The 72,089-nt window shown below is 44.0% G+C and overlaps 3 protein-coding genes across 3 annotated transcripts in view; all 3 read left to right on the forward strand.

Annotated features, from left to right (window-relative positions):
• Positions 1-3,508: 3,508 nt before the first annotated feature.
• Positions 3,509-25,026, forward strand: slc2a15a (solute carrier family 2 member 15a). The gene is made up of 12 exons (XM_042065073.1): positions 3,509-3,855; positions 5,545-5,643; positions 10,946-11,106; positions 13,387-13,511; positions 14,222-14,367; positions 14,618-14,750; positions 15,538-15,725; positions 18,509-18,622; positions 20,689-20,790; positions 21,175-21,250; positions 23,057-23,184; positions 23,504-25,026. Exons 1-12 carry the CDS (start codon positions 3,811-3,813, stop codon positions 23,738-23,740), a joined length of 1,554 nt encoding a protein of 517 aa, XP_041921007.1. The 5' UTR covers positions 3,509-3,810; the 3' UTR covers positions 23,741-25,026.
• A 29,167-nt stretch (positions 25,027-54,193) lies between these two features.
• Positions 54,194-61,828, forward strand: fgf8a (fibroblast growth factor 8a). Its single transcript, XM_042065100.1, has 5 exons — positions 54,194-55,341; positions 55,435-55,471; positions 56,467-56,647; positions 58,830-58,936; positions 60,647-61,828. The coding sequence occupies exons 1-5, from the start codon at positions 55,310-55,312 to the stop codon at positions 60,920-60,922; spliced, it is 633 nt and encodes a 210-aa protein (XP_041921034.1). The 5' UTR covers positions 54,194-55,309; the 3' UTR covers positions 60,923-61,828.
• Positions 61,829-66,996: 5,168 nt separating this feature from the next.
• fbxw4 (F-box and WD repeat domain containing 4) overlaps positions 66,997-72,089 on the forward strand; it is a 34,652-nt gene continuing 29,559 nt past the window's right edge. Inside the window, exons 1-5 of the mRNA XM_042065088.1 lie at positions 66,997-67,371; positions 68,735-68,830; positions 69,411-69,602; positions 69,861-69,993; positions 70,748-70,842. Of these exons, the coding sequence (XP_041921022.1) occupies positions 67,187-67,371; positions 68,735-68,830; positions 69,411-69,602; positions 69,861-69,993; positions 70,748-70,842 (701 nt within the window). The 5' untranslated portion in view covers positions 66,997-67,186. The remainder of the gene's footprint in view (positions 67,372-68,734; positions 68,831-69,410; positions 69,603-69,860; positions 69,994-70,747; positions 70,843-72,089) is intronic.

Here is a 72,089-nt window from a genome sequence, read left to right on the forward strand (position 1 = left end):
GACAAAAGGGTCAGTGTCTCTGGTGGCTCGATGCGGAGGGCAGGGCGTGTTAGCAGCATGCAGGTAGGAGTCTGCCATCACTGTTTTCAGCTAAAACTCTCGCTTGGAAAGGGAAGAGAAGCTCAGTTGTACTGTACATCTTTGGTTCATCATGGTATGCTAATTATTGCTAGATGTCATAATAATTGTTTTATGGATTGTTAGTAAATCTGATCATAATTGTTTTATGGACAGATTCATTTCTGAAGAATAATTTGTAAGGATTTCATCAACACTGATGACCATCTTTATGGCTTTGTTTCTATTCATTATATGTACCTCTTCATGACAATTTAAATGTGTGTATTCTGGGGATATGGCAAAAGACTAGCATACTTTTGCCTTGCCATTTGACAAGCATAGATTTTATAGTATAAATTCATAGTACCTTCTATACAGTCATGTCCACAGTCAGGCCTCACAAAGAAATAACCCTCATATCAGTCAAGCACCTGAACAGCAGCTTAGCAATGAAAAGCTATTTAATTCTAGCTCGCAATACTAATATTCTTCCCTCCTCAACCAACTATAGTGTCTTCACAATTTTTATGGAACTGCATGAGTAACGCAGGACTAGAGTTACAACTGTGCCTTACTCAATCTTTTTGCACGTGCACTGAGGTCAGCATCAAAGAGAGTGAGCGACTGGACTCAAGCCACTGAGCTCATTTTCCCAACCGAGGTGCCTGGCTCAAGCTCGAGTCTGAAATAGTCCCAGAACCATTTCAGCTGTCAATCTCCCAGACCTCATAAATGCCTCAGAGTTAAGGAGAAAAGTCTGACGGGCGCTGCCCCAAGGAAGACAAATGGTAGAGCTCTTTACTGAAAGGATAGATGGATGGAGACTGAGATGAAGAGGTGGATGGAAGGATAAATAAACAGAAGAAAAAACAACAGAGGTGCTTGGATGGTTTAACCTCCCCACCTCCCAAATGCAGAAAAGAGAGTGCTAACAATGTAGATGTCAACATGGTCTCCTCAAGCCCTATATGACGAATAACCAGTGAATCCACTTACCAAAATAAGCAAAGACTGCTTCATCACTGAATGTTTGACTCGGAAGGGACTCACTTCTTGACCTTCCAAGATTCTGGACTTCAGAATCATCACAATCACAACTGCAGCTTTGAATTACAATCCTCAGGTTTACACAAATATCATAGGATATCTATTAATAGTAAACGGACTGCTAAATGGAGTACCCCTCCAAGCACTCAAAGTGCTTTACAGAGTACACTATTCACCCATTCACACACACACACACACACCAATGGCGGATGCTCCCATGCAGGGCACCAATCAGCACATTGGAGGCAGTTTGGGGTTCAGTGTCTTGCTCAAGGACACTTCCGACACTGAACGACTCCTCTACCTCCTGAGCCACCACCGCATCTGTAATATTTTATAGCTTTATTGTGGTCAAATAGGCCCAGACAGATCAGGCTGATATATTACGGGGCAGCCGTGGCCTACTGGTTAGCGCTTCGGACTTGTAACCGGAGGGTTGCCAGTTCGAACCCTGACCAGTAGGCACGGCTTAAGTGCCCTTGAGCAAGGCACCTAACCCCTCACTGCTCCCCGAGCGCCGCTGTTGTTGTAAGCAGCTCACTCCGCCGGGATTAGTGTGTGATTCACCTCACTGTGTGTTCACTGTGTGCTGAGTGTTGTTCACGGATTGGGATAAATGCAGAGACCGAATTCCCCTCACAGGATCAAAAGAGTATATATACTTATACTTATATACTTATACTTACTTTGTTTTAGACTTAGACCTTTACAGTGTTGTGGTGGCCATAGCAGTGTTGTGTTGTTCACTATGTAGAACCTCCTTTCTTGTCCCCTAAGGAGACAGAGGGTATGACTGCATGCTGGGCTAATGTATGATTAGATTCTCCCCATTCCCTTTGATTGGCTCCATGACTTCATATTAGTAAAAGGGTTATTGCGTATCAAATCATCACATTTTTGGACCGCATTGCCACAGATTTGAATGAAACTTGGAATGCTGATTCGGACATATAAGAAAGCCATGAAACTGAAATCAGTTGGCTCAATATTAAGGGAGATTTGGCCTAATGAAGTTTGAATTATTTAGAAGGGGGACTATGACTTTGACTTACCATATCTCCCTCAATTTCAGAGAAATGGCTTTCATATAGTTTTAAAGCTCTTTTCCAGCTCCTTATTTAATGTAAATACTATGTTTACTGAAATTGAACAACCATGTTAATGATAATGATTATCACGATAATCTGACACAGAATGACCCAAAAGTCAAATCAGACGTACAAAGGAAAAAACACAGCCCATATCCAAGCAGGAGATGAAGTGGTCAGCTAAACAGGAGCAAGATTAATATACTCGCATTCCAGTTTTACGTCATTACCACTGATTTCCTCTTTTCAAATTGCTGGCATGTCAACCATTAGGCACACTTGTTCACTTAGTCGGCCGATTAGTTCATCCAGCATGGCAGGGTGGGGTGTGGAATTAGGGTCTGGTTGATCTCTCGCTTATGCGAAATCCTAATTGATTAGTAGCCCACAAGGCAGCATCATACCCAGGAAGGGAATCATATGATGACAGCAGCCGACCTCAGGCTTTCAGTGGGGAGCATATGGAGTTGACGCTCATGGTCACCTTCGCTTATTATGTACATAATTGAGAGACAACACCCATAATTTGCATTAGTTGAGTGCCTCATGGTTCAGATTACCATGTCAATATTACAGATCTAGATCCAAGCTCCACAAAAAGGAGAAAAAGGTTAAATCGTTATTTAAAGTTAATCTATTCTAATACTGAAAATTACTTTGGATAAAAGTGTCTGCTAAATACCATACCCTTCAATGAATGTGACAAATATGTGTAACCAATACATATAATTTAATAATAAATGTCTTTCAATGTAGGGACATCATGCTATCAGTAGAAAACTGGTTTAAATATATTTATACACAGTGCTTATAACACATGTAAGTCTACTTGCATAGTATGCTTTACATTTTTCCTCAAACTACACTCAATTGAGGCATGGCCCGTCTAACCTACAAGTTAGATCATTTGAAAGTTGTAAGTAAGTGCATTTCCATGGAAAGAAATTAGGCTATGGCCCCTGATCTCAGCACATCAGTGCAGAGATAATCGAATGGATTTCATCATGGGGGCCCCTACAGTAGTATGGGCCTACTATCTAAACCTGGACCCAAATACATGGACCCAAATACATCCCCAATTTCAGATTATGATTAAACTCATTCAATTAGCAGACTAAGGCGTGCAATGTTTTGATCCAACACGCGTTCGCGTTCAGACTATAAACAGATATCAGCGTTAAGAAATGTAGCCGTGTCGTTATACTGTAGGTAACTCAACTCACAGAGTTTCCATTGGCTCCCGTCGCAGGAACCGCGGTCTTTGTAAATTCACTTAGCTAATTGATTTCAGCAGCCTTTCTCTCAGAATCACGTTGCTCTCCATCACATGATTCTGCTCATTACGCGGGCCACAAGGCCACTGCTACCGAGGAAGAAGACGGGGCAGGATAGACATTGCCATGCTTGGGATGTCAGGACCGACCATCGCTCACTAAATCCTTAATGGGTCCTCCGCCGGCAAATCGAACATGACCACGCCTGCCCTTCCAAAATGAACTTATCTAGTTGTAATGCCGGTAGTCTCATCTGAAAGTAGTCGTAAAGTCAACTTTTTAGGTCAAGTTCTTCTTCGTTTAAGTCTGGGATTTTCCTTCGTAGATTCAACAGTGTATAAATGGCTGAGGAAGTTTTAATAACGCCACCTGGGAGGATCGCATCGGTAAGCATTTTTAATTAAGCAACGTAAACTAGACTGTTAACCAATGTGTTTAACACGTACGTCGAATCAGCTTTTTGTTGATGCTCGCTAATTGGTATTTGGAATATAGACTACTAGGCTATATTCTGCATTCTGATGAGGAGTCTTTAAGCCTGCATCATCTCCCAAATGTAGACCAACTGAGTATAACTGTAGCCTACTTACAGCGTAACCCTAGCCAAATTGATGTTGTGGGCATTGTTAAAATATATGTTGAATTGAATTTTGAACAATTTTGAAAATTAATCTATACTCACATATCAGAAACGTCAGTTTTGTTTTCGGTCTGATATGACTTGTGTCGTGCATTGAAATCATTTAGTGTTCTATTTCTGCGTCAGGCAAGATTAATAATATTGATTAATTTGATACTCAGCTCCATTAATCAAACAACCAGTGAGCTTCAGTCATCTTTGTTCTGCGCATCAGATAAGTGGGACATACCGCTGATTAAATGTCACAAGACATTGTCTTAGCATCGGCTCTCACGTGTGTTGTATGCATAAGTAGCCGCATCTGACCACTTACAGCTCCAAATTAAGTTTTCCGCCCATGATCAGAGCTATCCAGCTCCATCTCAGTCAAGTTCCTGTGCGTGATAGCGTCTCTCTCTCCCTCTCTCTCCCTCTCTTTCATCCTCATCTCCCTACAACTGACAATCAGTAGTGTTGGAGTCATGTAATAACAGATTGTGCGAACACAAAGATATTAGGCCTATGATAATAGCCTACACTACATTCTACCAAAGTTCACAGATTGCAAAAAGTTATTGTGAATATGGGTTACTACTGTGTGTGCAGTGTAACAACAACCACAGTGTACAGTGTAACAACTGCCAGTGTGGTACAGAAGCAGGCCAGCTAAGCTGCTCAACAATTTCCAAGCTTTTTTCTCACAGCTTGAGATTCATGCTTTCCCTAATAGGCTTACTTTGTGTCTATTACACCACACTATACTCTTGTAGTAATGCTTACTGGTTAACATTCATTATTGGTATAACCCCTTGTAACCAGGTGAGAGAAAGTGGAATAGAGCATTATGTCCAATATTCTAATATGTGGGTTAATGTTCTGCATTGGGCCCAATATTCCAATATATGGTTTAATGTTCTGCATTTCTCACTAGTGGGTCACTTTGACACTAAAAGTATGATTCTACGTCTGCATCATACACCCTGTATGATATATGTACTGTTCTTCTAAACATGGATAATGCAAGGTGCCAGGGTTGATAACACTTCTTGATGTCTATTTTGCTAGGGCAGTGGTAGTGTAGTGGTTAAGAAGCTGGGCTAGCGTGCAGTAGCCTGAAAGTTGTCGGTTCAATTCCCAGCTTCCACCGTTGTGCCTGAGCAAGGCACTTAACCCCAAGTTGCTCCAGGGACAATGTGATCCCTTGTAATATAGCTGACATATGTAAGTCACTTTGGTCAAGAAGTGTCTGCTAAATGTAATGTAATGTAATTTTGCGTCAACAGCCATAGAGTTTAATATGGAACGAATTATATTGCAGTATTAACTCAGCCCAGGAACACAATGTGACCTCTATATCTCAGAGGTCATAACGGTTGGTCTTATCAGTCTGTCAGTCCTCCTATCTATTTATCTGTTTATTTGTTACTCAGTTATTTTTTTTTCCGCTTTTATGCAGCATCTTACTGGCTCGTTATTGGCGGTTGCATTTCTCACCTCCTTTGGTAGTTCCATGCTCTATGGCTATAACTTGGCTGTGGTCAACTCTCCATCAAAGGTAAGAGTATAAACCTTTTTACATTTTATTTTATTTGTTTTCCCCCTTGTTGGTTAGATATTTTAAATGTTAATCCATGTGACTTAGAGGGCAGTATAACTGGTGTTTTAGCTTAATTTTTAGTAAATTTAGTCTCTCAAGTTGAACATTATTGTTACAGTAAATGGCCTCTTATATAGAAGATTATTGTTGTTTTGGACCCAATGACTATATACACAGTAATTGGTTGGAATCATACAAATGATAGAGAGTGAACTGAGGCCCTTCTCCCATGTAGATCTGGACTATTCTAATAGGCCTATTTGGAAGTGATGACACTCTGGAGCGCCCTGGAACGCATGCCTACGCTTCTCCAAAATGGAGTAGTGTAGAACTATTGTTTACAAACAAACTTCTAAATCTGATTATGTTGCTTACATGTGGGTTGGAAAAGAAATATAAATGTCTCTTTTATTAATACAGTTTCTCTGATAAAGCCCCAGTTAACAGTCGTGTGGACATTTGTACATACTTCAGCATAACAGGCCCAACTTTCTTACATACAAGTGGCATTTTGAAGAAGACGGTATCACCTCCAAATCTTCCCTGGTTAACAGAGAAGCTTTTCAGGCTTTATTTGGTGGGCCACATGTGTCATCAGATCAGGAATGCGGATGGGATGGTCCCAGGATGAGTCTGGCCTCTGTAACCTCAGCGTAGGCTAGGCCGAGGGAATGTGCCTCACACAGATTCCATAGGATTCTTCAGCCCTTTCCTTTCTGGAGCAAGCCATCGTCAGTGATTACTGTATTCCGGAATCGCAGCACACTGGCGTGCCTGTGACACACAGAACTAGAATGCCGGCCACTGGGCACATTCACAGCTGATACGTGGATTTCCAGTCAATTGTGAACTACACCTTTTGTGAAGCACCTTAAAAAGCGCCCTGATGGACCCAACTATGGACCAGTCTTTGCAGATTGGTACATATTCGATATGGATGTCTATCCCTGTACTCGGTTCCCTCTGGAATGCTCCATGCATAGATAGGAACAACACTGTTGAGAAATGGTGTGCCTTTAACTTTCCATTATTAAGAATACATTTGCTGACACGAGAGTGTATCAAACAGAAGTTCAGAATTCCATTACAGTTAGTTATGCAACACTTAATGAAAGCGTGCTGGTCCTGTGATACACTTATTGAGTTTAAATTGTCTCATGCCCTCTTGGTGTGGTTCACAATTATAGTGTCCATCTCTGTCCATCAGCCAGGGACTTGACCCACATTGAACTGCAGTCATATGGTTATTATGACCGCCGCGCAGCGAAGCTTTTTTTTTTTTTTCTTTTTTGCATGCCCAAATTTCCGTCAATGATTCCCGGGACACTGAAAGACCGGGGTACACGAAACTTGGTGGGCATGTAACCCCACATGGATAGCATGGAACCATCGTTTTTCGTTTTGATCTGTAGCCCCCCCGCTGGACTGGACCCCCCGAAAGGAGGGTAAGGCAGACGCAGTTTTCTGTGAATATCTCGAAAACCGTAGGGTTTAGGAGGACCTTTTTTTTTTTGTATGTTGATCTCAAGGGGCCATGTCAACCCATTCCATAACCACTCATTTCATGTATAGCGCCACCTAGTTAAACACAAAAAAGTAAAAATGAGGTGTTGTAATTGAAGGTATCTGTGACCTAACATAGTCCAAACTGCACGAAATTGGAAGTGTAGGATCATTATGACACCCTCTGTATGCACGCCAAGTTTTGTGGAATTCCGTTCATGGGGGGCCACACAATAAATTCATTTATGTTACTATACACCAACTGGCCTGTAGGTGGCCGGAGACAGTTTTCTGTGAATATCTCGAGAACCGTAGGGCCTAGGAGGTCCACCTTTTTTATGTATATTGGTCTTAAGGTGGCATGTCAACCCATCCCATTACCACTTATTTCATGTATAGCGCCACCTAGTTAAAAATTAAAAAGCAAAAAATTAGGTGTTTTCATCACAATATCTCTGGCTGACAAGGTCAAAACTGCACGCAATTAAAAGTGTAGGATCATTATGACACCCTCCGAATGCATGCCAAGTTTTGTGTACTTTTGTTCATGGGGGGCCTTACAATAAAATAATTTATGTGTACATTTAGTGACGTACACCAACAAGGATTCCCGGGACACTGAAAGACCGGGGTACACAAAACTTGGTGGGCATGTACCCCCACATGGATAGCATGGAACCGTCATTTTTCGTTTTGATCTGTAGCCCCCCCGCTGGACTGGACCCCCCGAAAGGAGGGTAGGGCAGACACAGTTTTTATTATTCTGCTTTAATCGCCCCTATCTTCAGTTAAGATGTTCAGAACTGCACCAAATTGTATGTGTATGATTGACCTGGCATTCTCTGGGGGTATGCCAAGTTTCGAAGAATTTCATCCATGGGGGGGTCTAAAAAAATTAGGTTATGTGTACATTTAGTGACTGTACACTCATTGGCCTGTAAATGGCGGTGCACACATATACACATGCACACACACAGGCACCCACATACTATCGGTATTAGAACGGCCGATACATAATTACAAATTCAGTAGGATTAAAAGAAAGCCAAAATATTCATCATCATCATCATGGCTGCATTTTCAGTATTGGCGATAAGTAGTCGTTTGTCCACTAGATGGCGCATCGTTGCAGTGAGACGTAATTTTGTTGGAAGTTAAAATTGGGTTGGAAAAACAATGGACACTTACTACAAGGACTGTAATTTACCGCAGCGAACATCTAATAAGGATAGGACGATGTTCACATGAAGTGTAATTCCCATTTCTTCTTGAAGCCGAAATAAATCTGAGGATGTTTATCGGACATGCTTGGTTTTTACTGCAGGTACGTTAATCTTGTAATATCAATAAGGACCTAGGTAATGTTACCGTTAGCGTTGGTTGAGTGATGGAGGCCCATTTGATTGATTGCATTTGTAGAAAACTATAAATGCGGTTATACCAAGCAAATTGATAGCAGCACTTTTTGTATCTTTCGACTGTCATTTATTGCACGTGCTACAAAATCATTCTGTGCAATGGAAGATTTACCAACGTTACACCGGTCTGATACAGTTTTGCCTATACATGCGTGAGACTGAGACGCCTGTTTATTTTGTTTTAAGTGCGTGCAGGGTGTGAGAGGGGAATCGATGTGCTTTGATTCCAGCTTGGTAGTTGTAGTCTGTGAAATTAAAAAGCACGTGTGTGAAGTATCCAAACAATGACACCTTCATTTCATTATGGCTGCTTTAGCAACACACCTTAAGCTACTGTGTAGTGGGTCCCATTTAGAAGTGGCTACTTCATTCGCGCTTTCCTTGACTCATGGAGCTGCGTGAATGTTATTACAACTTTTCGCCACGAAATGGCAGTTTAAGTCCGCTTGATACTGTAAGGCGTGAGCCATTGGTTTCCAAAGGAGATTTTATTTGTGTCGCCAGCATAGCCTATTGACAATTTATGTTGTAAATAGGCCTACCTTATAATCCTACCTGTAGCTTAGGGAAGCTAACAGCTTTCTATTAGGATCTAGTTTGTTAGCTACCGTTTTGTCATAACTCCCTGATGCATTTATGCATTTTGAATAGCCAGAGCGTGTATATCTCAATCGAAAAATGAAACAATATCGGGTGCCTATGGACTAGGCTGGGTGAACCCAGCCTGGTCTGCCCGCTATTTATTTTTTGATTTCTTAAAAGATTGAGCTTGGTCTGATGAAAGCCAGACTAGCCATGGACCTCAGTTACACAATGCAAGGGAACATGAATCAGCCTATATTTGCACGAACAATAACGGACAAAAGCTCTTCAACTTTGGCCCGTTAAAATGTGTATGAACAGTCTAGCGACGCATTTCATCAAGGCCCATTTGGACATGTCAGTTATTTGCACCACTGGTTAGATGTAAAACAGCATTTCGTTTCAGACTACTGTTACTTAATTTGTGCATTAACAATAACGTTTCAGACTACTGTTACTTAATTTGTTAAGTATTACATGAACTAAAGATGACTAAAATCTTATGTAGAAGAAGAAACATTCACAAAAAATCCATCCATCCAAAAATGACCTTTGTTTTTGATAGCTGTTGAAAACGGCATGGAACTGACAGAGATGTTTTTGTTTATAAATACATAAAAAATAAATAAATAAATAAATAACATTATGCTGATACCTTTTGCTTTTCCCAAATACAATGTAGCCTACAGGTGTAAGTGACCTTTCATCAATCCAGTTGCAATGGATGAACTGTGATGAACTGCCCTACTTGTGATTGTTTAGAGATTTTAGGTTTTATAACAATGCTACATCTTCTTTGGCTATTCTACAATCTATTCACCTTTTCAGCACCAGTAGGCTACTTTCTGTGCAGCCGCACACACACACTCAGGCATGCCAAACAAGCATACACACAAGTTTCAAGAGTGGGGGATGGAGTAAAATATGGAGACAAATTGAAGTGTGATTTATTTTCGCGGAACGGATGTACAGGACTGAGCGGCGGTCATATTTTGTACCGCTATGCGGTACATCTAGTTTCAGGATACATAGATATGTTTTCTGACCCTAAAGGCCTTGAAAGCATAACTAGGAAAAGTGTGACTCTGAGACGCTAACACATATAGAGATTGTACAGTAAGTAAATTCTTGCCTCTTGAATGAACAGCAATTTGCGTGAGGAGAATGAGTCTCTGTCAAGTTGGGGGAAAAAAGACAATGTGGGAGTCCTGTGGAATTTGATTAGCTGGTCACCTGAAAAGGCAGAGGGCCAGAAGAGACGAGGATGGATAGAGTGCTCGAAAAAAGAAGCGGACGTCACATGAGAGTGTCCACTTGGTCTGGCTCTGTTCCTGCCTCGCTAATTGGACCGCTGGGAAGGAGGATGCCGGCCAAGTGGACGCGCTCTCATTTCAAAGGTCTTTTGGACTGGTCAAGCTGAGGAAAGGCCTTTGTTGATCAGACGTTTGTTTAGCTTTTTTTGTTTTTTTTGTTGCTGTTGTTGCTGTTATTGGTTGTGTTGCTCACGGTATAAAATCATTGTGCTCTTATTATGATGCATGCATCATATGCATAGTAGTTAGAAACAGGCACAGTATCTCTTTTACATCTGTTCATCTTTTTTTCTTTCTGTCCATACCACTCACCTTTTCTCTTTCTCTCTCTCTCCCTCTCTTTCTCTCTCTCGCTTTAATGCTGTATGTGTTCTCTTCATATAATCATGTGAGATGGACAATTGTCTATTAGAGAAGTGTTAAGCCTCTCTCTCTCTCTGTCAGTATATTAAGGACTTCTACAACCGGACGGTGATGAGCCGGAATGGCTCCGGGCTAGACGGGGAAGCGCTGACCCTTATGTACTCTCTCACCGTGTCCGTATTTGCCATCGGGGGGCTCATCGGATCCTTGATGGTGGGCATCCTGGTCACCAAATTTGGAAGGTATGCCACACACACACACACACACACACACAAGGGCACCCGCAGTGCTCCCTAACATCAGGCCCGTGCCAGCCTCTGTTTAAACCACCAGAGTGTCTCTAGGCTTTGGCCATTACCGTGTGTAGTGATTACCCCAACCCATTCAAATGACCTTGAGTTTTAGTAGCAATGGCATCCTGCGTTCATTAGAGCCAAGAGACCAGTTTACTGTGCCTACAGATAACAAACTTCTTTCAGTACAAAGAGTTTATAGCTTCCCGCCTGAGAAGTTAATAGGAAAACAGCAATAAGTGATGAGTTTTTTCATAAGATTCTTCCGTGGGATTGGTGTTTTTTTTTTTATTCGTTGCTGGCTTATGAACGCCTGGAATTAGAGTAAAATAGGTATAAAAGTAAGTAATTGCTGTGAATTACTTCATCATTTATGCTCTATGGCAGTTTACATCCACGGTGATGCTGGCTGTTTGGCAGTGCACAGTCAGGCATTAAACCCCCCCAGACAGCCATCTCTTCCCTCCCTTTCAAAGGCGCGGTACGTTCGCTCTGCAGTGAAGTGGACATTTAAATGCAAATGGAAGACAATGATTCACGAGCCTATTTATTGTCCTAATCAATTTCATCGCAGCACAATGCTTTATTGGCATTGTGCATGTGTGTATGTGTATTTGTGTGTGTGTGTGTGTGTGTGTGTGTGTATGGGTATGGGTATGGGGGGTCCTGAATCGCCAAACACGGTGGGGCCCAAACAATAAATCAGGGAGGAAGTTTACCACCTGATAGAACTAATCAAGGAACTGCATTAGCCCGCATAGTTTTACACTCCTCTCTGTGGTCGCGGTCGAGGACCATCAATTGTGTGGTTTGGATAGTTAAACTCCTCTGAGGATGAATATGGGAGATTAGTGTCCTGAGGTAATGGTCAGTAGCTGGTAGGTACACAGGCGTGGGACAGACCACTACATGTTCTTAGCATCATGGGCAGTCTGCTGTGGACCAGTGTGGATTGAGGGGACTCAGAGTTATTATATATATATATATATATATATATATATATATTATACAATTTGAATTAATTCATGATTCGGTAACACTTTTTATAACATCATTATATTTTTGTATTAGTATTAATAATAATATATTAATTGATGTGTAATTAATGTGTTAATTATCAATTAATTTATATACCGGTAGATACAAAATATTAATTTGTTGTTACACCAAGCTATGAATTATTACAGTTGTTGTCAGTCACTCTCAGGTCACTTGCGCTTCAGCCTGGTTGAGGCTAACGTTTCGACGCCCATGCCTAACTCTGAAGAAGACGCATTGGCGTCGAAACGTTCAGTCAGTCGAAACACAGTCAGTTTGCACTAATAAAAATCACTTTAAGCATTGAGTGCTCGGGTCCTGCTCCTTGGCTCCTTGGAGCTCCCTTTTTAAGTTCTGTAGTGGCTTGTGCACATCATAACAGCAATCATCATTTCGGTGGCATGCCTGTGGGTTAAAGCAGTTTTGATTATGTGTCAATCCAAATGTAAAACTGATAGATAGATACTATTTTTCATATAATAAAATTCTTCTGCTGCATTTGACCCATCTGTGGTTAGTGAACACATACCTACACCAGGAACAGTGAGTAGTGAGCACACGCAAACACCTGGAGCAACGGGCAGCCATTGCATTGGCATGCGGGGAGCAGTTTGGGGTTAGGTGCCTTGCTTAAGAGCGGACATGGGAGAGCGCTATTCAATCACTCCCCGACCCACATTTTTCCTACCTCCCAAAATGAAATGCCCGTAATAATTATGATTTGATCATATTTCATGCCATTCAAGACTGTCAAATTGTTTCTCAACATGCTGTGTTTGTTGTTATAACCTATTGTCTGATTGTCTGTCTCAATCACTGTATTACGTGGAGGCATGTTGAATGGAAATTCTCATTTTAACTAGAAAAAGAAAACTAGAAAATAATATCTGGTAGATGGAGACGTGCAAAAATCTGTTACAGCTGTTGATACATTACTGTGAGTGGAAGAGATACAGTGAAAAGCATATTTGGAAATAAATACAGTAGCCTACTCATCCAGGATATCATTTTATATTAATATGGTTGTCTTGGTAACATATTGGTGGTACTGGCATTTTTATTATCATAATGTTTCACTTTTGAGACATAAACTAGACATTATGAGCGAGTTATGGGCAGGTAATCAATTGTGTGGTGCTTGTCTCTCTTCCTCTAACCCTTTTTCTCTCTCTCTCTCTCTCTCTCTCTCAGGAAAGGGACTATTGTCAACTCCACCATTCTGGTGTTCATTGCCGGCTCTCTCATGGGCTTCAGCCGAATCTGTGGCTCACCAGAGATGGTCATGTTCGGCCGACTCGTCACCGGGATCCACTCAGGTATTGACCGTTTCAAGAGAGTTCCATTATCAGCATCATAGTTGTTCCCACAAGGCTTCCGTTTTACATATTCCATATGTTATCTTAATAAAGCGGAAGTAGATTGGGAACAAAATAGAACGTTCAAGCATTGTTTTTGTTTTTCTTGTTGAAAGGGTCTATAACATTTAGAGAACTGACCTGTAAAACTTTACCCTGCGGACTCTCGTCAAAAAGCAGCGATTGCTGGTATAACGGGTCAAGGATACTTGTGGATAGAGCTCATCCACTGGTATACAGTGGCATCTGCTTGCCTGAAAGAGGTCTATCTGTTCTCAGTAAGAGATCACAAAGCAGTGTTTTCGGATAGTACCTGATATATCTGACATATAGAAGAAAATCCGAAATGTCAAGCCATTTCATTGTTGCAAAGATTTAAAGTAAAGTAAAAGCGTACTGACAGCTTATTAGACAGTGCTGGTAATATTTATTTTTCAATAGCCAATCATACATTAAAATGTGTTTGTCAATCATACTTTGGAGCAGGGTTTGCTGTTCCCACATATACTGTTCCACATGTTTGCCTGTAATCACTACAGTGTGCACTCTGGTGAATGAAGCTCCTGTTAGTTATGTGTTTCCAGACTGCACTTCTAGTACCAACTCAGTTGAGGTGGAGTCTGGCAGTGCCCATATCAGCACGAGTAATGAGGGTGATGCTGTCTCCACAGGAATCTCTTTGAGTGTGGTGCCCATGTATCTCGGGGAAATCGCTCCCAAAAACCTCAGGGGCTTCCTGGGCCTCATGCCTAGCATCTTCATCTGTGCCGGGGTCTTCACCGCTCAGATCTTGGGCCTCCACGAACTCCTGGGAAAGGTAGAACACTGAACCGCCCCACATATAGTACACAGACACTTTGGACAAAAGCGTCCACTAAGAACAGCAAACTGAAACAGGAAAAGACTACATATCCCAGTGTCTGTTTTGGACTGGGTGGCTTGTCATTTTCCTTTTCCTTCCTTTGTTCTTCACCTGTCTTTCTTTACGTGTGCCCTTACAACCAAGAGAAGAGAGAAACATTGATAAATTGGTAACCATGGTGATGTGCTATGTACTTGATTGACAGGAAGAGCACTGGCCCCTGTTCCTCTCCCTGGTCGTGGTGCCCACTTTTGTCCAGTTAATGATGTTGCCATGGTTTCCAGAGAGTCCTCGTTACCTGCTCATTGAGAAGCACAATGTCCATGCCACCATTACAGGTAAGAATAGCAATATACTAGTGAGGATAGCAGCAATAGTAGCATACTAGCATACTAGCATCCGTGGCACTAGCCTTATCCAATATCAATATTCACCATGACACTCACTCTCTTGAGCACCTTACCATGCACACATAACTAAAGGACTACTGTTGGACTACTTTTTGCACCTTCACCATGACACTCACTCTCTTGAGCACCTCACCATGCACACAGAACTACAGGCCCTGTCACTACAAGCGTCTCATGCTTGATCACCCTCAAGCACACTGGATTTTTTACATTTAATTTATATAGTATATTTAGTATTTAGTTTTGTTAGTTTTTCTTATCTCCTACTGTCTTTATTGTACAGTGGAGTTTGGTTATATGTTTATACTTATATTTACCATTTCTGTCAGTGTGCATGTTGTGTCAAGTGCATGTTGTGTGTGATGTATGCTACTGAGACCCCCTGAATTTCCCCTTGGGGATCAATAAAGTATCTATCTATCTATCTATCTATCTATCTATATATATATATATATATATATATATATCTTTCTATCTATCTATCTCTATCTATCTATCTATCTATCTATCTATCTATCTATCAGTTAACGCTGCCATCCTCTGCCATGTTATCATGTACTGCCATAGATCTCCAAAGACAGTGGAAGGTCTACTGTTGTTTTATCCCGCGCCATATCCTGTTGCTAGGCTAAAATAAATGGCAGATTATGTGTGTGGATTGCTAAACCATCCCAGTCTGAGGTGAGTGCACGTCTCTGTGTGCATGTCTCCTCAGCTCTGAAGTGGTACAGGGCCAGGTGTAACATCCAGGCGGAGATCGAGGAGATGCAGGAGGAGCAGCGCTCCCTGTCCTCAGTGGACACCGTGTCGGTGTGGGCGCTTCTGTTCGACCGCTCCGTCCGCTGGCAGGTCCTCTCCGTGGTCGTCATCAACATCGGCATGCAGCTGTCCGGCATCGACGCTGTGAGTGACCGCTGACTGACTCCATTGACATCCGTACTTACTTAGACGCTGATTGAGGTGTTAGAAGCAATATAGTTTCACACACAGGCAGATATTTACTAACATGAGTATGTGTGTCTAGCGCCGAGTCATATCTGGTCCCACAAGTGAATAAGAGATTTGACCTTGAGGAGATTTGACCTTGAGGTATGTTCATGTCACACTGTCTATGAAAAGGTAAAGGTAAAATCCTACATAGCATTGCTTTAAATAACAGACCTGATGGAAGCATTCTATACACACAGAGTGTAAGTAGTACATTTACATTTAGCAGACGCTTTTATCCATGCCGACTTACATATGTTAATTATATTACAAGGGCCGTTGAGCAACTCGGGGTTAAGTGCCTTGCTCAAGGGCGCAGCGGTGGAATCTGGGAATTGAACCCACAACTTACCAGGTTACTGCATGCTAGCCCAACTTCTTATCCACTACACTACCACCGCCTTTAGTAAGCTGTTTGCTGCTGTTTTACATGGTCAGTGAGGCTCAGTCCATCTTGTTAGAATTCAAGTGGACATGTATGTATGTTCATGAAACTTTGAGACGAGAAGCCATCTTCAGTCAACCGAGTGTTTTTAAAAACAGTTTGTCCATATTTACCCAGGAGGTGGCATCTCTCTTAAACTCATTAATGACCTAAAACGAATACTGTTGTTTGTCTGTTTTATCGGAGATAAATCGACGATGATTAGCACTAATGAACCGGTGTCAGAGTGCTAAATACGGTGAAATATCACTATATTGCGGTAGACCTATAAACAGGAATAGCTGCACAAAGACCAGTTTTAGCGCAAAAAGCCAGACATGGAGAGTACCAGGGGGTATTGCTGTTATCAGACTGGGCAGAAGTGGGCAAGTCTAGCCCCTGAAGAATGCCGTGTGTGCGTGTGGACGATCCATCAAGGCACTAAACCGCTTCAGACAAAGTCATTAACTCCCTTCGTAGAGAGGAACTAAATCAGGATGGAGTTATTTACCAGTAGCTCGCTCCTGAAAAAAGAGGTGGTGGGGGTGGGTGGTTGGTGGTGGTTGTGTGGAGGTGGGGGGTTGGGGTTAGGGTGGTGGTGCTTGGCAAGCCTCATTTTCAACTAAGAGGAAAACGGGCACTAAAGGGAGAGTTAGTCTCCCCAGGTGTCCTCTCTGGGATGCAAGGATAAACAAAAGCCCTATTTTTATTAAGGTACCCCCCCACCCCTCTCTCTCTCTCTCTCTCTCTCTCTCTCTCACTCTCTCATTCTGTCTACTCATGCACTCTTTTCATCCTTCTTTTTTCACTCTATCGGCCTACTCTCTCTTCCTCTCTCTCTTTTTCCCTCCTGTTCTCTTTCTCCCTCTCAGTCTCTCTCTTTCTCTCTCTCTCCAAATGAGATTATATTAGGTGTATATCCTCCCTGAATTATCCTATTCAGAGTGTGTGTTAATTATTCAAATGATTAACTGGACAGTTGTGCCAAAAAGCACATACTTTACCCAACAGAGCTGAACTAATTAGAATTTCCATTTCTTCCTTGTGTTTATGGCATCTCATTTGCTCTGCCCAGCCACGGTTATAAATAAGGGCCATTATTCAAGCAAATTAAACACACACACACACACACACACACACACACACACACACACACACACACACACACACACACAGAGAGAGAGAGAGAGAATCCGTGACAGCGGTCACAGCCACGGTTATGTTGATGATTATGACAGTAATGAAGGTGATAATTAGGAAGGTAATGAGGATGATGAAGACTAAGAGGATGATGGAAGGGCTTGGCGCTGGTGGCAGTGCATACAGGGGAGATGGGCAAGATGATGAGTGAAGAAATGGACCAGCAGAGGGGAAGAGGGCTAAGAGACAGCTGACCTGCTGGCTTGGTCAGGGCCTTAGGCCTTCAGTCCTCGTCTCTTCTCCGTTCTCCTTTCTCTCTCTCGCTCTCTCTCCCTCTCTTTCTCTCCTCCTTCATACTTTTTTGCTTTCACACACACATTTCTGTCTCTGCTTGTGTTTCTGTCTCTCCTGTTCTCATTCCTTCTCCTCTGTTCTCTCACCCTCTCTTTCTCTCTCTTATGACCAGAGGATGAGGTGACAGGTGGCCAGCCTTGGCTCAGTGTGCCTGTAGCAGCCAGAGTGGCTCTGTGTGTGTGTATGTGTGTGTGTGTGTGTGTGTGTGTGTGTGTGTGTGTGTGTGTGTTGTGTGTTGTGTGCTTGTGTGTGAGTGTGTGCGTGTGCAGACTTGTGTGTTTGTGTGTGTTAGAGAAAGAGAGTGTGTGTCAGTAGGAAAGTGTGTGTGTGTGTGTGTGTTTTAGAGGGGCTGTCCGCTGAGTGCCCGCCGCGTCCCCATCAGCACTAAAGCCGTCTGTGTTCCGTCTGATCGCCCCCCCAGCCCGTCCTTAAACCCTCCCCTCCAAACCCAAATTGAATCTGATGTGTTGTACCCCGGCAGCAGCGCGTTCGCCTTGTGCTCTGCCACCTGCGCACAGCCAACAGCAATCAACAAGCTCCCTCCTTCTCTATCTCTCTCTCTCTCTCTCTCTCTGCTGCACCCCTTCTGTCTCTTTCCTCTCTTTTCATCTCTTTCTTCTTGCCTCCCCCTCTCTCTCTCTTCTGTCTCTCTCTCTTTATCTGTCTCCCTGTCTGTCTCTTTGTGTCTCCCCCACTGTCTCTCTCTCTGTGAGGTGCTGTCTGTGTGCGTGTCTTGCTCTCTTTTTCCACTGGGTCATTCTCTTTGTCTTTGTTCCCCCAGATCTGGTTCTACACCAATGACATCTTTCGGAATGCCGACATCCCTGTTGCAGAGATCCAGTATACCACGGTGGGGGATCGGGCCGCCATAGAGATCGTCGCAGGGCTTATTGGGGTAAGCAGACTGCCCTCTCTCTCTCCTTTCTACTATCTCTCTCTCTCTCTCTCTCTCTCTCTCTCTGTGTCTCTCTCTCTATCTCTCTCTCTCTCTCTCTCACCCTCAGGTTTATATTTCCAATTAGGGACATGGCCACCCAGTGAGTGGTAATTATAGGTTGTAATTTAAATGAATAAAAAGCAATTCATGTTTGATTGCTTACAATGCACATTCAGTATTTGGGAGTTGTGCATCACCTCTGCCGTGTGTGAAAGAGAATAGGACAATGTGGTGTCCTTCCCCATGCAGAAGGCCACATCAAGGGGTAGGATTATTACCTTAGTTTAGCTAATGACAAAATTACTAAATTATTAGTTGTTGATCATGGGCAATGAAAGTATTATACTTTTCATGTAAAAACTCTGATTTTTTTTTAACTCTGAAACTTTGATTTCATTGTTTTGTTTTGTTTAGTCACCCCAGTCACCACCAGGCCCCAGAATGTCTGCATAAGTGCATACGTGTGCATGTGTGTGTGTGTGTGTGTGGTGTGTGTGTGTGTGTGTGTGTGTGTGTGTGTGTGTGTGTGTGTGTGTGCACCCGTGTGTGTAACTTCTCTCGAGTGGTGTGGTGACTCTCCACTCTTTCATCCACGGCCATCACATCCGTTTTTTCTCCTCTCTCCATCTTCAGCGGTGCGGCCCCGTATTTTTCCACTCTGACACTTGTATAAAACACTGTATTAGAGGAGGACGGGGGGAAGGCATTAGAGAGAGTGATGAGTGTTGTTTTCCTGCCAGCTCCCTCCTTGGGTCACATCTCAGAAACATAATCGAAAGCCGGGGCAGCACACACACTCTCTCTCTCTCTCTCTCTCTCTCTCTCTCCCTCGCTCTCTCTGTCTTTCTCTCTCACTCCCTCCCTCCCTCTCTGTCTTTCTCCTTCTCTCCCTCCCTCCCTCTCTCTGTCTTTCTCTCTCACTCCCTCCCTCCCTCTGTCTTCTCCTTCTCTCCCTCCCTCCTTCTCTCTGTCTTTCTCTCTCTCTCCCTTCCTCCCTCACTCTGTCTGTCTCTCTTTCTCTCTCTCTCTCTGTCTCTCTCTGTCATGCATTTGCTTTCATACTCTCTCCCCTCACTCCTTTTCTCTCTTTCTCACTATAATTCTTGTTCTCTCTTTCTCACTTTCCATTCCCTCTATATCTATCTCTCTCTCCCTCTTTTTAACCCCCCCCTCCCTTGCTCCAATCCTCCCCATCTCCCTCGTTTCTCTCTACCATTACTTTTTTCATCCCTCCTTCTTTTTTCATTGCTTTCTCTTAACCACTAGTACTCTCCCTCCCTGCATCCCCCCTTCTCTCTCTCTCCCTCCATCAACCTGCTCTCTCTCCCTTGCTTTTTCACTCTCCCAGTCGCATCTCTTAGGCAGGATTTTAGTGATGCACCCAGGAGCGACTGGCTGTTCCAGAGCCTGCTGTTAGTCACAGGAACTCATTGCTGTCAGTGTCAATTGGCCTAGCTGGGGAGGCGAATGGCACGCGGGAGGCAGCCCTGAGATTGGTTATAAAATTACAGCGATCCGTTCTGCTGTCAGTCGCTCTGCTCCCCTTTAAGTCTTGCTGTTGTTTTATTTTTCATTTTTAATGTCATCCTGAAATATCATATTACTTTGCCTGTGTTGTATTTGTGTGTGTGTGTGTCCCTGCTTATGTGAGTTTGTATTTTTTGTGTGTGTGTGAATTTGTGTGTGTGTGTGTGTGTGTGTGTGTGTGTGTGTGTGTGTGTGTGTGTGTGTAGTGTGTGTGTGTGTGTGTGTACACATACGTGCAGTACAGTTAAGGTTATGAAGTGCAATGATGTGTCACTAAATTCATCAAATAAAAGGCTCTTTGTGCGAAATGGATGTTGGTGGACAGTAATCATATTTTATTACAGCACGTTATCATGAGTCTTCTTTCCAGCTAGGCGTTGTTTCATTCTACCCGTGATTCCATGCACGTTTGCAGCAGGGATGACATCACCTGGAGACACTTACACCAAATAAAAACAAACTTGTCCCTCAGAAATGTCACCCTCTTGTGTCTTCAGTGCTTCACCATCGAGAGGCTGGGGAGAAGGCCCCTGATCATCGGCGGCTTTGCTGTGATGGGAATTTGCTGCGGGGGGATCACGCTCTCTCTCTTCCTGCAGGTACATACCACTAGCTTACCCCCCCCCCCCCACATACACACACACACACACAGTGTTTCATCTTAGGGTCTGAATCCCAAAGATCTTTACAGCCTGGCATGTGTCCCTATGATCTAACTAAACCCCCCCCCCCCCCCCCCCCCCCCAACACACACACACACACACACACACACCCCACCTCCCCCGCCCCGCTGTGCCTCTACCTTCTCCAATCTGTATGAACTCTTTGCCCCCCACCTTCAAGTTAGAGGGTCAGGGGCATCAATCAAATGTAATGGAGTACTGTAATTTCATTTTACTCTGAGTATTTGGGATGTCTCCAGAGGCTCCTACCTGTTCATCTGTTTAACCTGTTTGGGTTTTAATCTCGTTTGTCATGTACAGTCATATCTGTCCATTATGAAGTATGTGAGCGTTGGCTGTGTGGTTGGGATCATCGCTGGATTCTGTATCGGGCCAGGTAAGATCTACCTTAACTCTGTGCTCATCACTAAAATGTAACCGTCTTTCCCTTTAACTTTCCTATCACCAAACCATGGTCGGTTGAAACTGTCAGTAGCTGACTTTTTGTTTGACATGGGTTTGGGCAATGAAAAATTGGATTGGAGTTATACATTTAATGAGTATAATACATTAGACAGCTTTAAGTGGTGTCTTCGATATTACTTTCCACACTTGTGAATTCCCTTATGACATTTCATATAGGGAAATGGCGACCCTCTGGGGGTCAAAAACTGCAAAAAATGGAAAATTGCCCATTTACAAAATGATGAAGGCTTTTACTAGTATATGTCACTTACCCGCTGCAGACACAACACAATACTTCTCAGAATATTTTGAAGGCACGTTGATTTGTAGTGATGAGAGCTGAGCAGGGTTTCAGTAGCTTTCCAAGCCTATATTGCACTGGGTCTTCTGCATCTCCTCTGTGGCCTCTCTTCACAAACAACAAAATAAATCTCAAGTAAACAGAGGAGCAAGGTTAATAACTGACACTTAGCACTTTTTAAATTAGAGCTCTGTCATCATATTTGTTTTAGCAGCACGGCCCTCTGCAGTTTAGGCCTTATGTTACTCTCTGACAGCTGGACCAGAGGTCGTCTCATAAACATTATAGCATTTCCCGTGTCCAGGGGCGGCCTGTGTGCTTTGGTATTCCTGCGCTCGCCCTCTCTGGACGTCTCTGGTGGCTCTTTATGTCGAATCAGAATATGAACGGCTTCGCCAGGCTGAGGCCCTCTCCCTTTTGTGTGCTGTGTCACGCCCCGCTGGCACTGAAAACCCTTCCGCCACCAAAGGGACAGTGGGTTATAAATGAAGGAGTCCATGTACCAGCGATGATGTCTACCAGCTGCCCCCAGTTTGTCGACTTCACTTCGGGGTCTAAATGGATTTAGCAGCCTTGCAAATATTTCACGGCAAAAATCTTAGGAAACGACACTAAAGTATGTGCTCCCCCATCACGGCAGCACTGCATTGTGCTCTCTCTACATCTCTATTGGGTTGTGTGTGTCCCTAATGAGCGGAAAGTTTATGCCTTCCACCACTGTGGAGATCCGGAGCAGTGTGGAATATGATGAATGTGAAGCCTGGTGCTTTTTACGGAGTTGATGCATGATCCGAGCCTCCAACAAAATCTATAATTCATTCTCCGTCTGCAGTCTCTATCGCTGTAATTACGTCTTTAATTAGTATTTTTTTATGGCTCATTGTTCATAAACAATGATGAATATGGCTTTTTAAGACAAAAAAACCTGCTTGAACAATGAATTACCAGCCAAGCTTCCTTAGCAATTTAGTAGCGGCGTAGTCTCACCCTCCTGCCGCAATTATCATGCTCAAATAATGAAGCAGCCGCTTGGCTTGCTCCTGAATTCATTAGATTATAACACCTTGCGCCTGCTTATTTTTCACTTGTAACCAAAAGGGATTAGAAGTTAAGCACTGGAACAGGTCCTACTTCTTGCATATTGAGATAACGAGCTGCTCGTAAAGCTGTTTTTATTGCCTTCCTCCCTCTGTGAACTGTTGCATTATGAAGGAGCCGCCGTCCATACACACATATTATGCATGCATGCATACATGTTTTCACAATGGCCGCTGTCTATTTCTGCCAGAAACATGCTTATTTTCTGTGTAAAGGAGTCATATGTTTAGCCAGTGAAAAAAGCAGTGGACTGGAGGCTTAAAACAACATTTGACAGAAACTAATAAGGTTTAATATTTCCTGGCTCTTGAGCTTGTTGTTGTTCTGGTTGTGTTGTAGCTGGCGTTCCTTTCCTCATAACAGCGGAGTTGTTTAAGCAGTCTCATCGCCCGGCTGCTTACACCGTTGGAGGCTCTCTCAACTGGATGGCCAACTTCACCATCGGCTTCATCTTCCCCTTCCTGCAGGTGAACCTGAGAGAGAGAGAGAGAGAGAGACCTTTGAGAACTTTAATGAGACAGAACCATACCCGGTGTTTCGGGACAGGAACTACACTCTTGTGTCTTCAGCTCTTTAGTTTTTTTCTCTGGCTGGATAGATGATTGATGCTTAAACAATTGATGCTTAAAAACAATTGACTTTTTCCCGCTCTGTAAATGTCAATATTACAGTAACGATGTCTGCAACTCTTTTCTTAACATTTCTGCATGAATAGATGTGTTAGAGTAATACAGTGTTACTGTTCCAACACATGACAACCTTTGGTCTGTGGTGTCCTCCCTGCAGGAGTCTGCCGGCTCCTACTGCTACCTGGTGTTCAGCGCCGTGTGTCTGACCGTCGCCACCTACGTCTTCTTCGTCATCCCCGAGACCAAGAACAAAACATTCGTGGAGATCAGCCAGATGTTCGCCACCAAGGAGGGCATCCTGGAGAGTGACCAGATGAAGTTGAAGAAGATGAACGGCTACGGCGCGCTGGAGAACGGCTCGCTGGACTTCGACAGCTCCTCGTCCACCCCGTAGGCCGTGCGCGGATTCTTACCAGCAGCCAGGGAGCCCTGCACTGCACGTTTCAGGTGTCCCCACTGCCCCCTCGAGTCAGATAAACTCATGATTTTAGTTGACCAGTGATGCTTACACAAAACTCAACCAGGTAAAGAATGTTCTGAAGGACCTGAATCATTCAGAGCCCACGGCCTCCCTCATGGTTGTCATAGTTTAGTTAGTGACGGCACAAGGAAGCGGCACATCCACACTTTGTGAATTTATCGGGCCAACTGAGCCAGACCAACATCTGCACAGTACTTGTGTTACAGTAAAACCACCTCAGCAAGTCTGTCTACATGTTGAAGCAAACTGTATGTCTTTTTTAAAGTTCTGTTCATTTTCAGTTTATTCCAGTGGTTTTCATACAAGGGGAACACTTGCTTTTGCCTGTTCCCACGGCAATCCTATAGACGTATACACATTCTCAAAACTGCAGCTCAAGTGTGAGATGGTACCAAAGCCCTTTAATGACCAGCAGCCCTATGTCTGCTACCAGCAAGCCCTAAAATCTTTGGGGTCATGTAAAAAGAGAGAGTGTTCCCTGTTGCCATTTTTCTCTGCACTGTGGAGTACTTATACAGACTAACCCACAGAGATGCCCTTTTAAGAACCTTTAGGAATTTTGAGTGAGTGCCTGAGTGTGTCTTTGAGACAGAGACAGATTGAAAGAAAAAAAAGAGAGAGAGAGATGTACCAGCCTTTTCCGCTTTTATTTACTGCTCTGATCTAATGAGCAACACTCTTGTGAGAGTGTTGTCTTTACATACATGTTATTCTAAAATAATTTATCAAGTAACTTGTTTTTATGCTCAACAATTGACATGCAAGCACTGTGATCTGATGCTGTCGTGCTGAGAATCAGATCATTACTTTGCATTGAAGCATTACCTGTAAGTCAGGTGTGGATACCCTAGACCATGTAACTAATGGCTGAATCATAGTAGCGGACATATTGATGAATATGGACTGCTGTCAGGAGCAATGCAACTTATGGGTCCAGTTGATCCTGTTTTATTATTGTGTCCTTGGTTGTTTCTTCATTACCAGTATAGTGTTATCTTATTGCAGCCTTTTGAGAGGACTGCTGCAGTCATCACCAAGGCTGCCTGATATGTACAGAGCGACACAGAAATCCATGTGTCTTTTCTTGTATGTTTTATACATATGTTTGTATGTTTTATATGAACAATGTTGTTTCAACAGAAAAAAAGCCAGAGGTCTATTTTCTAATGTATTTCAAAAGTGTCAGACTTTAATAGGTATTCATGCATTTATTCAAATACTTTATTAGACTATTGAAAGCTTTATAACATTATGTGAAATAAATAAGATTTTGAACATGAACTGTGTGGTCTCCCTGTGAATTTTTGATTATGTGGAGATGGACCTGTGAATAATGGCTGGAGCGCATAGGAGTCTGATTTAAGACTTCATTAAGAGCAAAATGAGCAGTTTGCTGACGTCCTTTTATGCTGATCACATTTCTAAACACCACAGGTAGAATGAGTCTAGCCTTCCCTGGTTGCTCCTTTGGAGATCGACTTTTATTATTTCTGCAACAAGTGGGGGCGAGTCTGTCTTCATTTTCTTGCAACATATGCAAGTCTCTAAAATGACTGAATTAAGCCATGTCTTACAGAAGGAGTGTCAGTTGAGGAACACATCTCACTGTTCAGCCTTTTATCATAAGATATGATGGTTTTAAAGGAGATGCAAATTTTGCGAAGTCGCATCATGCACGGGGAGACGTTGGGTGTGTATGATTAGCAGCAGGTGTCTTTGCATGACCACATTGAGGTTCTCCGTGAGGTCCTCCGTGAAGGTGCTGAAGCTCTGTGGCTCCTCACCTGCGTGTTCTGTTCACTGTAGGTTCTGTAATCACTAATTGAATTCAGGAATCCATCTGTGTGTGTGTGTGTGCATACAAGTGTATAAGTCTGTGTGTGTGTGTGTGTGTATGTGTGCATGCAAATGTATAAGTCTCTGTGTGGGTGTGTGTGTGTGTGTGTGTGTGTGTGTGTTTGTGTGTGTGTGTGTGCATGCAAGTGTATTGTCTCTGTATGCGTGTGTGTGTGTTTTCAGACATATGTGTGTGTGGTAGCAGGTGGCAGCACTGCCACTGTCTCAGGCGTTAAGGTCCAGAGCGGTGAGATAGTGGCGCGGCATGGGCGACCACCCTGATCCACTCAGTCCTGTCTGGCCCCCTGGGCACTCATGTCCATCTGTACCCCTCAGCCAGTGGCCCCTGAAGGGCCTCCTATGCCCGCCTGCCCGCCCAGACAAATGGCATCAAACGCCTGCCTCTTCCTACGCAAGGAGAAAGAGGGATAGAGAGCAAAATCGTTTGTGGCTCACTTTTTCTCCTCTCTTGCTCTCTCACTCCACTTAGTGAAAACAGGAATGGAGAGCCAAGGTCACCAAGGTCACCAGTTCAGCCTCAATGGGCCGCTGTAGCTACACTGCTGTTTTCTGGAGAACTTTAAGAAAGACAGACTAGACTAGTGTACTATGCATAAGAAATACAGTTGTTTCCACAATGAAGGTAGGTCTTCTATTAGATAGTAAAATCAAGATTTCAACTTAAAGGCAAATCCACATAATTATTTTAGATATAGACATGAAATCAAGTATTTTTTTTCTTATATTAGGCCAATGAAAAGTATTGTATTAATATATCAGAATATGTGTCCCTTTGACTTTGCATATATGAACCTTTATCTTTTTTACATGGTGTCGCTTTCCCATCTTTCCTCTTGGACCACAGGGGATTTTTGACATCTACCACTGTCCAACCCAGAGGTTCTCACAACAACATGGAGGGTGTCCCACACCTGTGAGCACAGGCTTGTCAATGCCCCCTTGTGGTCGAAAGGAGGAAGGTCTGGGCTCAGCCCACATGGGACCTGAGAATGAGCAGGTGGTCTGTAGACTCATTTTATAAGATTTGTTTATTTACCATGCTTTTCCCCCAGTCAGTTTATTGAATTTTCTGGAATTACACCTCAAACACAATATTCATGGTTTTATTGCCTCAAAAACACTGCCATACTGGGCACGATGTGAATACAATCTCTCTCTCTCTCTCTCTCTCTCTCTCTCTCTCTCTCTCTGTCTTTCACTCACACACACACCCACACACACACACACATACATATGCACACACACAATCATACATGAAAAAACACAAATGCACACATAAAAGCACATAATACTCTTCATTCTAGTACAACAGAGAAACAAAATTACACACTGACAATTATTCTGTTTTCCCTTCTCTTCTCTTTCTCCTTCTGTCTCTGTCTCCCTCCCTCCTCTCCCTCCCTCTCTCTCTCTCTCTCTCTCTCTCTCTCTCTCTCTCTCTCTCTCTCTCTCCCTCTTTCTCTCTCTGTACTCTCTCTCAGCTATCTGCTCTCTCATTTTAATTAATGACAACAGATTTTCCCCTCATAAGTGTAGTAATGTGGCTTATAGCTGTAGCGGTCCCCTTGGCCGTGGAAATATTATGTTGACGGATGTGCTGTGTCCCTGGCGCTCCCCGGATGCAGGCAGCTGTCAGGCAGGCGATGATAGCATTAAGGCGGGGGGAAAGTGATGACAAATGCCTGTTATCAGCGAACGAGGCCGGTGACAAATCGAATCGCGGCTCCCAAGAACCCCCATTACACCGTAATAAAAAAAGATTGATGGCCCTGGCTGGCAGGACCTCTGTTAATGCGATTTCGACTGGTCTCTCCGGCTTCCAATTAAGACAGGGAAGAGAGGGAGGGAGATAGAGGGGGGGGAGAGAGAGAGAGAGAGAGAGAAAGAGGGAAAGGGAGGGAAGAGAAAGAGACAACAAGGGAGAAAAAGAGACAGTGTGGGTGGTGGCAGGCAGAGGGAGAGAGAGAGAGAGAGAGAGAGAGAGAGAGAGAAGGAGAGAGAGATGGAGGGAGTGAGAGAGGGGAAGAAGGGAGGGAGCAAGGAGAGTGAGGGAAATGGCAACAGCACTGGCCGGACTAATTGGATCTGTGAAGCCAAAGGCACAATTCTCTCTCTCCTTCTCTCCCTCCTTCTTTCTCTCTCTCTCTCTCTGTCTCTACCCCTCCCTCTTTAACTCACACTCTCTCCTTCCCTCTCTTCATCCATCCACCCCTCCCTCATTCTGGCACAGTCAGAAGTGCATTATTCTACATTCCATTATTCCACGATTGATGGCGCTGGGGTGGCGGAGTGGCCTATGTGTTGGCAGTGGCGGCTGGCGCTAGCCGGCCCATCTCTCTGCCAGGCACAGAGCTAAAGAGAGAGTGACAGAGATAGAGACAGAAAGAGAGAGAGAGAGAAAGACAGAGAGAGAGAGAGAGAGAGACAGACTCAGGCAGGCCTCGGAGACATAAACCCTGCCACTGATGAAGCGCCCTGACACCCGGAAGGACAGACACGACGACTAATGTCTTCTGCCTAAAACACGTTGCCACGCAATTAAGTAAATAAGGATTGACTGCGCTGTCTGCTCTGTGAAGTAGGCACGCGTTGAGCGATCCTTCACGGCTCCCATCTGGCTCTGGCGCGGACTAGCTGAAGCTGGTGTGCCGTGTGCACACTTTCTGCGTTCAAGAATGGATTAATGCGTTGGAAGCTCGGAGCAAGTATGAGCTGTGGAATGTGCTGGTGTCATCATCGTAAGCGATGCATCTGGTCTTAGGCCCTGGATGTCTAGCAGTGAAATGAGAATTACATCCGCTGGCTGGACCGTGCCAGGTGCGTAAACTTTGACCTATTTCAGACTCCCTCACCATGCCCCATGTAGTAACACATTTGTTTTTATGCTTATGGTCCTCCAGTCGGCTCGCCTGCTAAACTTGTTTTCAGTTACCATAACATTCCGCTTTATGGTCCAATAAATTATGACATTTCGATATGACTTGATTTTGCATGTCCATGGCAGTTCTTTGGACAGAGCGAATGGTTGATGTGTGTGTAATATGGCTGGGCCTATCTTCTGGATCGCTGTGCTTTAGCCCCATAAAACCACAAAGTGGTGGAGCAACAAAGCAGCCTCTCTCTCTCTCTCTATCTCTCTCTCTCTCTCTCTCTCTCTCTCCCGCGGGCACGACGCACTGACCTCCAGAGGAGACTCTGGTGATGAGGTCATCTTCCCGAGACGGCAGGGCCCTCAGGGGCCCGCGGCACACTTAAAGGATCAGCGTTTGGATGATATGAGAGATTTTTATTGTGCCAGAGATGTTGTTGCTGTCTGAGTCGTCTCCCCGAGGGGAGCCTGTTTTGTCATTGTGACAGAGTTTTCAAATATCTCTGTCATAAAAACGAAAGAGCGGACGCCGGGGCCTATATATCCTCCGCCTTTTTACTGTGTCCACGCTGGCAGGGACGCGGACATTTTTTTGGCTCTGGAAATGGATGGGCCCTCGGTCGTCTCTCCTCTGGCAGTTTCACCAACATTACTGCCGCCGAGCGTTCAACAACGCTCGAACATCAACAACTGGCTAGAGAGGAAATGAGGCAGAAAGGAGGTGCTCTGTGCGTCAGCTGCACCAACACGTTGACAGCGCCAGATTTGAAGCATTCACTTATCATCAGGAATTATAGTGTCATCAAGTCTATGCGTTATTACAGGGAAGCTACCCCGCACAAGAGCTGTTCAATTTACATGGACCCATCTGGGATTTCTGGGTTGTAGAACATGAACGAATTCTGAGTGGTAAATGTGGATAAAGCACACTCTTCTCTCTTGGACAGCTGATGTTTGACTGAAAATGTAGAGATCAAAAGATAATCTGCAGGAGTCAATATACATTACAATTCATTTTTATTGATTCTGTCCTATATCTATAGATATCTACGTATCTATCTATAATGTTGTTTTGTACGATGTATGTAAAAAGTGTGCCTGGATGTTCTAAATGATGTATGTTTTGTATGATGTTATAAAGTGTGCCTGGATATATCGCCTAGCTGTATTTTCTTTACATATGTGTACATTCACACGTACAGCACACATACATGCTGCACTGCATCCTCAGCCCTGTGGGAGTGAGGCGATGCCCTGCTGTAATTTGTCCCTGCTCATGCACTTTATTTATTTCTTTTACACCTGTTTGATTAATCTAGCCTGCTGGCCTTATGAAGATCAAATAAGCTCATTGTGCGGCTCGCTAGGCCTTTCATTCGCGGCCAGCCCGGCGGCAGGGCCCAGTCGCGATGCTGGGGCCGGCGACTGGCGGGTTAGGGAGGTGTGTGATGGATGAACCGCGCCTGGCCCCCATCTCTCTCCGTCCAAGGCTGGGGGTTCAGCTCTGGCTCCAGACTCCGGGGCCAAGTGTGGTGGTGGTGTGTGTGTGTGGGGGGGGGGGGGGGGGGGTGTAGTGGCTTTGGGCTCAGCGAGGAAGATCGATTCTTTGAGCACAGGGGGGGAGAAATTAGGCATGAAATTAAAGTTAGCTGTCGGTGACCGCCGCCTGATCCCGGTGCGTATTTATTCCTTCTTACGCTGCCACCCTCCGTTATGATATCCCATCATCCCTGCACGCAGGCCAGCGATGATGATGATGATGACGATGATGATGATATCCATGTGGAGGGGTGCGGGTGGGCAGCGACACAGGGGAGAAAGGCGGGGGATTGGACAAACGGAATGGGGTGTGTCGTTGTTGGGTGGGTGGGGGGATTACTGTGCGCTGCCCCTGCCCAAGATGGCTGAGGGTTTGGATGCTGATGACCTCCCATTACTTATACTGCTTGAGACCAAGTGCAAGGTCAGTCTAATCTGGCCCCACTATAAATCAATGCACTAGTGGAGAAGCCAAGGTTACAGGCACTGACAGACATCACTGAGGAGAGGGTATTTATAGAGGAGCAGGGAACTGTGTGTGTGTGTGTGTGTGTGTGTGTGTGTGTGTGTGTGTGTGTGTGTGTGTGTGTGTGTGTGTGTGTGTGTGTGTGTGTGTTCATTAGTGTGAAAAAGAGAGTGATAAGGATGTTGTTGGTTGTGTTTCTGTGTGTCAGTGAGTGCGAGTGAGGGAGACAGAGAGTGAGACAGTATGAAAATGTATATTTGTGTGTGTCTGTGTCTGTGTCTGTGTTTGATTGTGTTTTTTGCATGTCTGCATGTTAGTCTGATTGTGTGGCTATGACTATGGAAACAAGTAAATATCTGTAAATATATAAGATATCCTCACTGGTGAAATGTATGACCATACAGTACATGAAAGCATTATAAGACAAACATCAGGTGTTCTTTCGTTAATCCTTACATACTGACTTGAATAGGGTTCCGAATACTTAATTACCATTAACCAACTCACCCAGAATTCACCATGTTACTGTAATTTAATCCAATTACATGTAGGTCTACTGGAAACTGAGGAAGTACACTTGCTAACATGCTAACAGTTCCTTTAGTCATGACCATTGTGTTTGTTGCATTTCCAGTGATGTTGATGAAACAATCCTATATTGTTTGATTATGCATTTCAGGGTGCAGATAAATATGGTCATTCATTGCCATGGTTTTTGAGTTAAGAATGGTTCACTTTCATGTTTACATACTGATACAGGAAATAGGCTACTCTTTTATACTCTTGTATACTCAATGCACACCACAGAGCTCATTAAAGCTTCATTAAAGCTATTTTCTCAGGGAAGTGTTGCTCGTACATCTCATTAAATATATCAATTCCAGAACATGCAATCAACATCATACAATCTTATTTTGTGAGCGTATAACTATTAAACTCATTTCACCTAATGACACATACCTAATGTGTGTATCTAAATCTTAATCAGGTAGCTTTTGTGTCACAATGTAGTCAAGATGTGCTTGAGATTAGGATTAGGGTTTGCTTTTTGATTTATTGTTAGTAAAAATAATAAAATGCATTTAAATGGGATGTACATGAATCTTTTTACACCTTTTTGCACCATCTAAAGTGGAATCGAATTATGTTACTGATTTATCATATCCATGTGTTTCATAAATCAAAGAGACTTTAATGATTGAACATATGTGATTTGAATTTAAATGTATGATATTTGACAATAATTGAGCCTATGAATCTATAGTATTCGACTATAAATAATGATGCACAATCATTCAATGCTCTACCATGTAGGTCACTTGTTTTTGATTTATATCGTATCAGTGGATAGCTTGTTATTAGGACAAACGTAGGCCTCTGCCTCCAGTATCAGGGGACATGTGGGAATACATTATAGAATCATGGCCCAGTTGTATGTGAGCTTTGGCCTCCAAACAAACAGGAAGTGAGTCATTTTTCAAGCAAATCTAAACTAATTACTTTCAATCCCACATGCATGTTAAATCTTCCATATACAATAAGAAAGACTGTGGTCCAGCACAATATATGACTTCCGTGTGGGGCCTTAATACAGAGCCAAGCCATAGAACAGTCACACAGCATGGCATTTTCATGGTCAAATGTGACACTGAGAGATTGGATCCATGAAATCACACACCATGCCGTTATGTCAACATCTCACACACTCACAAACGCGTGAACATGTCTGACTGATGCCACCTAGAGTCTGATGGTCACGTCAGCAGCATTAGCAGATTGTATAGGCTACTGAGTGTGAGTCTGTTGCTCCACTTGTGAACGTTGGGATGTATTTGCGTAGGCCTTGTGCTCACACGCTCACAGTGAACACAGTGCTCACATGCTCACAGTAACCGTGGAGCTTACAGACTGTATCATCCAAACCTTGGACTCGAAGCCAGTCAGCAGTTGAAATGAGAGCCCACGTAAGGCAACTGTGGGGACTTATAACGTTCAGGTGCACTGGTAAAACCAGCAGCTGGGTAATACCACCAGGGGCAGAACTCGTTTACTAGAGGCCCCAGAGTCCTTTCTTCCCCCCAAAGTGGACCAATTTATGCCATACTGAATATGCATGAAACACTAAGAATTCGCGGCTCTTTTTCAGACCTTTTTTTCTCACAAGGGATAGACCCCAGGCTTCAAGTTGAACCTATTCGCAGTGCATTGGAAATATCAGGGGTAAACATGCATGCATCTGGGTGACAGAACAACGTGAGAGAGAGAGATAGAGCGAGAGAGAGAGAGAGAGAGGGATCACAGTGTCATGCAGACAAGGGCTGGGCCTCTGTCGTTGAGGCGCTCTTTGTGAAACTGATCTGTGGCCATCTCATTTGTTTACAGACTATCAGCTAGCTGCCAAATGTGGCACGCTCGTGCTACTTGGTCGTTGAGTATGTTAAACGACCTGATGGGCTCTTCCCTCTCGCTTCCCAGGCCTGTGTGAAGAGGGGACTGCCTTTAAGCTCCTCCGTTTGTACATGAGAAAGAAACAATTGGAGAGAAAGAGAGAGAGAGAGAGAGAGAGAGATTGTAGCTACAATTTTATCTTGTTATTTTCAATGATATTTCAAGACTCCAAAAAAAATACTACACAGAGTGCAGCATATTAAAAATAAACACTGTGTATAAACCTACTAGTGCTATGCAACCTTGTTTTCTTTTTATCTTGATCTTTTTCTTACTTAAAAAAATGTATGACCAGGATTTACCTGAGTGCCCATTGTGTGTATACAGGAGCACTTGTACAGCTATGATTAATAGACTTGCTTGTTCCTTGCTTGTTGCGTGCTTGTTCCTAACACATGGAAGAGACAGCCTTCACGCCTTCAGTAAACATGTGTGAAAGACCGGGACAACTCGGGCAGTTAAGAGATATGACTAATTGTTCTAATTTGCACTGTATATAAGATAGCTAAGAAACACACTGGCCACTTGAATATACATGCAGTTATCAACAGTTTAGCTCACTGTGTTGTTTTTGGTGTCCCATTTGTGCAACACAAAGGCCAGACTGTCTATTAGACATTCAGAGTGTGCTTAATGAATATGTAGACTCAAAACACTCACTGCACAGGGCAATGAGACACTCAGGACAATACAGTAATGTTGTGTAGTCAACACTAGAGTCATTAGCTTAATTAAGATTTCACGTCTTGTCTTTCAAGTCTTGTCAGGCAGTTTTTAGACTATTTTCAATTTGATTTAAATGTTCATTTTGATTGTTGTGGTCATGAGTTGTCAAGAAAAGATTACTTCATTTGTGTCAATGAGCATTTTCTGGATGGTTGCTGTTGTTTCTGAGTTTTGCTTTAAGTATTTATTCATGATGACAGCAAATGCACAGAACTGACATTGTTCAAATGCTATAATACTGCAACTTGTAGTGACAAGACATACAATATTTTCCAGATTTCAGGAACATTTGTCTTGTGCTCACTAGAGGGCGCTGTGGGCACATTCACCCAGCATATGGGAAAGTTATTGGTGGAGATTTATCCACAGATCTGGCAAGGTGATTTACAGAGAAAGAAATACACCGTAAAATAACAAAAACACATTTTAAAGTTTTAACATCTTCCAGATCTTGGAATGTAAATCAGGTGTAAGGAGTAGAGTGAAACCATGCCATTTCTCAGGGTCAGTTATGTCCACCAACTGAACCTGACCAGTAGACCTGGCCATATCCGCAGGGACTTAAGACCTGACCAAAGAGTACTGACATACTGACTTTGGACCTGAGTCATTTGTCTTTATGTCCAATTCAGTTTGCATAAATAACACATTTGTTCCAAAAATCGTTGAAGTCATGCATCCCATTTGTAGAGACAGTGTCTGCATCTCTCTGCCCCATAGCCCCTGAGGAATGCCATGCTATAGGCCTAGGTGGACATTGTGTGATTGTAGATGGTTGTCTCCTGGCGTCTCTGTGGCCTGATGCATGACCTGACCCCAGCCTAGTTTTGCGGATTACCACGAGGATCGAGCGAGAGCAGAGGGGACCTGAAACCCCGGCTGGGCAGCCCTTGGCCTGCAGGGGCCAAATGGGAACCCTCGGGTTTATGGCAAAACCAGCAGTCGTTCTGTGGGGTCAAACCAAACCCAAGGCAGCATTCCTTCATTCATTCACAAATGCTAAGAGACATTTTATAGTCTTAATTTACAATCGAAAAACAATAAGCCAATACACAGGCAGAATACACAAGGTGTACATGTCTGAGGCTAGTCTTGGCCTTTCTTCCTGACTAAAGGGAGTTTACCTAGAAACCTATTTGAAGTCATTGTGTCCCCCATTCTTTTTGTGTACTGGGCCTAAATTTCAACAAGTGGTGATAGTTCACAACTACCTGTAATGGCGGAGTCCAGCCAGCAAGAAGGACCACTTGAATGTCTGCCCTCTTGCGAATAACAATAAGACCAATTTCCCAGTTTGCATCGTGGGGTCTGCGACCGGTGGGCCCAACCAGGGCCTCCCTTTCTAACAGTGAGGAGCTGCATTCAGCCCCTTCAGGTGGCACTTTACAGCTCTTTAAAGTCGAGACAATTGAAAGCTCGTAACAGCGCGGGATTTATTAAGTGCGCCGTTTGAGGATGCCGTTTTAACCTCTTAATGATGCCAGGTCAACAGAGGTCGCTGAAGCGACTTTATAATCACATCGCAAAACATACAGCGGTGGCTATACCACCTAAGTGCCGCTGCACTGGATCCCACATGCCCATCCGGTGTGAGGAAATCATACCTCTGTGCCACCTATGGAGGAGATAGTGATGGCGGCAGATTCTTTATGCTTCATACATGGGTGTTGTGATAAATCAAAACACGGGAACTTGCTATAAAAACCTTGATTGAGAATTGTAATGTTTATCTTAGTTACAGGGCTAACTTGTTAAACTACAGCAACACAGACTACAGGAGCACACTGATTTCTTACTCTGAGATACTGTAATATGCCTGATCCCTGAAAGATGTAAATTTTTAAAATGTTACACACACACACACACACGTTTGCATAAGCTGTGGCTGAACATGCAGTTCTATGGCTGTCCATGGAGTGTAGCCCTTCTGCTGTGTGAGGGCTCACAGTCCTACTGAACTACTACTGTCTCAATGGCAGGTGCTGGAAAAATGTTCTGATTGTCTGCCGATGAATGGTTTGTGTTAAGACAGAGTGCCTCAGATTCAGAGAGAAAAAGAAAAGAATACAGAAAGAGGTGGAGAAAGAGAGGGGGGAGAGAGAGAGAGGGAATCCTAAAAATCCATGTATGCTACAAGCATCCCAGCATGCTGTGTGTTGTTGCATGCTTGTGTGTGGGTGTCCATGTCCCTTACACATACTTTTGTGGCACATGGTGGTGTCTGCCCTGCTTGGAACTAGGGAGAGAAAAGAGACAGCAAAATAGGATGGGGTCTACCCTAGTGTAAGAGTTGATTTAATCAAGGAATTTGAAGCTTTGAAGCTGAAATAGCTTTGAAGGTATTTTAGTGACTGGCATTTTGTATTAGTAATAATATAGTATTAGTTTACTGCGCCTACTACAATTATCTATTCAGAAGACAATGACTGTCGCTTGTGTGTGAGTTTAGACTAAGACTAAGACTGAGAATATAACTTTAAGTATAGGCGAGGATGTTGTGTTACTTTGCCGGTAAATACTTTGGTATCTTCTGGAGACAGAGAGAATGCGTAATTCTAGTCACCTATCGTCGGCGTGTTTGTTGTCCAACAATCTGGTTTTCCCAACAGATGTTTATCATTCCCCAAATGTCAGAGGAGAACAGAGAGAACAATTTGTCATCATCTTCCCTTTTGGACGTCAGCGTCCTGCTCACAACAGCACTGACGGCCAGCCATTGGAGCACGGTAATAGCCACTGCCGCCCGGGCTGGGACACTAAAGAGAGTGCTAACCTGAAATAAGACAGGCCACAGAATTACAGAGTTATTCCTGCTCTTCCACCTCCTCTAAATCACTGTGGATTATTTTGGTTGTGGAGGAAGTGCTGTTGACTTGATGTCTCTGCTCGTCTCTCTTGCTGTGGCTGAGATGTGTCTCTGATTTGAAAAAAAGAAAGAGGATTTCGGAGAGGATTTCTTTTCTTTTCTTTTTTTTAGCCCAGTGCAAAAGCATGCAAACTATTTCAAGCTTGCGAACCTGCCCAATTTGCACTCTCGTTTTGCCTGTTTGTTCCCTGCTTTTGTGTGGTGTGTTTAGACAAAAATAAAACTATTTCCCTCAAATAATCACTTTTTCCTCCTGTCTTAGTTTTAATGATCTGTTCCTTTTGTGAGTAGGGCAGCTCTTCCCCTGTGAAGAGCCAGTCACATTGTTATACTCCCAGCTGACTTTCTCCAACGGAGGCTAATAAGGTGTTTTTAGTCCCGGCTGGAGTCTTTTCATGTTGTATTTATGAGGTAGCAGCGCTTTACATATCCATTCTGCCACCACCAAACCTCCCCACCCCTCTCTCTCTCTCTCTCACACACACACACACACACACACACACACACACACACACACACACACACACACACACACACACACACACACACACACCCCTTCCCCCATCTTCTTCTTTTTTCTTCGCAGAAGCCATCTAGCCTCAGTGCAGGGCCACAGCTGTGGTGCTGGAGGTTCACATCATTCAAACAGTGGGTGACAAATTCTCCGCTCTGTTTCATCAAGTCTCTGTCACTAACACACACACACACACACATAGGCGGACAGACACACACACACACACACACACATAGGCAGACAGACACACACACACACACACACACACACACACACACACACACACACACACACACAATACACACACTCACTCATACACACACATACGCACCCTGCATCCAGGCTCCGTACAACAAACATCATGGTTTCTCGAGTCCCAGCCGTCGTTCTTTCTAAGGGGATCACTGGACCCACGACACACAGCTGAAGAGCATGTGTGGTTCAAACTGGCCCATGATTGAAGCAGCATGCAGACCTGACTGCTCTTCTTGCTCCTCACAGAGAGAGGAGACGGGGAAGGAGAGCCAATGGCCCTCCTCCATGTTTTTTGTTGTTGTTTGGAGAGTGATAAGTGGGTAGTTTCAGATGCCCTTTCCTTCTGTCTCTTCTCTCTCTCTCTCTCTCTCTCTCTCTCTCTCTCTCTCTGCCTTGCTCTCTCTACTGTCACATCTCGATTGTAGAGCTCCAGTGTAACTAAAGTGCTGGGAAGCTACAGTCTTCTGGCGTGTGTGTGAGTGTTTATGTGTGACGTATACATGTACGTCTGTTTGTATGGCTATAGACAACATATTTGTGATCAAATTTGTTTGCCTGTGTGTGTGTGTGTGTGTGTGTGTGTGTGTGTGTGTGTGTGTGTGTGTGTGTGTGTGTGTGTGTGTGTGTGTGTGTGTGTGTGTGTGTCTGCATGAGGGCTCTCTCTGGAGACCCTACAGGGTCCCTGTTCTACACAAACACAGCATCCCCTGGGCCCCGAGAGCCAGTCGGGGGAGATAGATAGAGGAGCCAGTGATTGATCAGTCACCCCTGCTAGCGCACTGACAGCTCTTGTCAAGTATCCAGCAGGTCCCGTATCAAATGTATCAACTGCTCGCCAAAACAGCTCTTCTTTCGGGACCCTCCTCCTGCTCTGCTCCCATCACACACAGCCCATCAAACCGCATTCAAACCAGTTACTGGCCAGCCTGGGATGGGAACTGTTCACGGGGTTAGAGTCTATCATCTGATTGTTTTATTCCTCTGGCTCCACCTGTTTGAGACTTTGAGGGGCTCGTGTAAAATCTTCCCAGACTGATCTGACAAATTTGATTCCTCTAGTAAATCAAACGGAAAACAAATTTGATTCTTCTAATGAATCAAATTTTGACTTGATGAATTGTCTGATGAATGGTTCATGTCAGAATCAATCAGGCAGTTTTATTACATATTGCATAGCTTCACAGTGTCTGCGCCGAAGGCATCTTCTTCAGAATGTTCCTCTTGTAAGGTATCGGGGTAAGAGAGGGTGAGTGGTGACAAAGATTCTCAATGACCAGGGTGGGTGGGTGGCTATTTGTGTAGGACTTGATAAAGTGGTGATTCTGGAGTGTGTATAGAATGAGGTTAATGGTGTGTGTGTGTGTGTGTGTGTGTGTGTGTGTGTGTGTGTGTGTGTGTGTGTGTGTGTGTGTGTGTCATATTATTGTGTCTATGTGTTTGGGAGACAGAGAATAGAGTATGTATGTATCTCCCTGTGTAAGTGTGTAATCCAGGATGGTCCAAGAACAACAAAATGAAAGAGAAAGCAAGAAAGAGAGAGAGAGAGAGAGAGAGAGAGAGAAAGAGAGAGAGAGAGAGAGAGAGAGAGAGAGAGAGAGAGAGAGAGCTGGGCAATGAGGTCCTGCGAGAGGTTATCAGGACGCCCCAATATCTGGGTGCCTCTGTCAGCGGAGAGGGGTGATTAGCACATCGACGGCCACAAACGGGATGGCGGGCCAGCACAGGGGTGAGAGTGGACAGATAACAAGACTGATTGACGCTTGAAGGGTGAAAGAAAGAGGGAATGCCTGTGGAATGCTCTCTCTCTCTCTCTCTCTCTCTCTCCCTCTCTCTCTTTCATTCTCTCTCTCTCTCTCTGTCCCCCTCTGTTTCTATCTCTTTCTCTCTTCCTTCTTCTCATCTCGTGTTCTCTCTCTCTCTCTCTCTCTCTCTCTGTCGCTCTGTCTAACTAAACATTCCTCTGAAGGCATTCCAGGAGGTTAAGCTTCTGTTGTCTTAAATAGAGCTTGCTTGCCTAATTTGGTATGCATCCACTGTGATGTTAGATTTTATTGTTAGGAAACAAATTTGAATGTTTATATATGTAAATACCGATAATTGAATACAGATTAAGGAGGATAAAAGCTTAAGATTTTGGGTTCACATCATTTCAATTTTCAAACAATGCCATACTTATTCTCTTTGTGTCAGCATAGCACTGACTTCACTCCATTTATTGTCAAATTGTATTCAGAATTCAGCTGTTACCATCACATGTCTGTACTAGGCCTCAGCGACCGTCAGTGACCTACAAATGAGGGACACATGACCATGAGAATGAGACCAGCGCTCTGAGGGGCCACAAGCGCACTTCAAACGGCAAAAGGCAAACGCTGTCACATTTAACAAGGCCCCGTCCTTTCAGGTTTTAACAAGGCAATGACCTCATCCCCGTCCAGCCTTTTCGCTCACCCTGCCCTAACCCTGCCCGTTCCTCCGCCCTCGTTCCCCGTCCCTCGTTTTCCCTCGTCCTGCTCCGGCGTGGCCTTGGAGAGTGGGAGCCCGTTAGCCCGTCCCTTCATCTGGCCCTGGTACAACGCGCCCCCATATCCCACTTAATTAGCCCGGCACCTCGGCGCAGATAAGGGCTCCTCTGCCTCCGCAGGCCTTTCACAGGCTGTTATCTGCAGGGGAGAGGAGGGGGGCGGACTGACCCGCTGGGCGCTTAATGGGGCAGAAATGCGGGGCAACACCAGCAAAGGCCACCGACTACTGCAGCCTCTCTCTGGGGGTATGGGGAGGTAAGATGCAGGACCAAGAGTTTGGAATCAAGCGGACGACAACCTTTATTCCTCTTTTTGCGGCTAAGAGTGTCTTTGTTCAATTAAATGTCAACTAAACATAGTGTTACAAAGCCACTGAAGTGTTGCATCACGTTTGTGCACTGAGGCAGAGGCAGATAGTAGTCTTATCTGGCCTAGATCTGGCCTAGATCTGGCCCAGAACTGGCCCACACTCTTCTAGCTCTCAGACCTCCATGGCTACCAAAGGTCACTGAGAAATGGTCAGACTGCAGATTAATGACTGATTTGTATTTATTGATGGTGTATGGCACTGAAGAACATATAACATTGTGAGTGACACTGACAAATAAAAACAATCAGTCAATGTTAGTATAAACCTCTGTGATTGCGATAGCTGAAAAAAACTCTATGATGAGTGAGTGTAACATATGCTTTAATTATGTATTTTCAACTTTTTTTAAAGGGGAAATTAAGATGAAAATAAAAACACTTAAACATTTGATAAAACATTACTTTAAACCCCTGTAACAGCTTTGTTTGCAGGAAACGTGTCAAGAACCCTGTGTGTGTGAGAGAGAGTGTGTGTGAGTGTGTGTGTGAGTGTGTGTGTGTGTGTGTGTGTGTGTGCGTGTGTGTGCTTCATGTGACGTGCTGATGTGTGTCGTCCTTCAACTCCGTGCCAATGGCCCACCGTCTCCCTGACCCCCCTTCGTGCCCCTCACTGGGGACGGGCTGGAGGGGTGGGATATTCAACAGCAGCCAACGCCGACGCTGCTGGCACGTGTGTGTGTGTGTGTGTGTGCCGCATGTAATTGGTTCCCCAGGTTGCGTGTGGCTGTAACATCTTGTTTCCATGCCACAATGATGCGGCGGCGTGCGTTTTATGGCCGGCCTGAGACAGCAAGGGGTCGCCAGGTCAGGAGAGGTGCAAGGGCGGCAGCAGCTCCCCCCTCCCAACACCACCCACACACACACACACACACACACACACTCCACCCTTCCACCCTCTTTGGTCTTCATCAACCGCTTGGCCTACAAAATGTCCTGACCTCTCCGTGTCTTGCATGGTATGCCATCATCTCTGGTACAGATTAATACATTACATGTCATATGTACTCATATACATCTGTACTCATTTGTTTCAAAAGAAACAGCTCAGTCCTCCTCAGTCAAATGATGTTTCTAGTCAGACGTGGCAGTGCAGAAAGGACATGGTCCGTTCACACCATTTCTCGTCCTGTCCTCTTTTCTCCGTGCACTCGTGTTTTATAGGTTCAAATGTAATCTCTTCAACGTTCCTGCCAAGAGTTTTACAAGATCTGTCCTGACTGTGTTCATGTTGCCGAGCAGCACATGTGTGGCCTTTACCCAGTCCTCCTGGACATCGCATAACCCTGGAAATACAGGCAATATGTAGCCTAATGATATTTAGCCAGTGATGTATTTTGTGGGTTTATGTTTAGTTTAATTGTGAATTCTTATGTTTATATTTAGTTATTTATCTATATATTTATTTATTCATTTATTTTTTGAGGAGGGGCTAACACGAGTGAATGTACAGAGTTGGCTGTCAATGCTGTTGCAGGTCTGTATGGAAAATGAGTTAAAGGTTCCTTTGAAGGGGACTACATAAACACAACAGCTCTTGACACGCTGTTTTTCTCTTTTCAACTTTCCCTTCAGATTCCACAAAGACCTGCGCCCTCTCTGCTTTTTCAATTTGGTCCTCCCTCTCCCTCACTTCGCTCATTCTTGGTACTTATCTCTCCCTCTCCCTCTCTCTCTCTCTCTCTCACTCTTTCACTCTCTCTCTTTCTTTCCTCCTCTCTGTCTCACTCCTCCTCTCTCTTCCATTATTTTATTTTATTTATCTCTGGTCCTTTAGTGCTGTTTCCATATTTCTTACTCCCTCTCTCCTTCAAGCTGTTGTTGTGTCAGTCCTTTCACTACTCTGTGTCTTTCTTCTCTTTGACTGTCTCCCCAAGTCTGTCTTGTCAGGAGTTTATGACTGCACTGATAGGTGAGTCATAGGTCACTGGGTGTTTTTTAAGTAAGGGCTTTCTTTTTCAAGGAAAGCAAAACTTTCCATGTGGCAATCTTGATTTATTTTTAGACAAATATCTGTTTGCCTTCAAAGACATAACCCCCCAACCAACACACACACACACACACACACACACATCGGTCTCCTATGCACATATAGTCACTATGTTTAAGCCATTACTTTGCATTGCCATCACAACAAACCATTTCACCATGATCTATCAATGTTTTACCAAAGCAGCAAAGCTATACCTCACAATGGCAGCATCTTATCCTTATCCATATAGTGCTCTCTCTCTCTCTCTCTCCCATCATGACATGTTCTCACCGAGTTCTCGCTCCATCCATGTGCAAGTGTCTCCATGGCACTGAGTTCTCACTTCCAGAGAGCTTCACGTGAGGTGGGAGACTAATAAACATGTGAGGGTGTAAGTGAACACCATGGCACCTTCTCGCTCCTCCAGCTATGAAAGGGAAGACAGGCTCCACTTCAGTGGGAAATAGCAGGCTGGCGAGAAGGTGCTTCACTATAGAGATCCGCAGGGTAATGAGAGCACAGGCTCAGACACCCAGGACGAGCATCAGAGGACCTGACGCCAGGGTTGGGAGATCTGCAGGCCCCTTTATGGACACACATGTAGACCCTCAGAGCGACATAGATGTCCTGCTGGAACAAAAAAGCATATGGATGTGTAGCACCAGCTGAAGACTGTGTGTGTGTGTGTGTGTACCTGTCTGTCTGTCTGTCTGTCTGTCTGTTAGTATGTATGTATATGTGTGTGGGGGTTTGTGGGTGGATGTATGCGTGTGTATGTGTCACCTCACTGAAATGTGATCTTGGAAAGTGAAGATCCCCCCCCCCCTCTCGTTCCCTCTCATCTTCAGCCAGTGCAGACAGACAGCAGTATCAGAGTCCCTGTGGGCCAGTGAAGGATCTCTAGTGTATTTTCTCTTTTCTCCCTCTCCCTCCTTCTCTCTCTCTCTCTCCTTTTCTCTCTGTTTCTTTTTTTCTCCTCTCCACACAGCTGTCCATGCACCGGCGGCAGCTCACCACACCGCATGACAGGGAGGTAGAGATCAAAAGGTCAACACGTTTATTAGCACAAGAGTAAAAGCTGTAAAAAAAAAACACTCTGACTAAGATTTGAAGAATGTTAATGTCGAACAACTGTAGCATATAAAGAATCATTGTACATGTTATTTTCATGTTATTTTATGTGTGTGTGTGGGGGGGGGGGGGTGCATGGTGGGTGAAATCAGTTCCTGCTATTCTATTATATGTATAATTGTTTCCAAAGTAGCAAATATTCGAAAACTTGGTTGTGCAACATCTGCATGTGCTGCATCTGCACTTGGCCCTTTGCTCCCCATTTATAAACCATCATCATACTTGCCAATGAAAAGTATATGACCACCAATCACATGCCTGCATGCCTCTTCTGCAAGCAATGGAAGAGGCATGCAGAGACATTGATGTGGGGTCAGGTCATGGGTGGATATGAAACTTGAGGTGATATTGTCCCCATTTCTTAGCCCGCGAGGATATTGTTTGATGTAGGTGAGTTTACTGTATGTCGCCAGATCCCAATTGAAGGCAGGATCTATAGACCTAGAACACATATATATGTGTGTGTATCGTTTTGTTGCAAGAATTACATTTTTAGAAAGGATTGGGTTTTTTTATTGCAGTGTTTGATTTTGGCATAGATGTGAGTTGTTTATCTCCAAGTGCTTGTGTGCAAAAAGTGTGTAAGCAATAGGCAAATTGTAGCATACCATTTTCCAGTTTGTAAGTTATTATTTTGGACAACAGGGAGTGATACTACCGTGGCATAACATTTTTAAAATTGGTATTGGAGGGAACATTTTGAGCATTTCTGAATACTTGGGGGGTTCAAAGTACATTATGATTACAGCCTTGCTTCTTACACCAATTGAGCTGTGGCTAAGGCTTCAGACCAACAGCTCTCAGAGACAAATGGTTGCAATGTGACGTCATCAAAGAGCAAACAAAGTCAAGAGGTGAGAGGGCACAGGGTTGACCGAGGACACCAAGTGCAGCCCACCCCCGACTCCACCCCCCCCCCCCATCCCACCCAGGCCCAACGTCAGCTCCTCTGACGCCCTCGTCTAATTCAATTTCAAACTCCGGCCGTCGTTCGCCTGTGCAGATTGTATTACCAATCTGCTTGCTCTCAAAAATATTAATTCTAATTCAATTAGATCGGCAATGGCATCTTGAAAAAGTGCATTCTTTTTGGGAACTGCTTAATTGATTGCTTTTGCAGATGTGCCGCTTTATGCGCGGGGATCGATTTCTAATCTGCGCGCGGAATAAAAAACGGCCCGGGCCTGGGTGCAAAAAACATCCCAGCCTCCCGGGCGACCGCTCCACTGACATCCTGTCCGCACATGGGATCCAGACTGCTGCAACGGTACGCGTAATAATACGCTCCTCCAAAAACCGCCAGGCTCGACGGCCTGTCCACTCCTGTCAGAGAGGGATTGATTTTAATTACACCGTGCACAGGAGGTGAGAAGCCACAGAGCCAGAAAGAGAGGAAGAGGAGGTGAAGGAGGAGGAAGAAGAAGAAGAAGAAGAAGAAGAAGAAGAATCTGCAGCAGAGAGAGGATTGGGAGAGATAGCACAGACAGGAGGGAAGTGTGGAAGGGAGTTATGGTGGATCTGAGGAAGATCTCTCCCTGTGCTGGCCCGGCAGCCATCTCTATCATCTATGGATCTGAAAGCAGCTCAGACTTGAAAGCCCTCTGCAATGAGTACACACTGAGCTGTGGAACTCCCCCTCAGACACTTCTAAGCCACTCTCTTAAAATATGCCCAAATGGGAGCTTTCGAAGAATTCCCTCACCTCCAGATCTGTCTCGTCCACTCCTACAGAGTGTCTAGCGCTCTCTCTCTCTCACTTTCTCTCTCTCTCTCTCTGTCTCTCTCTCTCTCTCTCCCTCTCTGTCTCTTTCTCTCTCACTCTCTCTCTCTCTCTCCCTCTCTGTCTCTTACTCTCTCTCTCTCTCTAAGTCTTGTGTACAGACAGCGCTGGCCCCAGCCTGTATGCCCTGCTGTGCTGTTTAGTTTTGTTCTGTTGTGTTGTGCTGTGTTCTGTTCTGGTGGGCCCGCTGCAGTCTGGTCCACCACGGAAGCCGCGTGGGCCCGCAGCCGAGGCTGAGTGGGCGTGCCGGAGCGGGAGCCGTCGGCCACATTTGGGATTTCCATCACCGAGATGCCTGCGACACCACATCACTCCACAGCGCCTGCCTGAGTCCCGGGTCCCAGCGCTGGGGCGGTGGCTGAGAGAGCTAGAGCGGTGGTGGTGGTGTGTGTGTGTGTGTGTGTGTGTGTGTGTGTGTAGGGGAGTGGGGGGTCGTAGAGTGGTATAACACGTCCACGTTGGGATCAGCGCCGAAAGCTTCTGTCGCTTTTGTGGCTGAAAAACCAAAAAACCTACGCAGGTCTGCACCGCACCGTGTGCCAACTGGTGGGAACTGTTTCCCACGCTTTTTTTTTAACTCCTACACTCTGTCACTCCACCCCCACTCCAGCTCCTCACTCACACACACACACACACACACACACACACACACACACACCTCCACTAATGCCATTCCTCCCCAACTACATTAAGGCTGGTACTCAGCTCTGTTCATTCACTCGTCCTCGCCTTCTCTCTCTCTCTCTCTCTCTGATGGCAACGTGGGTATTTTTATGTCTCCCTTCAGCCCCGGGAGTAATACTGCTGTAAATTGAGTCTGTTCTTAGTCGTTTCAGACATTCAGTCACTCTTGCTCTAATGCTAACCAGCAGTGACCGGCCAAAGGTTTTACAACCCGCTTTCTCTGCCTCCTGCTCAAACACTGCATGCTACACTTTCTCTCTCTCTCTCTTTGCTCTGGACTTTCCTCAACCACCACCCACCCACCAAAACGCCAGCTCACCTCCTGATACGGTGTATTGTAATAGCAGAGCAGAGAAAGAACTGTGAAAAATAGAGAGGGAATGAGACAGAGAGAGAGAGAGAGAGAGAGAGAGAGAGAGAGAGAGAGAGATGGAGAAGGCAGATGGAGAAAGAGAAATGGCATATGAACAAACAGGAACATGGGGGCAACATTTGGAAGGACTCCAGCGTGCCTTGTGAGTGGAGTGCCCACACTCAAATGGATCTCAGTGTCCTGTCGTGGAAAAACTTAATGAAACAGCTACAGCGGGCAGGAGCCCTGAGGTGGGCCAGACTTGCCCCAGATCTGGCCCAGGTGAGGCTGGCTGTGGCTGCACCCTGGAGCAGGGGGCCTGGGTATGAGAATGGGGCTACAAGTGGTGACGCGGGGCCGGGAATACGGGCCTGGATGGGTTGGGGATTGCGGGGCGGGGGGGTTAACCACCTCATCATCACCACCCCCTCTCTTCCTCTCTCCAGTTTCTCCTGCACTCTGTCACACACGTGCCCACGCACAAGACAAGATGTGACAAGATAGGACTGTGGGTAACAGTTTAACATGCTAACGTGTGTGTGTGTGTGTGTGTGTGTGTGTGCATTTGTACATGTGCATGTGTGCATGCATGAATGTGTGTAGTGCATATGTGTTTTTTTCTGAATGTACGTGTGTGTGTGTGTGTGTGTGTGTGTACATTTGTACATGTGCATGTGTGCATGCATGAATGTGTGTAGTGCATATGTGTTTTTTTCTGAACGTGTGTGTGTGTGGGTGTGTGTGTATGTGTGCATCCTGGTATTATAAACTGACCAGAAAAAAAAACGGCTAGTGGCATTGGACAGTTGTCTTCTGATGGCAAATGCAGTAGGGAGCCGTTCTACCGTTTGATGTTGGCCTCCGTATATCACGCAGTGACACCCAGCATCACACCAGAGCGCATTCCTGGTGCCTCCGCAGTGCTGGGCAGTAAAACCTGGCGGAGGGGAAGAAAGCAGACTCACAGTGACGCGTGGAGTATCCCCCAGTGGACAGGCCCAGTGTCGAGTGCTGATCACAGTAGCAGGAGCCGCGGGCCTGCCTGGACGACCCTTTGGCCAGCACTGGAGAGTTGCAGAGGACCTGCAAAGCCCTCAGAGAGTACGGGGGTCAAAGGTCATGCTTAAGGGTGCAGAGGACCTCCAGGAGGTGGGTCTGGGTGTGTAATTGAGTGTGTGTGTGTGTGTGTGTGTGTGTGTGCGTAGGTGTGTGTGTATGTGTGTCTGTGCATTTCAATCTCAAATGATATATACATGTGACATCTATAATATTTCTTTGTTTGTTATGTGTGTGTGTGAGTGCATGAAACGAGTGACAGTGGTACTGTATATGTATAAGTGCATACAAGTGGTTTCCATGTTTATGTGTGTGTGTGTGTGTGCCAACAGTAAGACTGTGAGGAGATGAGTGTGCACGTGCCTGAGTGTGAGTGTGTGTGTGTGTGTGTGTGTGTGTCGTCCCTGACCTGGTCACTGGGTAGCTGTTGGCCTTCACCCCCGCCCTGCTCTCTTTAACAGGCCATGAAGGGCCTCTTCAGCATGCCACCCAGGAGTCAGTGCTAAAGGCAGCGAGGGCCTGCCTGGAATATCCTTAACCACCACCCCCAACACACACACACACACACACACACGCACACACACACACAAACGTAGGAACATGTATACACATTTATACCCCCTACCATACCCCATACAAACACATAGACACAGAAACATACATATATACACACACTCATACACACTTCTCCCAGCCTGTCACACACACACATGCATGCATTCATACACACACACACACACACACAAACACATACCACACACAGTGTGAAGTGTAGAGCCTCCTGTGCCACTGTCTAATCTCCTGCTGCCAGTCACTCTCAGCTCTCAGGGTCCGAATCACTTACACCAACACACGCATACACACACACACACACACACACACACACACACACACACACACACACACACACACACACACACACACACACACACACACACACACACACACACACACACACACACACACACACACACACACACACACACGCGCGCGCGCGCATACACACACACACACACACACACACACACACACACACACACACACACACACACACACACACGCACACGCACACGCACACGCACACGCACACTTTGTCATTTTTACCATATAGACATGAAATGGAATTGAAGGTGTTGACAGGAAAAAAAGGATTTTTCATTTTCATAAATGTATGAAATATTGTGTTGTGTCCACAAAAAAATACTGACAAACATTTCAAATCTGTTGTAAATATCTCCTTACCGGACTTTCTCAAAATGAATGCAGAAAGGGTTCCTCTCTGGACGTCTCGAATAGTTTGCAAATGGCTGGACAAACATCCATCCAGCAGAAGGCAAGACAAACTTCCAACAATGGCAACATGGTAGATGCTAAAACCATATTGTGTTACATGTTCATATGGAATACGTATTACTGACATGTGTTCAATTAAAAAAAATAGAAAAGGGAGGGAAAAAAAGAGAAGAAAAGCCACACACACATACATATCGGGGTGAGCCCTATGGGGAACGTGAAACAAGCGCTGGCTTTAAGTGTGGGAATAAGTTACAGTGTCTACGTCCAGGGCCTGGACTCATAAGCGCATGGCAGGGAAAGCAGGTCTCCTCCATATGGACAGCTGGTTTAGGAGGTCCTTAACAAGCTCGGTACCTGTGAAAGAGTTGCTCTCGGGCCCTCGCAGAACCGGCGCGAGAACAATGAAAGAGTGGAGACCTGTTAATAAGGTGCTTGAGTAAGCCCATAACTTTCTTTTTTACAGTAAAAAAAAACAAGAGAAGTCTATTTTTTTTGCCTTTTCTTTATCGCACGCCCACATGTTGGACACGGAGAAAAGGTTGAACAAGTGCCGAACTGATTTTTGTGTTTCCTGTTGTTCCTTATTTGTGCAGTTCTAGTTACATTTTAAAGACATTTTTCATAGGTAATAGCAATTAATTACATTATGAGGTGTGTAAAAAAGTTGTGCTTTTGCACACCTCCTTGGGACGGGTGTGTGACAGCGTCACCAATGTCAAAGAAAGTAGGAAGCTCCCGCACGCTGTCTTCATTTGCAATTGTACTAGTTTTTTATTGCAACGTTTCGGTCAGATGACCATCATCAGGCAATTGCAAATCAGGCATTATGAGACTCAGCCTCACCCTCAACTGTACCAATGACATGATATCAATCAAAATTACATTATCTCTGCTGCCTGACAGGGTTTGTTGCTGTGTTTGTGTGTTTGTATTCAAACTCAACATGAGATCCGTAAACAAAAGCAACGGCTGACACCGGAACCCAAACAAAAATATATGAGACACACCACATGAAACCCAAACAGCAACGGAACCGTTTCTTAATGATCCTTTAGGGCCATTCAGCCGCAGGCATTCTTCACATTCTGGATGGATCTGTTTCTCTACTGTCAGGCTCCTCACCATTAGTTTGTTTGTTTATCCATTTCCTTCCCTCCCTCCAATTAACATCTCACCCGCTCTCAGGGCACTGCTCTGTGTCTGTGTGTGTGTGTGATTGAGTGTGTGTGTGTGTGTGTGTGTGATTGAGTGTGTGTGTGTGTGATTGAGTGTGTGTGTGTGTCGCTGTGACGCCTGTCCGTCACTCATGCCACCAGTGAAAAGGAGACTTTTAAGGAAAGGCCAGAACAATGCCAGGCCCCCCGGTCGGTCCAGTGCTGTGTGGTATTGGTACTCAAATGAGTTCGGTGTCCCTGGGGAGGGACAGCTTTTCTTGTGTGTGTGTGTGTGTGTGTGTGTGTGTGTGTGTGTGGTGTGTGGTGTGTGCCCCCCCCCCCCTCCTTACCCCACCCCGCACTTCTCCTCCCTGAGAGGCGAGTGATGCGTCAGACGCTGAGCAGCCTGTCGGAAAGAGCCGCCAGCCGTTTCCGTGGCGAGCCTCAGTCGGGGCTGGTGGGCTATCGCCACGCCGTCGTTAGTGATGCAGGGGGGGATCCCCAAGGCGGATTGACAGGGATGGGATGGGCCAGGCCTAATGTTTGGAATGACGTCCCCCCAAACCCCCCCCCCCCACCCCTTCTGTCCTCCGCCTCCCCACCCCTCCTCTCTCGGCCTGGGCCCCTCTGGAAGATCCATCAGGCCTCACCAGCGAGCGGCAGGTAGTCCGCTCCCCGCCGCCTGGCACAGGGCCTGCTCTGCCCTCCTCTTAACCCTCAGAGCACCAGCATCCATCACAGGCTCTGCAGGGGTCCCCCCCCCCACACCTCCCCCTCCAGCCCTCAAAATCTCCCTCCCCATCCCCCTCCTCTCTCTCACTCTCTCCCTATCCAGTTCTCTCTATTCCTGTTTTTTCTCCTTCTCTCTGTTTCTCTCCCCCTTTTCTACTCTATCTGTCTCTCTTTAGGTCTCTCCACCTCCACTTCCCATCCCCTCTTTGGCCAGTCATGCAACCGCTTCTCTGTCTCCATTCATTTTTATTGCATTTTATTGCATTTCTCCTCCACTATTGTCATCTATCACCCTACATAACTCTTGTGGCCTTTCTTCACATTTTTTCCTTTCAGCATATTTGTCGGTCTTTCTCTCTTTGCCTTGCCTGTTTACCCCCCCCCCCCCCCCGCCCCCCCCGCCCCGCCCCGCCCCCATCACAATCTCCTCTTTGCTCCCTACAGATAAGTTCACTTATGGGTCCCTCCAGACCAGAAGCAAGTCATGGTTAAACACACAGCTTGACTGGGTTTGCTTTGCAAAGACAAACACCACCGCTATCCAGGTCCGGGACCTAAAAATAAATAAATAGATACACTTCCCTAACCAGTACTCAGCACAAAGACACAGGACAGTGATATATTTACACAACCAAGAAAAAAAAATCAGCTCGATTTCAAGAGACACAGTTTCAAGACTAAAGCTATACGTAGCATAGATTTGAACAGTAACATTTTAACACACCTTGTAAAAGTCACCCTCAAAAAGACTCAGCATAGCGATTTACCCTTTATTTGGAGTTGTGTCTCCCATCGCCTGGCAACAGAGGCATGACTATTTTTCGCTCTGTCAGAAATCGCAGGCTGGCTAACACCTTGTCTTCATCAGACATGGTTGTCAACACGTCACAATAGTTATGTGGGTATCTGACATGTCGCCGGGTCAGGACAGCTCTTTCTCGGGTTTGCTGGCCACACCGACCCTCACCCAATCTCCCTAGGCCCCCTTGACTTGACCACTGACACCTTCAAGGGTAGAAGCTACACTGTGCAGTTCTGAACGAGACAGCTTAGATCTTACTACCCCAACTAGAGAGTAATTTACCCACTCAGACTGAATAGGAATTATTAACATGTTTATGTAGTAGAAAAAATGTCTCTTCTAACTGAAAGTCCTCAGAATCTTCTTGCCCTACTAGTATTCCATTGACGATTCCATTGATTCTTTGAGGATCCAGGGTTGATTTCTCCAAAGCAACCCATATGAAGAGAAAGACAAGAAAGATGAGGAAAACTGTAACTGTATTGAACTGTATTGTCTGGTGTGTTGGTATCTGTAGTCAAAAGTGTGTGTGTATGTACAGTATGTGTGTGAATGTGCCACTATATGGCAAAACACACATTTGCGTGTGTGCGTACATGTGTAAGTGTGTGCCTGTGTGTCCACATGTGAACATCTGACGTCAAACAGTACACACACACACACACACACACACACACACACACACACACACACAAAGGTGAATGTGGAGAGTCACACATTCCATTCAAGCGTCCAGGTATTTGCTGAGAGCAGCCATCTCCATCTCCATCCCAGCTCAGGTGTCCATGATGGTGTCCTAGTGTCCTCTGGACTGTCAGAGTCAGCTCCATTCCCCCAGTGGGCCGTGCAGGCACGGGTTAGCCAGGGAGCGGAGTGGAGCGGAGAGCTGGTAATGGCCAGGCCAGCCCTGCCCGAGGCTATGCAGAAGTGCTCAGCCGTGCACTGGGACTGTTGACTTTTCAATGGGCCATTAAAACACATCCTCCTCAATACAAAACATAACACATGGATCAAAAAAGAGAGAGGGAATAGAGAGAGAGAGAATAGAGAGAGAGAGAGAGTAATGGAGAGAGGACAGAAAGAGAGCCCCTTCCACCTCTTCTTTTAAAACACAGGAGGTGGAGGAAGAATGCGGGTGAGGTAGGGGAGATGCATGTGTGGGCTCTCTCCCTGCGCTGTGTTTGCTTTTGGGAGATGCTGTCAGACTTGAGCCCCCCTCACTCAAGAGAACCTGGGAGATGAAACAACGCGCCGTGTCTCCTGACCCTTCTACCTTCTCGGCTTGCTCACCCCACCCACGACGATGCTGTCCAGGTCTACTTCGAGCCCCCCCCCCCCCCCCCCCCCCACCCCCACCACCACCACCACCTCCACCACCACCATACACTCACCTTACACCCGACACTCACACCGTGACCACAGGGGCTAGGATCTTATGCATATGCGCTTCTGAACCAGCTGCTCATACTGCACATTCCCCCAAATCATTTGACCATTTGTGCCACGTTGGTATGCTATTGGAGTGTGATCTGCCAGCTGTATTACAGAAGAGAAGCATATGGATATACCGTGTCATGGCAGTGACAGTACACTCAATCATATTCCCCTCTCAGTTCGGTTCTCGAGCTCACTGGTGTCAAGGTGATTGGTCTGAAGAAACATGTCACTTTGAAGTGCTGACATGTTTAAAATGTACTCTCTGGGCAACTGATTAAATCTGTTTGAATCATCACTGAAGCTGCTTTTTTTCAGAACATAAGAGCTTAATCATAGGTAGGCTTTCACCAGAGACTTTGAGGTTTCTCAAAGTTGTATTAATTTTCCTTTTCGTGTTCTGGACAATCCTTGGTTAGATCTTTGTGGCTCCCCCTTGTGGTAATTATTAGGTAATCATGGTTGTAACTGTCCGTGATAAAGCAGAGAAATAGGTGGTGTCTTGTAAGAGCACACACAGACTTTATTTATTTTATTTTATAATACACAGCGTATGCTACTCTCCACCAAGTTTAGATAGGATAACCAGACTATCCAAAATGTCAGCTTTGCTATTAATCTTTATTCTTTGTCTATTGATACTGGAATATCAGATTTTATCTGTAAATTCCTTTAACAGCCAAAGTGATTGATCTGAAGGAAAAAGATTCAGGACTAACTGAAGTTCTTCTCTTGACTATGAAAGCCCAGCGCCGTGTGGTGATACCATGTCAGGTAGGCCTACATTTTAGCTCTGTCGACGGGCGTTGTCAACCGTGGATGTTAACCAATTGAATAGACTAGACTATCTGCAAAATGTCTGTATGCGCTATGACTATAACCTAATTAATGGTGGGCCATCAATAATGACCGAGGCCTTGATTAACGTTTTTGAACGGTTTCATAGAAGGTGTGGGTGGAGTGGCCTAAACGAGGACGAATCAAAGAGTTTATGCTTTGGGGTAAACAGACTGATTAATTTGTATACGTTCACATAAAAAAGCCCATTATGAGATGTGGAACCCAGTTTCAATTAATAGTACGTACACTGTTGTTTAGACTCGACTGGCATCATTTAGGCCATCATCTAAAGATAGCAAAGTTGTTAAAACTAGTCTCTGCTAATCCCCTATCCTGAAACCAACAAAACAACAAATTCAACATTTAAAAATCACCGACAAGTTATGCGAACTGTGATTACATGAGACCAATAGGCCACATGAAAAATGTTGCACTAAACTGTGATAGTCACTCATTTGTACACGCGTAATTGTCTGTTTTTTTGGCTAGTTAATGAACGTTGAGTGGCCGTAAGCGTAAGTTATCACTAAAGAGTAAAACATAGACTAAGTCGAGAAATGACTATAAGATGTGTCGTTCGTCTATGGGTTGATGGGAGGGGGCTGTTGTTTTTAAAACGCTAATCGTCTGTAATCCTTTTAATATGTCTCACACTTCTCCTTGGCAATACACAAGTCTTCAGAAAAGCCTGTTTTGAGGATTGCGACTAAGAAATTGCACCACTTTAGATGCGTATTTGAAATTCCCAAAGTTTTGCTAAAATGTTAATGTTATAAAGATAGTGGTGAAAATGTAAGCTTTTGTCCAATTTGAACCTCAGCGAGATCAAGACAGTCCCAGTTGATATGAAAAGCTTACCAAGAATAACTGTAAACCGACACAGAATTAGTGCGCATATCAGACATTCTAGGTGCGGTGGTTTTGCGCAGAAGTGTCATAGCGCCATGGGCTCCTCCTGCCTTCACTCAAGTGTTTCTCCTTCTCTCAGGTAAGGGTATATTTTAAAAGTAGGGGGAGGGGGGTTTTTGCTTTTGTTCTGTTGAAAAGGGGGTTTGTTCCTCCAGGATCGCCCTACCATCTTAACCAGGGGGTTGACACTGGCAATGGGTGTAGAGGAGGGGATAAGAGAGCGCAGTCAGTCCAGCACCAGCGTTTGCTAAGGACACACTACCACACCACCATCACCGCAAAGGGGATGCGCCAGTTCGCTTCCTCTGCTTGACTGTCAATCGGACATTCATCCCAGGACTCCAACCAAATTACTGAGTGGATAAGCCAGGGAAACGGCGTCAGAGAATCCACCTTGGAGATTTCTATACCGGCTTGCAAATATCGCTACTAATGTACAGTCTACCATCTCTGTGGACGACAGTGGACTTTATTTGTCTTTCCTTCAGACGCGCTTTTCTTTGACTTCCATATCAACACGAAAGCTCATTTACCAAAGCTCGACATGCACATTGCTTTGTCAATAAGTGCACTTAAACGTCCAGAGTGATGCAGCAACACTGACTGACTTGACTGACACTTGTTCAACAACAGTGTCCTAACTCGTGTTTGTATTTTTTCGGTGAGGACGTGGTCCTGGTCATGCCTCAGACAGCGTTTCTGCCATGAAATGTATTTGTTGCTCAAAGATATATCGATCGCGTCGGCGCAGGCTGTGAATTGGAGTTCACGGGAGAGTGTTTTAATAAAGGATATAAACAACAACTGCTGAGAGAGGGAAAAAAAATCCTTCGAGGTCGTTTTGAATAAAATAAATACCCTCCGCTGATCGTCAGAATTTTATCAGCTAGGACAACCCCTTTTATCAACATGCGACTTATTCCTTCGCGACTGAGTTATCTGTGAGTACATATTTCCTGAAACCATCAAACGACTTCCCTTTGGAATAATTGTGTGCTATCTGTAGCCTAACTTGTGCTCGATCTCTTTTCCAGGTTCCTCCACCTTTTTGCGTTCTGCTACTACGCTCAGGTATGAAACTCTTCATTCTACAATACTTTTTTCTATACTGTAAAAATTCGCATGTTGGTAATCTTAATCAGGATTCATTATTAACTGGGTTTTGTATGCCACAAGTGTTATCGGTCTAATTACATTTCATTATCAGATGTAGGCTAATAGTTCAGTATTTGAGTGTGCTTATATTGGGCTCAAAAATATAACCTCAGGCATGGACTTGTATCCTCTTGCTTAACATTCAAAATCATAAGTTAGACACAGCTATGGATAGAATTGTGAGGTCAAGGGGAGAAGAGGGGGCGAAAGGTGAGAGACTGCAGTGAATGTGTAGCACAGTTCACAGGGGTGAAGCTTCTCCACATGCGGAATACAGTAGCGGGGACAGCATACACATTAGTAGGCCTAATAACCCGCATACGTTTGTAGCATACCGCTAGATTGTCGATTACAGAATGGCCTCAACATAGACAAGCGAAGCAGTGGTGGTGCAATCCTTCTTTAAATTACCATGGGGGCTGGAGGATAAAGCTTAAAGTTACAATTATCTCTCGTATTCTGCATGTGGTGACAGAATGGACTGACTGTATTTGTTGACAACTATGGTTTGACCCGCCCCAAAACACGTTTGGAGGGTTGTATATTTAAAGTTTGAAATTCAACCAAGACTGCGGTAAGGGCAGACTAGTCGAATCAGTACAGGTAGCCGACACTATAGAGTCGCTGCGTTATCGTTGCTTCTTATTCTCCCAGATGTTGCGCAAGGAGATATCTTAGGTTGTAATTGTCACAGCTGTTTTCATGATCTCATAGAGGCTAGAAGATAATTTTACATTCTATTGTAAGTCTACACTTACTCGCCGTGGATAGTTTATAATTATGTTTACAATTAATTTAAAATAAAAGCATGAAATGAAGCGGATATAGAACAAAATTAATTCATAAATAATCCGGAAGATTTAAGAAATGAATGCAGGTATATTGACTGTGTTATATTTAATTTCTGACAGGTAACCATTCAGTCCCCGCCTAATTTTACACAGCATGTGAGTGAACAAAGTAAAGTGACGGACCGGGTAAGCAGGAGACTCATTCGGACCTACCAGCTTTACAGCCGAACCAGCGGCAAACATGTCCAGGTACTGGCGAACAGGAAAATCAACGCCATGGCGGATGATGGGGACGTTCATGGTAAGAATCAATGGCTTATACATTTGTTTTGCTGTAGAAATATGACGTATGATTTGCAGTTCCAAGTACATTTTTAACTAAATCAAAACAACATAAAGGCCTACTGCTGTTGCATGCCAAAATTCCCAGTTCTGAGTAAAGAGTTGTGTTTTACATATTTATGACAGCTGGCCGATGCTATACAGAGCCTGATTTAAAGCTTTATTTTGATACGTGCGCATTAAACTTTTGTGGCGTGTCTGATGGAAATAGTTTGGCAGTTGGTGTCAGCTGGTAAAGTTAAAAAGAAGCTGTGGAGTGCAAAAAATGTCAAATGGATTCTAGATTGTTCTGAAGGTGATTCTCAGGAGAGTCCCGTATGTCTGGAAGAACCATTAGAACTCATCTTACTTACCGGCTGAACATTTCCTGAAGAACGTTCCCTCCCTTTTTGAGCAGTTCTTGGATTTAAAAAAAAACCTCGCCTGACCATATTGTAACATCCACTTTTTACATTTCGCACACATTTACATTTTTTTGTAAATTCCTGTCATAGACCTTATCCATCCTGTGTGAAGACGCGCATTTTTACTATTTGCATTCTATGATGGAGCCTATAACTTTTACAAATTTTGCCATGGGCATATTTATGTTTTATATTGACAACAATTGACATTAAATTGTAGAACTCACAATGTATAAAAAATATGATAGGAATAAAATATTTCACATAAATAGGTGATCTAATACTTCACAGGATGGAGAACATGCTGAAAAAATTAATGAAAAATTCATATCTCACATTAGCCTAAATGAATGTGGAAATATTTAGGCTACAATTGGACTGGACATCTTTTGGCCTCAGCAGCAGTGTCTCAGTGGTTCACTGTGGTGAACAGCCTTCATATGGCAGCTCCCTATCCTATCGACCTCCCTGTCCTGGGCATTCGCTGTGTAGAGGCATTTCAGTGTGGTTGATCATGAACAAATTCCCAGACCCTCCCCCCCCTCCTACCCTCCACCTCTGCCCCCCATCACCACCCACTCTCTTTGGCAGGGAGGCTTGGGTGACATCCGTGTCACCTGAGCATGCTGCAGTGGGGCTGGAGAGTGTGTGGCTAGTGCCTGGGTGCTGATCTGGGCTTGTGGTGAGGCTGCTCACCAGCAGGCTATCTAACTCCCCTCCATTTGAACCGTAACTCTTTACGATCGCTAAGCGCAGGGGAGAAAAATCAAAAGATGGGGCGGCCTGTGTGAGCGGCACTTTGACTCCAGGCCAGGCAGAGTGGAAGCCTTGCTGGTGGTTAAATGAAAATTGCACATCCTTTTTTTTTTTTACACAGGCCTCTTCATGTCAGGGCTTTTTGATGGGGAGTGATGATAGTTTGGTTTAAACTGACACCCCTGCTGTCATCTCTGGATATGAAGTGGAAGTTTTAAGAGCATTTTTGCTTTTAGACATTTACATTTCACTCTGCAGTCCACAGTACACCACAATTGTAAACCCAAACTCTATTGGATATTGCTGAGGGGTTTTATATATGAATTCTTGCTTTGGTTGGTTGTTTGGGAACTGAGTTAGGTCATACGCATGTTTTTGATGAATGCTCCTCAAGGAATTGTAGGATTTTGTGGCATCAATGCCCCAAAAGCTAGAATTTTGGGCAGACATTGATACACAGCTGCACAGCTGAATGTACTGTGCTGTGTATGCGTGAAGTATACTCAGATTTATAAGAGAACTAATAGTCCTTCCAGGACATCTTCTTTCTTTCTGAAAGAATCAAGGTACACATGTTTTTATCATTTTGCCAGAATTTAAGCTTGCATAAATCCTCAGAAATAGTCCCAAAAGGTTTAGTGTATGTGCCCCTGCATTTGTGCACGTGTGTGCATGTGTGTGTGTGTGTGTGTGTGTGTGACTGTGTGTGACTGTGTGTGTGTGTGTGTGTGTGTTTATGTGTGTGCGTGTGTGCGTGCACACACACACACACATGTATGCATGTATGTGCATTTGTGTCTGCAAGGGTTCATGCCTCAAGGAATCGTTGGCTTGCAGTGTAGGTGGGTCTCTAATGAGAGAAATAGCGGCCGCAAAATTACAGCTCCCTCCAAATATGCTGCCTTTGTCCAGCAGTTGACTGCATTACCTCCAGATCAATCCTCCAGGTAGTTAATAAAATGACCTTTTTGTTTCCAACAGCTAAACTCATTGTGGAGACAGACACATTTGGAAGTCGAGTTCGCATCAAAGGAGCAGAGACAGGCCTCTACATCTGCATGAACCGCAAGGGGAAGCTGATTGGCAAGGTAAAGGGAAAATGTCATATAGTTTTTGTTATCGCTGCAATTCAGTATTGGTTATTGCTCTGCGCTTGAGAATCCGCTGCTCTTTAGTTCAGATATCTGTTGCAACAGCAGGGAGTTTTGCAGCAAGCCTGGGCCAATATGCAATTTTTACAAAGACAATATGTGTCAGAATGAGCAACAATTAAGCAAAACTAACTAGCCATTTTGTCTATGACTAAACGATGAAGTATGGTTTCTATCTTTTGCAATCTGTAAAAAACAAACACTGGATCATAAATAAACAAAAACAAAATCATCAGGGTTCTCTCTGGCCATCCCCAAATGAAGCTTTAGGGTTTGTCATACTATCTACAGTAGCTTCTCTTAGCTCCTTTCCCTGTATGTGTGATGGAGTGTGAGGAATAGGATCTTTCCTCCTTTTTTAGCCGTCCGTTGTCGCTCCAAGGGTAGATTTGTGCCTCCTTCTCGCTGTGCGCGGTAATAAAGTGGGATCCGTGCTCTGCCCCCTCCTCCTAGCACCCTGCCATGTGGACCATCTGCTTGGCATCCTGATCTTATGCTATCCGACATATTGGCTGCCCAACGACAGCCTGCATGGAAGAGGGAGAGAGAGAGAGAGAGAGAGAGAGAGAGAGGGTTGGAAGGAGAAAGGGTTTTTTTTTGTTTGTGTTTGTTTTTTCCCCCCGCTGGTGGAGATGAGTGCAGTTTTTTTCACTCCAGGTCCCCTGGGTTTGAGTTTTATTTTTAAACAGGCCGTTTTGTTAAGAGGTTGCAGATAGGATTGCACTCTTGGTTTGGCCCCTTCAAACAGTGATGGGCTGCTGATTTGGCAGGTTGGAAGGAGTGAGAGGAGCTGGGTGTAGGATGTGGGATTTCAGTGGTGGTAAGAATCATAAAGAATCATTAGGTTATTTATTGGCGGAATGGAAAGAAGACCAGATGAATATTGACATTTTTACTTTCATCCATCCAATTCATCCAAATACAATCCCATCAAATTAGTAATAATTGTAGGTTGACCAATTAGAACATCCAGCGGAAGCTAAGAGTCTGAGTATAGGTACTGCTTAATTTCAATTGTATAAATCTTTCTGAGGCGAGACTAGATATTGGCTTGTAGTGTGATTTATATGTCTATGTGTAATCACTTGATCTTATGATGTATTGATATTCAAGTCATGCACCTCAAAAGAGCTGGTGGTGTATTCGACCATGAAAAGCGCACTGTCATAAATACATCCAGATTTTTTACGCATCGGCCATAAAGAATTAAAACTCAAGGCACCCACCAAAATATTTCCCCCTCCTATGCCAAGCCTTAAACTATTGACCCATGAGCGGCTAGTGCTGGAAGAAACGATTTATCTCAGAGGATGGATCCGCGTCTGTGTTTACTGAAGAGGGAAAGTCATTGGTTACTGCTGTCATTTCCTTCTGCCTTGATCTTGGAGTATAATGACTTAAGCATATGCCTTGTGCGTGTGGGGGGAGTCAGTGCGATTGTAAACTAGGACAGGCTCTGTATAGTTCTTCTTGATAGATTCGATTTTTCCCATCAATAAATTTAAATATTACCCCCTCCCCACAATACCGCCATTCACTTTTTAAAAAAATTTCCATTCTATTGTCACAATTCAAAATACCCTCTTAAGATGAGAAAAATGGAACAAATTGTAATGTCTTTGTCCTCTGTGGTTTACGTGTTTGTAGAGAAATGGACAGGGGAAGGACTGTATCTTCACCGAGATCGTCCTGGAGAATAACTACACGGCGCTGCAGAACGCCAAGTTTGACGGCTGGTACATGGCTTTCACACGCAGGGGAAGGCCCAGGAAAGGCTCCAAGACCCGGCAGCACCAGCGCGAGGTCCACTTCATGAAGCGCCTGCCCAAGGGACACCACATCACGGAGCAGCGGCCGTTTGAGTTCATCAACTTCCCCTTCAATAAAAGGACTAAACGCACACGCTACTCACGAGAGCGCTGATGACCAAGGAAAGAGGAAGAAACGATAGCTGAGAACGATAGAGTGAGAGAGAGAGAGGGAGGGGGGAGTGAGAAAAAAAGACTGAATGGACAGAAGTTCTCCACCTCCTCTTCCTCCTCTTCCACTCATGGACTTCTAGAAACAGTTTTGTACTGAGCATTAATATACCTAACAATTAGTTTTTATAATTTTCCAGAAAGCAAAAAAAATTAGAAAAAAAGTGGGATAAATGAAATCTATTTTTGTACTCCAGACTTTTAGTACTGACCTGTGTAAAATGTTTTAGAGAATGGTGCATAAGACTCATTGGACATGCAATGAGAGCTGGCGTTTTAATAGTGCGGGACTTTATCTCTGTGTTTTGTTTTGTTTTGTTTTGTTTTTCGGACAGTTCAGAGTTTGTACTTTTCACAATGCTGCTTTTTGGGAGATTGGAAGAGCCTAAGAGAACGCACTGACAGTATGAGAGATGTGTCTTTTCAAACTCTCTTATACACAAACTCACGCATGTAAAAACACACACACACACATACACACATGCTGACACACTGACACGCACCTACATAGTAACACAGACTAATGCATTTCCTGCACACATGCAAGCACACCCCTACACATCCACATATACCATGGGCTCCTCTAAACCTCCCAGTGATTAGACACCCTACTCATCTCTGAATAACCTCCCGGCTTCTGGAACTTTCTTGAGACGGACACAGTAAAAGCAGACCGAGCTTTAAAGACACATTGTTATGGCAGCTAAAGGTTTATGATCACAGGTTTCCTGGGTTTAACTGTAAATTGGAGGTGTATAAATGTGTCATTTGAAATGTAGGAAACCCTTTGTTCTTCGTTGCATTTTGTTTGTATGTTTTTTATACATATATAAATATATTTTTATTTGAGGATGTGTAAAATAATTTTAATGATGGAAATATTTATTTAAAAAGGTGTAATAAATTTACATTAGAATACTGAAATGTTTTGGTCCTTTCACTAGTATTCTGGTTGTGCTGTTCTCCAGTGGATCTTTGAGAGGAGAAACATCTTTCCTGACCTTGTCTTCTACTATTCCATTGTTTAGTTTAATTTTGGGGTAAACATAAGCACATATAAATAAACAAATATAAATATCTGACAATCTACAACTGGAAGCTGATATCGATGCAACCCCAAACTCCTCTGATCTATAACTTGCCTTATTCAAACAAGCTTCTCATCCTTACCCTTGAATACAGTGCAATCCAAAACATTCACATGCACTTACATGTTCTAATTCCTTGAGTGAAAAAAAATTGGGGGTGTTTCTGTTCTGAGAGGGATACTGATCTTTGGCTCGGGATCTGTTTGTGATGGCAAGGGCCAGGCCCCAAGCCCACGGGGAGAGGCCCTGTGGGAGGACTGCAGTCAGCTGGCCAGACCTGCTTGGCCTCCGCTCTCTGCACTGGACAGGCTGCAGTGGCTCCATCTCAGTGTTTCCCTCTCAGCAGCAGACAGGTGGTTTTCTTAAAGCAGCACCATGCATGGAAGAATTTATATTTAATATGCAAAACAATTTAGTGCTAAGACGATACCCAGTTTGTCAAAAGCCGACTAAATAGGTCAAGATCCTACCCGATCAAGAACGCTACGTAGTGCAATATCAAGCATCCATGTACACATAATTGCCAATGTCAGAGACCTTCCATATAAGTCACTGTAGCATCAAAATGAGTTTGAAGCCGTTATTTGAAAGTATAGGTTTCTAAACTTTAGCATCTTGTAGCTTTCAATGGCTTCTGCCACTGGAATGTAATAGATATCCTCCTCCAGAGCAGAGCCAGGTAAGGGCCAGCTCTGGGCCAAAGGTGGACACCGCCTGGGGGCTTAATCTGATTGGAAAGCTGAGGGTCGCTCTAAAGAGGGTTGTATTTGCTCACAGGGCCCTCAGGAGTGGGAAGCCAAAGATTGAGTATGTGTGTGTGTGTGTGTGCACGTGCTTCTGTTTGTGTTAGTGTTTAGAGAAGCTTTTTGGCAAAAAGACTATGTTTGACCTTTGTCTCTGAAGCATTGGGTTTGGTCCTCCTAAACAAACACATGCTTACCTATCCCCTTACAACCTTTATCCACCAAGATTACAAGTACAGGTCTAGAGGCCTGTGTTCTCAGCATCAAGTCTAAGCACAAAGCAATATCTCACACTTGACAACTCAAATTCACCATAATTGGTCTTAGTTCCTGGAAACCCAGCAATCTATTCTTCTTCTCTGCTCCCCTCTCTCTCTCTCCCTCTCTCTCTCTGTCAATGCAATCAGTGGTGTGTCAGGCCTTTTTCTGCTGGTTTATTATACATGTATTCTAAATACCTTTGCACTTCTGTTATTTTTGCAGCAGTCCGCCATGTGGTCAGCCCCATGTTGTGCTGGTAGCTGACCCCCAGGGTTTAGGGTCAGACTGTAGGAGAGGTAGGGGACCCAGCTGGGTTTTCTGGAGCAGGGTGGGGGTGGAGGGTGATGCTATTCTCCACTAATTTGTCCAATTCTGCCGAACAGAATACAGCCCAACAGACCCCAGTTCAATCCAGTTCTGTCTGACCCAGTCTGCCAGGATATAGCGCTTTGTATGTTGGTCATGCAAAAAGTCCAACTAATTGAGTAAACTGTGTAGCATCCCTATACGTGTCAACATTATTGGGCATGTTGACGAAAAGAAATGTGAATAAGCACAAAAGTTAGAATATTTCTTTCTTTTTGAAGTAAATAAAATTTATGAAATTACTGACTTACTCTTTCCTTGACTTACATTCTTATCTGTACCTTTGGCTATCCATTCATTCATGTCATTGTTGAGAGTTTTTTTCTGGTTTTACTGGCCATGACTATAAAGTTGTAGAGGACCTGGAGAAGTGAGTAAAGTTGTGGGAAAAATCACACCTTTAGTGCAGCTTGCCATGCAAATGAGAAGCAATTGCAGAGAGAGAGAAAGAGAGAGATGGAGAGAGAGAGAGAGAGAGAGAGAGAGAGAGAGAGAGAGAGAGCACAACATTGCTTTCATCCATTTTATTGAACTGCAACCGTCATCCTTAACCCCTCATAGACAAACAGAGCTACCTTCTTAATTTGCTTTGGGAGCAATTTAGACTTGTGCAAGGCCCCCTGCTGAAGTCACAGAGTGGCAGGGGGCAAAGGAGTGGATGACCCTGGCTCTTAACTGGGTTGGCCTTACACTCTGACAAACTAGCACTGGTCATAAAATCACTCCTACAAACACAAAACTAACAGAAAGACTTGATGTGAAGGGATCCCCATACATTTTTGTTTGCTGCTTGAATCTAGATTTGGAATTTGTTCAGCATTCTCAGGAGTCCCAGGAATGTGTAGTGCTTGAACGAGAGCTAGTAGTTTAAATCATAATTGTGCAACTTCAGGGGGATTTAAAGGATTTATGATAACACTAAATACAACAGATATCGATTGCATTTGTCAAAACATTGTCATTGCATTTTACAGATGTTTATCCTTATTGCATGATTATGAGAACCCACACACATAAGAAGAACATTATTTGTACAGTAGTATTATTTGTATAATTTGGATTTAGATATTTTTTGTTATTTCCAAACAACTGTTCAAAGTACTACTGACTTTACAAATTAAAATGCTAAAATATTCAATTAATTACTTCCTAATGAAATGCTAAAAGGATGTATCTATGTTCCTTCAGACAAGGCCAGGGAGAGGAAGACCTAATGGCTTAACTCTGTGGCATAATTGAAATGCAAACAGGGGATCAGAGAGATGAATCTCGACAGTTTAATTGTTTATATATGGGACTCACGGGAGACCTGTTGACTTTTCCAATTGGGGCTGTAATCCTTTGTTTGTCCATGCATTTCTAAGACTGATTGTCAGAATGATCTGAACAATTACTGGGTAAATGTGTTTGCCAGCTCAGAGGGAGAGCCCCTGTGTACCATGGTCACCCTCTTTTAAAAAAAGGAAAAAGATCAAACGTGAAGACCCCCCCCCCCCCCTTCATTTCCTTTTAGTCATGTCAATTCAACTGGAAAGCCAACCATAAATTATTTTTTAAAGAAATGCAGCATTCTAGGACCCAGGCACCTAGAGTAGCCAACTTTCAGAAGTTGCAACAAAAATGTTCATGTTTCTATTGTGTGCTGTGCACAGAAGATCAAAGCCTGTTTTGTTCTCAGAGTTGAGGCAGTGGGAAAAATGGGACCAAATACAACATTGGGTGTTTAAGGTTTTGTTCCAAGCATCGATTTGTCACACTTGATATTTTTACAGAAAGTACATTGTGCTAAATGGAAGAAAATGTACATGCTTTAGTTAAGTTACATTTTGGAACTAAAAAAGTTACACCACAAACTAGCCAAAAAACCTTTCCTTATGAAAATTCACACATTTTATTTAGCTTGGTGTTATTGCAGTAGAATGATGACCTGTTACACAATGGAACATCTTTCGCAGACATTTTCTTTTTCCCAAAATGTGTGGTAATACCTGCGACTGCTGTGCTGAAGGTTACTCAGGGCGGGCTCTGAAGAATACCCAGTGTGGTGAATGGCTTGGACAGAGGGAGGGGAGGTCAGACCACCACTTGGGTCCAAACAAAAGCAGCCACCAAGTAGTTGCATTTCTGACAATCACACACCATAACCTAGATCAAATGGACCCATTGTGGCAGTAATATAAAAACATGTTATACAATGACAGCTCTGAATGCTTACATGAGATGGGGTCCACCGTCAATGACAAGGGGCTCACCATACAAAAAAAAACGGAAAGAAAAGGAGGGGGGGGGGGGGGAGAAAAAAACATCAAGGCATTTGAATCTGCCGTAGACTGAAGGGGTGGATGGGGAGAGTGATTGAAGGAGCGAGGGAATGAAGAAAAGAACAAAATTGCATTCCACAAGCAACTGAGCATGTCCTCTCAGAAATCTAGTCTAAAGAGGCCAAAAGACACGAGGGGGAAAAAACTCTTAATAAGAGGAACAATGACAAGCCTCAACTCAAAATGTTGAAATGGTGAAGGGCTGTTCACGCTGGCCTTGCCATGGAAACACATTTTTTGTTGACCCCATTACAATCAAGCCTTTTTTATGATTTCTGGCCAAAAAGAAATGAGAAACACAAACCGCCCCTTATTTTTTGTTTAGTGCTATTCAAATAAGCCCTTTAGACATTTTGAGACATCTTGTACCAGACATTTATTGTGATGGTAACCTCTGAACCTATCTACTATGCCATGTTGCGCTTCAACAGGAATTAAATCTGTGATGTAAATTTCAATGAAGTGGTTATAACTCAGTGTGTCCTTATACTACTTAGATTAAAATATAATATCAACAAACAAAATATCTAAAGTACTAAACTCCATATGTGGTGTGATGTTTTGACCTGTTTGTAGACCTCTCAGCAAAAATAGCCTACTGAAGTAGGCACAAGAACAGACATAGGCTACATAACAAACAGAGAGAGAGAGAGAGAGAGAGAGATAACTCTGTTAACTTTCAAACTGCATTGCACCAAAAGAAACAAATTAGTGCACAAAGGAAGATGCCCCTAGACCCTAGGGTCTGGGCTGAGCCTGAAGGTTTCCAACTCATAATGCTCCAGGTTGAATGTTGTCTATTTCCTGCACTGCCACACACACTGTCTACCCCTTCTAGGCCTACACAGTGCTGTTGATTCTCATTTTCTGTTTTTAATCTAGCTACACTGTCAATATGTTTAGATGCATGGTTACACTACCTAGGACTATGTGTCCACTTAAATATTTTGACAACATTTCGCCTACATGTGCCGCCCCAGTTACCATCCAAGTGCTCTGGAAAAAAGTTAATTAGGCTACTCTCAGGCTAACGTTTTCAGGGTAAAATGACGATTGAAAAAAAAAAAAGGGATTCCCAATCCCAAGTTCCCAAATTTTAAGAAATCATGTGTTACCTGTAGATTCTTATAATTATGTTTGGATTAAAACCAAATATAGGCATTATATAGATCATGTTCCAATCATACTTCCCTACTGTGCAACCCAGGAGCGCGTACGGCTACCAAAATGTTACGTTACGTCAATCACGTGATGCTCAGTCGTAATGTAATGGCTTCCTACACAAACTCTGTCAACACGCTGTGAAAAAAGATGGAATACTGTGTTTTTCTCTTTAACGTCGTTGATCGAGTCCATACTAAAGGCGTTAATAAACGTCTACGTTTAAAATATAGAGATATATTTAGACTACTACTTGAAAGGACTTGAAATGAGTTTATTTCAGTTACCAGATGATGTCCTCTACCTTATCTTGTCGTATTTGGACTGCAAGTCGTTGTGTCGTCTCTCCCAAGTTTGCAGGAGACTTTTCCATTTCACACGTCGTGATGCGGTGTGGAGGAAGATAGCCAAAGATCTCATAAACACAGGAATAACACGGCAAGGAGGAGACTTGTAAGAAATGTTTTCTTTTTCGCCACATTTCTTATCAGGCCCAGGTTGTGTTACGCTATTTACGTAGCTCTGATAACCAATGGTTTGCCATTCCTATGGCACCTGCGTCATTTCTTTAGCGTAAAACGTGCGTATGGTTCTATTCTCCATGCGAAAGTAGCGATGTAAACAAACAGGTTGGTTGGTTTACTACAGGGATATTTGTCACTTTCTCTGACAGATCTCACTCGGTAGTTAGTCTATTTAACTAATATATTAGGCGGTTTTCGTCCGCCTGAAATAAAACAGTAGCCTAATTCGTTTTGTACGTTTCGTGTTATTTTTTACTTAACCATACAATTGACCACCTTTTAAGGAAACTGCCAGCTAGCATAAGCTATCAGTTTGTTAACCATATTCAAAGTAGCCTAATATGTTATTATTTCGTTTATGATATTCTTGTTGGCCGATATGATGTAATCAATGGATGTGTAGTAGGTTCGTATCCAAATTTGCACAACGATAAAACCAGCCTAACTCTGCAGACACATTAGGCTATAACAAGTTTAGGTTTGTTGGTGTTGTAATCATCACATTAAAATACACAGTGCATAGGCCTACCAACTATGATACATGTGAATGATATGCTATGGTCATTTTAAATGACACAGTAAACAAACAAGTGCAACACTGAAAAAGAATAATAGCCTTAAGACACCTCTGATCAACCCTGTCAGTCATACCCTTTGGTTTTTCTGTTTTGTTTCTTTCTTTAGGTATTGGGTGTCTCTTCACAATAATAATAATTATTAATAATAATAATAAAAACAATGCTGCTTGAAATTGTTTCATTGAGCAGTCTGTTATACGTTTATACAACTCCATGCTTATGTGTAGGTTCAGTCTGCATAATTAGACATTTACCTATAAAAATGAATCTTCCTTCTTTGGAAAACTTCTCTTGCCTTAGCTTACTGAATAAACAGAAAAAGGAGGACTCACAGGGGTTTGGTTTTTGACCATCTTAAGCCATCCGTAATGTTTGTGCTGTTTGTTACACATTCAAATCTCTCTGACCTATAGTAGGGGTTTAGTTAGTATGTGCCAGCATTAATTGATTTTGCGGCAGGACTGAGACCTGCGCTTAGCCACGGCCCCCTTTTTCATGCTCACAAGTATGCATAATCGGTTAAGAACAAACATGCACTCATTACATTTTTATCTTTGCTGCTGATTATTGTGAAATCACCTGAGCCTCGCCACCAGGTCCTGTATTTTGTGTGTCATTTGATGGATGTCAAAACATAGTATTATAATTAAAGGAAGTGTAAATTGGTAGACAGTCGTCATGCAGTGTCTTATTAATATCTCTTCACTGTCTCAGGTATCAGGGGATTCTCTTGAAGGACAGGGTGAGGATATCACAGAACTGGTCACAAGGCAGCTGTCGCAAAGAAGTTTTGTTGAAGTGGAAGACAAAGTGAGTTTCTGAGTTTATTTTTTTTATTGTGACTAGTCCAATGCACATCAGCAATGATCATGCTTTTTAATCAGCCTATTTTGATATGCCAACCATGTCAGACAAAATTATCTTGTCAAAGGTGAAGTGTGTGTGTGTGTGCACACAAAAATTAACAGAAATATGTCTCTTGTGTAGAAAACAAGATGTTTTTTTTTTTTGGAACAATTCCTAAAATTAAAAAAATACAGCTAAACTTAAAAATAAGTAAGTAAAAAGTTCATATTTGTGTTGAATATGAATCGGTCTCTGACCATTTAGAGTCAGAATATGATCCAGTAGTTGTCTTGGTGTGACCTCTCTCTCTCTCTCTCTCTCTCTCTCTCTCTCTCTCTCTCTCTCTCTCTCTCTCTCTCTCTCTCTCTGTTCCGCATGAAATACTGTATGTCTTTCACCTGGGTGTGTCATGGACTGAGTAATACATCATAGCTGTGTTTAGTCTCCTTGTCACCTTAATCCCATAGAAACCAAATTGAGATGTCATGAAAGGAGAGATGTGCGAGGGCGTGATTTCCACTTTCTTGATTGTGTTTCCATACAGCTTGTTGCCATGGCTACAGCTGGACCATGATGTGCTGTATCTCTCTCAAGCTGCAGACATTGGAGCGTACCATCTCAGTCCAGATAGGGGGAGGGGGAGGTTTCAGCACAGCCGCTTCGCTCTGTTTTCAGGACACCAAGAAGATGTGTGTCGATTTGTCCTGACAGATACACACCTCATCAGTGCTGGAGGGTACATTTGGGCCATGTGTCCCCTTCACCTTTGTATTACTAATGTTTTTAGTAAATATATGGAACTGGTATTCTGTGTTTTGTCACACGATGTACGAATGAAAAATATATCTCTCTGCACTGGAATGCCCTCCTGCAGCATAATGTTTTTGGTGTATAAGGGCCTGAAATCTCCGTCAGATTTTTTGTAGTCACAACTTTACTGTATTGTATGTTCTATGTCTCAGTATTGAAAGACATGTTGTTTCATCTATCTAAGGGATGGCAAAATCATCATCCATAATAGAAGAGATGACTTCTCTATGGAGTTCTATGCCCACAGCCAAGAAGTGAACTGCATCGATTGTAAAGATGGCCTGATTGTGAGTGGCTCCAGAGACAAGACCGCACGGGTAAGAGGAAGGATGCAGACAGTAATAACTGCTTACAACAACCTTCATTTCATCCTGTCAACAAACAGAACAGTCTCATATGAGTCCATCTTTGTTTGCAAAAAAGACTCCGTATCCTTACTGTCAGAGGTTTTGTGGTCTAGTGGCCACTGATGTATAATTAAAAACGTCGCTGTAGAAGATGTCACTCTTCTGTTATGGATCACTAGTCGAGTCCCATAACCTCTAGTTTGATATGGCTCCTTTCTTCCATGAAACTACTCTGATGGAATTCTTTAATGTTTATTGCCTGCACAGTTATGAGCCAAACATGTATAGCCTGTCCAGGAATGGTAAAGTTTATTCAGGTGTTGGGATGTGAAAAGATAATTCAGAGTTGTGATGTGGCCCAATGGAAGAGAATGCTGGAGATACAGTAGCATCGCAGTGGTGGTGCATCTTGTGCTCTTGCCAAAATGGAGACTTGGCAAGCCGTCGGTTTGTGACGTGTTATTCGAGTATTCCTGTTGGGAGCACGTATTGGAGAGTGGAGCAGGTGGATGTTTGGGCTGAATAGTCTCTAAATGTCCTGATTTTGAATGTCCTTTCTCAGGGCAAGCGTCACTCGTTTGTCCATCCTTTGAAAAGAAAGTCTTATTCTTAAGAATGTGTGATTCATGATTGGACTGATGTAGCTCGGTATACACTGTGAGTTGTATTTCAGTGTCCCCAATGTCTTGCACAATTTTCACTTGTCTGTGTGGTTGTTTTGTAGATCTGGACACTTTCTCCAAATCGTCTAGGCAAATGTTTACACACCATCCACACCTTTGATAGGGTCTGGTCTGTTGCCTTAAGTCCCACCATAGGGTAAGTTTTGTCTTTTTAAAATGCCCCTTGCACTTAAGTCATTAGCCTTAGACCCATAGCATGTTTTTGAAGAAAAGCAATACAGTGAGGATTTTCCTAAATTAGTTCATATAACTCAGCATTAATCACAGGATTTATTCTGGGTTAGTCTGATGCTTGGCTGAAGGTGTGTGTGTGTGTGTGTGTACTGTATGTACAATGTTTCATTAAAAAACTGAATTTTGTAATGTTTAGCTTGGGTGTCATCTTATACATGTACACATACACTCCCACACACATATTCTGCAACAAGCCATGTAAAGTTTTCAGTGTGTTAGAAGACCATCTCCTCATCTGTTATGCCATCTGTGTGATTCATGGCTTGACCGTGACTTCATGCCCCGTGCGTTTGTGCAAATCTGAGATTGTCCAAACAGTGAGTGTGTCAACAGTATCTGAGGACCACTGGATAGAAGAAAGGAGCTAGCTAGGTGGGTGGGTGTTGCAGGGGTCGTTGTGGATGGGCAGCATATAGAGGGGTGGGTGTGGGGGCATTTGGGGGGGGGGGGGGCATTGTCATAGACAGGGAACTCCGGTGCAGGTGGCTGGATGACTCCTCGATTTATTGCCAAGAGGCGGCTTTGATGTCAGTCAGCCAACACCTCTGAAGTGCATGGGGAGGTTGGATAGGGATGGGGGTGGGGTGGCAGGACAGAATAGGAGAGGTGGGGAGGGGGAGATGTGATCCACCCCCCTTAAATGCTTACCAAGCAGAATGTTGTCCCCCTCCGTGTCACAGAAACATGGCCTCTTATTCCCATGCTGATGTCCCCTCTCTCTCTCTCTCTCTCTCTCTCTTTCTCTCTCTCTCTCTCTCTCTCTCTCTCTCTCTCTCTCTCTCTCTCTCTCTCCCTCTCTCTTTTTCTCTCATTTGACTTCAGCCTTCTACCCAATATACAGTGGAATCACCATTTTCCTCCTTATCCATGACCTTGCTGCTAAATACATTAATACTGAATGTCTCAGCATTATTGTGCACATTTTGGTTCAATTTGTGCAGAAATAACCAGCAGACTGGATGGGTATCGCTACTGATTTCTAAAATCAGTTCAAATCTGTTTCACATGGTCCCAATTCAGTTTGATTTCCCATATAGATTCTCTGAGGGATATTTCAGTTATACCAATTTTGCTTAGATATGAAAGAAAACTAATGGTGTGCCTTGAATGGTGTGTATTGAAAATATTAATGTTTACATTGAGAATTTA

Source organism: Alosa sapidissima, chromosome 16, assembly GCF_018492685.1.
Source record: "Alosa sapidissima isolate fAloSap1 chromosome 16, fAloSap1.pri, whole genome shotgun sequence".
Classification (NCBI taxonomy): domain Eukaryota; kingdom Metazoa; phylum Chordata; class Actinopteri; order Clupeiformes; family Clupeidae; genus Alosa; species Alosa sapidissima.

Excerpts from the sequence above, each read along its gene's own strand:
- slc2a15a (XM_042065073.1), top strand. The coding sequence starts at position 3,811 with ATGGCTGAGGAAGTTTTAATAACGCCACCTGGGAGGATCGCATCG. Across the intron at positions 5,644-10,945 it reads TGGTCAACTCTCCATCAAAG|TATATTAAGGACTTCTACAA; the intron begins GTAAGAGTATAA and ends TCTCTCTGTCAG. Across the intron at positions 14,751-15,537 it reads TGTCCATGCCACCATTACAG|CTCTGAAGTGGTACAGGGCC; the intron begins GTAAGAATAGCA and ends ATGTCTCCTCAG.
- fgf8a (XM_042065100.1), top strand. The coding sequence starts at position 55,310 with ATGCGACTTATTCCTTCGCGACTGAGTTATCT. Across the intron at positions 55,342-55,434 it reads CCTTCGCGACTGAGTTATCT|GTTCCTCCACCTTTTTGCGT; the intron begins GTGAGTACATAT and ends TCTCTTTTCCAG. Across the intron at positions 58,937-60,646 it reads AGGGGAAGCTGATTGGCAAG|AGAAATGGACAGGGGAAGGA; the intron begins GTAAAGGGAAAA and ends ACGTGTTTGTAG.